The following is a 70,793-nucleotide window of genomic DNA, read 5'->3' on the forward strand; positions in this document are numbered from 1 at the left end:
TCCCATTACAGTGCAGTCTCAGAAGCAACGGCAAACTGTAGAGAATGAACCAGTGTCATTAACCTGTGACCGTTCAGAGAAGCATCGTCACCCCTTCAGTACTGGACACCGTCATGAAACAGGTGACTCCGGCATGACCAGAAGGTCCAGTACATCCAGCTGTCCTGTAGCCAATCGTAGGAGGACTCGCCTGCAGAGAAAGGATTACGGAGGTCAGGAATGTGTTTTTCCTATAGGCAGCAGGAAGAACTCCAAGAATGACATCATGAAGTGTCTTGTGACAAGGAAATTCATGGCAGCCATTCGGGAGAATAATAAACCTCCAGACGTGTTTGATGTCTTGCATATCCAGCAGCCTTGAGGTTGGGATGATGCATTTGTTGTGAGGAGCAGCTGCTCTGGAATGCAGACTACAGTGCATGAGAAAAGCATCTCTTGTCTTTGCACAGTGCTCGGGGCTAATTTCTTTTAACATTCTCCTCTTTGACCACCAGGGAATGTTGCTAGCACTGCAGGAATGACTCGATCAACGTCTGTTGAGCGTTCATGCTGCAGATAGGACCAGACAATGGATGGAATGAAAAAGAATCATTTACTTGCTGTGGGCGCAGGAGTTGGGCTCAGCATAAGGCGGGCAGTCCCTGAGCTGGCTTTCAACTGAGCGCCTCCCAGTCCACCTTAATGCCACCCCTCCTTAGGGTGACCAGACAGCAAGTGTGAAAAATCAGGACAGGGGGTGGGGGGCCTATATAAGAAAAAGACTGCAAAATCGGGACTGTCCCTATAAAATTGGGACATCTGGTCACCCTACCCCTCCTGCTAGTGCAGCACCGAGCCTTTCCTGAGCAGAGACTGCAAACGGTGGAGAACCGGAGGGGATGTCTCTGCGAAGTGCACAAGCAGCCTCTAAGCAGAAGGTCGAGGGCACTAAGTTCATTTCACTTGTGACCTGACCTTTATTTGGACCCAGACTTCAAGAAGTGAAAGGGCCTCTTCTGCCACCAAATCCCACCGTTTTCATGCTTCCATGCCATTTGCAAACACTAGTCCATGCTGGTTGCCCTCCGACCATCAACCACGCTGGCTCGAAGCACTCACTTTCATAGACTCTTGGGGTTATTTTCCATCTTTGAAACATTGTGTTCTAAGAAATTCTGAACGTTGTTCTTCTGGCTATTGAGTAATACTTAGTTCTAGACACAACTGTCGCCGTCTTGGCATAAAATCCAAGATGGTGGCACCGTGAAGACGAGGCGATGACAAACTCCATTCTCTCCTTTGTTATTTCAGGTATTGGGATGAATTCCAGCCTGCAGCCCATTCAGTGTCCTAGCTGGCCTCAGCTGAGCTGGGCATCTGTCCACACTTACCCTGCTGCCATCTGCTGCAGCGAAATATAGTGGTGATGTTTTAAGTACCTACTTACCACTAAACAGTGGCACTTCAGGGAGGGCACACGAGTTATAGGAGGTAGCACCACAGACGCATTTTACCCTTTGTGCCAGCACTGAAGTAGTTAAGATGCACAGTGTCCCTGAGTAGCTACCCTAGAAGGATTATAAGGAAACAAGCAATCAAAGTACTAGGACCAGCCCCCCAAAAACCCACCAGCAGATAAACCCAGAAGCTAAACAAGGACTTGTCCATGTTATAGTTGAAAACCTGCTAACAGCAACCTGCTTGCATGGTTCTATCAGGTAGCTTGTATGGGCTGAGCTGTGGAGACAGGGATGCTACAGGAATACCATAAAACCATACCTAGCTAGTGGGAATGGCCTAAACACAGGGTAATAACATGGTTCTCAGAAACAAACAGTCCCCACTGATCAGTGGAACTGTGTTAGGCCCCTCGTACTTGCAACAAGGACCGGCTAACTATCTGTCTACCCATCTGTCATGGCTGTAGAGTGCACCTTGTTGCTAGGATGAAGCAAACCAGGTGAGATACCCTACCACTCAGATGAAACATTTGCCCATAACTTGAACCAAAACCTTTGGCAGGCCCGAAGAGTCGGACTGACTGACCTCCCCTCCCCATTCCCGTTATTTCTCGTTTCTGCGGATGCTTCCGCTCATCTGCATTCCAACTGGAACCGGAAATGAAGATGTCAAAGTATCCCAAAGCAGGATGTTTGCCTGCAGCTTCCAGCTTGAAAGGAAACAGCAGGAATCCCAAAGAACCCGGCGTGCTCATGAATGCCTGAGTTCAGGGGCTCCAGGAAGTTCAGACGACTCTCAGAAGCAGCCATTGGCTTTTGGGGGGGAGCCTGAACCCCAAACATGTAGACGTACCCCCCCCACCAGTTACAGATGCCAAGGGGGGGGAAAGAGGTGAGGAAGGGGAACTCCATTTTCAAGAGAAATCACAGACACCCAAGACTTGTTTGTGGAAAGGAGCTTGGACTCTTTCTCCAGCTCCTCCATGCCGCTGCGCTGCAATCTGCCCCTCCAGCGCTTGCAGTCTGCCTTTGGCACGAAGGCTCAGCCTGTGAGAGCTAATTTGGGGAGATAAGGCTGTTTATTTCCCAGCTAGGCTAGACTCCTGATTGCTGCCAGTAAACAGGGAGGAGGCAGGACTGTGCCATGCAATACCACTAGGCTCTGTGTTTACAGCTCCCGGAGTTTGCGGATGACTCATCTGGGTCAGGGCAAGGGATCCAGGGTGCTAGAGGGTTGCGGGAGCGAGGAAAGGTCTGGCAGCCGCGAGGCGACATGGACACCCAAGGGACAAAGGTCAGAAGTGCAAAAAGAGATGGTGGGGAGAGAGAGTGGGAGAAGGGGGTGGCAGAGGGAAGCGAGCGGAAAGCAGGGGGGCAAGCTGGAGAGGAGGTGGAAATGTGGGGTGGGGAGAATGCGATCCCAGGGCAGTCCTGGAATTTCATGATCAAATCCACTTTGCTCCCAGGATCCGCAGAAACCCACTGCCAACAAGGGTGTAAATAATCTGCCTCAGCCCGACACACCCTGTTGTGTGGGTGGGCTGAGAGCGGACAGGGGCTGAAGCCCCATCCTCCCCAGGCAAAAATTCTGAGCTCCCCCAGCCCTCAGTCTAGGTCCCATCTTCCTGCTACCCCTCCCCGGTGCTGCTCCCCTTCCTGACACGCCTTCCTCTCCTAGCATCACCCCCATGCCGACTTCATGCTCCTTCCCCACCCACGAGCCCACCCCAGAGACACAGAACAGACCTTGCCTCTTTATGTCTGTACAGCTCCATGCACACTTGTAGTTTTTGGTGTGATGGTCTCGTCTCCAGCAAATGCAGCTCCCCTGACCTTCACCCACCTCAGTTCTTCAAGCTAGAAATATGTATCACAAATACAGACCCTTATGAAAGCTGGCGGAGCCCAAGCCCTTGGGTGAATGGCCACTAGTGTCTCATAAGAGTAAATAAGTTATTGCCTGGCTGAGCCTCAGGCTGATTTAACTGAATCAGAATAATGGGCTACCTCGTGAGGAGATTCTTTCATTGCAGTGGTCGGCTCCAGAATGGATCTGTTCCATCTGGCAGCGAGAGCGGGAAAGCATCTGCCGAATGCCAGGGGTGACTTGCAAAGCACCTCCCTGCCACTTAGAGATGCCGCCTGCCCATGCCCTAGCAAATGGTTACAGCCCGCGTGGCGCTCGTTAGGCCACCCCTGCTGCCTAAGCCATAAATAACCGAGCTGGGGGAAGCGGAAGGCTGTCGAAGTGGCCAGCAAGGCAGCCCCTGACCTCAAGCCAATGCATCGGGAGTGGATGTGTTACAGCAAACTCCCTCTTCCAGTCACTAAATACATCGCTGGGGGTTGTAAGCGGTTCCTTACATTTACATTCTTACCCTCTCAGCGGCTGGTCTATGAGACACTGGGCTTGATTCTCCTCTCACTTCCCCAGGTCTAGACCGGTGGCTGCTCGCGTTGATTTCCGTGGAGTTACACCTGCTGGTGCACGCTCGGCTGGGTGCGAGGAGGATCGGGCCCAGGTTCCACAGGCAGGCAGAGTAAATGCCTTGCGAATGATCTCTGCGCCAGCTCCCGCCTCCTTCCCATCCCATCTGGTAGGCAGACCGTGGAGTCTCTTCCATGGGGTTTGGCTCTGGTTAACGGGAACGCACACGCCAACCCACGCCAGGGGCTAATTGGAAATCAGTGCAGAATGCAAGTCACCCAGGCCAGCTAGGGTGGTCTGAGGGGTAGACTGGAGGGACCGGAATTGACCCCAGTCCTGGAGAAAAGGGCTGTTGGGCAACTGTCCTTATGGCGTCCCCTTTGGGGAAGGGCAGAGCGATCTCCAAGTGTGAGGCGTCAATTGGCCCATAGACCTAGGCTGTAAATCGCCCCAGAGTGCAGGGTGCAGTGTGACAGAGCCAGGATTAACCCCCTCCCAAAGGGAACATATACATACATGGCTGCCTTCTTGCCTGGGGTCTACTGTTCTCCCACGATGTACCTAGCTCCCATTACATGTAGCTGGAGAATGGGTCCTCAGACTTCCCTGGTAGATAAGCACCCTGTACCTTACACTGTTATAAGAGACACACCATTGCGACTGTACTGTACACCATTGTGAGGTGAACACCATTTGTGACTGGACCTTACACTGTTACAAAAAACACACCATTGTGACTGTACCACACACCGTTACAGAGACACCATTGTGACTGTACCATACACCGTTACAGAGACACCATTGTGACTGTACCGTACACCGTTACGGAGACGCCATTGCAACTGTACCGTACACCGTTATGGAGACGCCATTGCGACTGTACTGTACACCATCCCAAAGCACAGACCGTTATTACTGTCATCTCGCTAAGCTCCGGGATCTGATCTGGAAGGAATAACTTTAAAACTATATAGCAAGGACAATGTCGAGTTTACGTCTTGGCCAAAACTGGACAAGTGCTTGGGGAATTCTGGGCAAGGAGTGAAATTCCCCTTGGCCTGCCCCCCGCCCCCCATAGTTTTGGTGAAATGCAAAAAGATAATCCTTTTCCCCCCCATGAAAAGTTCAATTTCCTCTCTAATTTGCTAGGTTTTCATTTGCCTTCCAGTATCACCTCTCCATCACCTGCTGGCTCCCTTGAGAAGCCCTGCCGATCACACAGGTCAGCTACTGCAAAGAGAAGAGGCTCTAAGTGTTCCCATTCCAAGCATCCTGCCTGGCCTGGCAGTAACACAACACCACACGCAGCATCTCCTTGACAGGTGCCCGAATGCAGAGGAGAGAGCGGAGGCAGCAACAGCCCCTACGTGGGAGAGATCTGCTAAACAGCGCCTGTCAAACTTCCTACACATGATGGACAAGAGGAGCAGGAGGTGTGATCTCCGCCGTGTCACAGGGCAGGCACTGCCAGCGGCTCAGCACCTGCCGCAAGCTTGAATTTTAAAAAAGTTTCTCACGGTTTCACTGAACAGAAAAAAATAAGACACGAGTAGAAGGACTCTGGGCTGAGTCTATCTGGGGTGTGTGGGTTTATTTCTACCTCCCGATATACTTCTTCTGCTCTGCACTCCCTGCAGCATCACAGCAACTTTGCTGGCTCCACCAGCTCCCATCTGCCTGTGTGCCCCACTCTCCAGCTGAACCCTGTCCTGCAGCATTACAGACTCAGGCACGTCTGTACCTCAGTGTCCCCATCTGTGAAGTGGGAATAATGACACGTGCCCCTCCTTTGCAAATCACACTGTGATATATGGAGGAGGCTTGATGGCCTTTGGCATTTGCTCTTCTCTTCTGATGGAGATTGACTTCCCAGATTTCTTCATTAACGGCAACTTAAATGGTTTTGAGACAACCATGGCGCACCTGACAGGATGGATGGTCTTGTGGCTGATGCTCTCCCAGGCAATCTGGGTTCAATTTTGAGCCCTCCTTGACCTTTGCTTTGCTCGGGCTGTTAGTCAGATTTCATTAGTCATTGCAATCCAGAGCAGCGTCCTATGAGTGCAAGATACAGGGCTGGACTTTCCAAGCCAGGAGCGAAGGATAACAGACTCAGGTCCATCGGCAGCCCGCTGCTTGTCACAGTCCTGAGACGTGGCAAGAGAAGACACTGGGGGATTCGTACGGTGGTTGTGGAATTGAAGTCTGGGAGCGCTGGAGCCAGTGGGCTCAACTTGCCGCCTAGAGTCGCTGCTCGCACCTGCCAACTCAGAATTCCCCACTCACGGGCTCTCCCTGCACAGGGCACGAAGCAGTGGGGAAACCGGCCCAACGTCACCTGCGTCTCTGATAGCTCATTATTTTTGACTTGGAGTGCCTAGATGTTCCCAGCATGCAGCCGGGCCCCATTGGGCCAGGCCTGGCATAAATACAACCCAAAAAGATGGTCCCTTCCCCGGAGAACTTCCAGTGGCTAAACGTCCCCCCCTTGGGGGCTGTAGGAACAGACAAGCCTGGCAGGGGCAGGGGCGGTATACGGAGGAGCTTCTCTCACACGTTCTGATGGAGTGTGGGCAACGCTCAGTGTCAGCACAGAGCGGGGTGCAGCTGGGACTGGAGGTTAAAGAGGGAGCCAGCTGGTGGTGGGGAGGGGGAGTTAGCCGCCCAGAAATGTCTCCAGTTTTCTTTGGCAGGTGTTTTTTGTGCCGTTATCAAGTTCTCCTCATCACGGGACCACGTACCGCTTGTGCGCCTCCCCCCTGAAATTTACATTACGTCTCTTCTCAGACAACATTCGCTTAATCCTGTGCAATTTCACCGTGGCATGAATCCAGGATGTTGGTCGCAGAACCGCTTAGTCCATAACTCTGCGAAAAGCAGCTCCCGGGGCCCCATTTATCAAACCCGCCCCCCCCCGGGCAATTTCATCGCAGCTCATGCCTCCAGCCTTTACCCCTAGAAATAGATAGGTGGGACTCCCCCTTCTCCAGCCTTTGCTCGCGGGGGTAAGCTGTGGTTGTAATTATTGTATGTCTTGCAGCACCAGCTACAGGTCCGCCTGAGATCAAGGCCCCCTGAGTGCTGCACATGCGTAGAGGGAGAGATCGCTCTTGCCCCAAAGAACTTAGCTGCACTACACAACACAAAGTGTTTGCATCCCCAGTTTAGACAGGGAAACTGAGGCACGATGCAATGCCATCACTTGCCCCAGCTCACAAATGAAGCTGAGGGGAGAGCTGGGAATGGAACCCAGATCTTCCATCCAGTGCCTTACCCACAGCACCACCCTTCCTGCAGTAAGTGTGGGGCCGGTAAGGGTGTGTCTACACTGCCAAACAAGGCCCAGGCTGGCTCGGGTCAGCTGATTTAGGCTCGCAGGGCTGTAAAATTGGTGTGCAGGCGTTCGGGCGTGAGCTGGAGCCTGGGCGGTGAGACCCAGCGAGGAGGGAGGGTCCCAGCGTCCGGGCTCCAGCCTGAGCCCAAAAGTCTACACAGCCATTTTATAGCCCCACAGCCAAAGCCCTGAAAGCCCAAGACATCTGACCTGGGCCAGCCGTGGCTGTGCCGTGGGTCTTTTATCGGCCCCCTGGTAAGATATCGCCTGTGCCTCAACACTGGAACCTTCCTGCAGCACTTCCAGGAAGGAATTTTTCTAGACACCTAGCCAGGTGCATTGTGGGTGCTCCCTTGCGACACCGAGCGGTTCTGATGACAGCAGGGGATGCAGGTCGAATGCTGCGGGGTCTTGCTAACACCCCCAAATGTCAGCGTTGCCGTCCTCCCCTCTTACTGCACTGTGCTTCACAGCTCACACACGCCAGGGGGCTCGTCAATTCATTGCTGCCAGGGACTTGAAGCTGAAAAGTGCAACCTGTCACTATTAACGCTGCACCATCACCGTTGATGGAATATGGTTAATATTCCCCAGAACTACTGAGCAATTAGCCAGGGCAGGCCCCTATAATTAACAGTCAGTGGGTGTTTCACAGCAATTAGCTCCCTCTGTTATTATGGGGAAGATTTTGTCAGGGCTTCTCTGTGCTTTTCAGGGGGTGAGAGAGAAGTCATCAAATCGACACCAACGAAGCGGTCTGGTCTTATCTCACTGAATGCGCTGGAGTCCCCGTCTGATCTGACAGTTGCTCTGAGCCCCAGGAGGGGAAGAACAAACCCCGTGGCCTGGCAGCAAAGGTAGAGTCTGATTCCCCCACCCCTGTATTAATTAGTGCCTTTTACAGCAGCAGACCCCCATGCAATAACCCGGGGTGAGTCAGGCCGGCATCAGTCCAAGGCACGAAGTGTGTTTTGTGAAAGAAAGAAAGAAAGAAAGAAAGAAAGAAAGAAAGAAAGAAAGAAAGAAAGAAAGAAAGGTTTGGGGGTTACATTAGAGAAGGATCCAAATTGCCCCTCCTCAGCCCTCCCGAATCCAGCCACCCCACAACATTGTGGGGTATTTGGAAGCGGAACCCAGAGCCAGCTCCAAATTTCCCCATTGGCCCCCTCTCTTTATCAGGTGCTGAACCAAACCCCACCCAGCCCCCCACAGAGGTCGGCTATTTGAAATCCAGACACCGGCTTGGAGCCCATGCTGGCAGGCACTGAAAGAGTTAATGCTGTAGGTCCCAGGGCAGCAGGGAGGAGTGCTGGGTCATGGCAGAGCCCATGCTAGGTTCCCTTCAGCCCAGGAGGCATGGACACCTCCATCACCAGCACTGTTCATTGCCAATAAACCTTCTTCCCCAGGTGCAAAGCAGCCGCCTCTGTACACCCCTGGATACAGGGACCCTGACACCCTGGAGACGAGCCAATAAACTCAACTCATCTCGTCTTTGCTGCTTGTGTTAAAAATGTCTCTGCCTGGCCTAGATCCTGAAATAAACCATCATTTCACTGGGAGGCGGGTATGACTTCACTTCTGATATGTCACAAGTGCAGTGAGCTGCATTCTGTGCTCCTGAGCTGGCTCTGCCGATGAAGGGAGTTGAGTTTCTCTCTGTTACACTGGTGTAACTCCATGAGCATCCACCAAGTCACCCCCCTGAACCTGGATCAGTGATGCTGGCGGGAGATGTGCAGCTGCTTTTGCCATTAACGCAGGCTTGGGGGGGGGCCTAAGCGAGAAGAGAATCGCTCTGTATATGAGCCACTTCCGGAGGCCTTTCCCATCAGAGCCAGGCGCTAATCCCAAGGTCAAGAGGATTCCAGAGGGAAACATCTGTCTGCACAGAGTCCCCAGGGCACTGCACCTTTGTCTGCTCCATCCGCTCCTTTTGCTGACATGCAGTAAAAGAGGAATGTTTCTCCCGGGGGATGCTGAGCAGCCCCTTTTGTTCCCAATCTGTCTTGCAAAGGGCAGCCAGTGAGCTGACCCATGGGGCTGCACCTCGGTGGAGCTCCCCGTTCTCACGCTCTTTCATGTCTTTGGGCTGAGTCCTGCAAGGGGCGGGATAACGTGCCCTTAGGAGAGACAGAGCCCGTCTGCTCCCTTGGGTCCCTGCTTGGTCTTCAGCAGGCTCAGTCCCCTCTAGTCATTGCACTAAACCGGGGGGTGTTTTGAAATGCTACAAAGATTGCCCCTAAGATGATTTTCAAACAGCTGGACTCTCCCTGCACCAAGGAGCTGGGTGGGAGGGGATGGAGCCAGGAGGAATTCAGCTGTCTCGTTTTACAAGGGTTCGTACAAATCCCTAAACCGCCTCCAGCCACTCTCCCCGCCCAGGAGGCAGTGTTTGCAGCTAGGCAAGAAAGCTTAATGGGCAGGAGTTAGATAGGGTGACCAGACAGCAAATGTGAAAAACCGGGATGGGGGTGGGGGGTAATAGGAGCCTATATAAGAAAAAGACCCCAAAATTGGGACTGTCCCTATAAAATCGGGACATCTGGTCACCCTAGAGTTAGAACAAACTAACGGCAAACAGACACGGCTTAAAAATAAACTCACGTTCGAGTTAGTGTTGGGGGTTAAAAAAAGGCAAGCCAGGAATCTGCTATTGCCTCCGAGATTTGACTGGGCTCCTGTCTGACTAGCGCCTGTCTGTCTTGGCTCCAACTCCCTAGGCCTGCAAACGCTTACATACATGCTTGAGCACGGGCAGGATCAGTGGGTTGGAAGACAAGTCAGACAAGCACGAATAAGCATGTGAGTTTTCCCGTTGACTTCACCGTGACTCCTCCCGTGCCGGAAGGTCAGCCTGCCTGGAACTGTTTGCAGGGTTGATGCCGCTGATGATAAATTCCCTGGGGCAGGGACGGTGACGCCCTCTATGTTTGCACGGTGCCCAGGGCAATGAAGCCCCGATCCTGACCCGGCCTGTTGGGTGGGCCTGCACGCAAAAAAACAACTACAGATTCCCCCTCAAGCTGGCCGCCGAAGGGCCCCTGCAAAGACTGATGAATCCTGGTGACCCCCAGTGGGTCTGAAGAGGGAATGATTAGCTCCTGGTTGCTTCCAGCGTGACCTCTCTGCTTTGCTACGAGGGGAACTTGTCAGAGTACGTTTCATTGCCCACACCCCGCCAGAGCCAGAGAGAGTGTCACGCTTTCCCCTCTCTCCACACCGCTCCCTGCTGATTGGTATAGAGCAGTCACTCCGGTATTGATACACAGGTCCGCACACTGGTCTGTATACGCAGCGGTCTGAATTCAGGCCTGGCGTGAGATGAGGCAGACACTGTGGGAGCGTCTTCCATCCCATTCCAGAGGGAGGGTGGGCCATGGACTGCAGGGGGGTAAATACTTACCTACTTCACAAGGGGGCGAGAGAGTGACTGAGCAGTGCTGGGGTGAAGGGCAGGCAGGTCTCGTCCTGTGAATACGTACAAGCATGACATTTTTCCCACCTCGAATCTCTCTGCAACCTGGCAACCCGCTATGTTATTTATTTATTGTCATTTGCAGTCCATCGAAACATTCCCTCTTGATTTTGACCTTTTCCCTTTGATCTTTTTTACTGTAATTAGCAGAACTTTCTAAACGAGGAGTCACGTGGAACTGGAAAACCAGGACTTTTTTTTTTATTGTTGAGAAATTTGGAAATGAAACAGCTTGACAATTTCAAAACTTTCTTTTTTCTCTGTGCTTTTTTGAACTGGGCCATTGGGCAAAACTGGGGCCACTGGGAAGTGAGGTTTCGGTTTTGACAAATCAGCTCTCTTTTGACCAAAAAAACCTAACCCCTATGTGTTGAAAAAGTCCCGACCAGTTTTATGAAGGGGCTAACAAAGAGCTCTGTCAGCGGGAGCTGGGCTTTCCAAAGCTGACCGCTGTCTGCTCCCATTGACATCAATCGTAACCCCCCCATTGATGCCTCTGGGAGGAGAACTGGGCTGATGCTGAGCGCTTCGGAAAGTCCCAGCCCGTGGGCTCAGTTCGTCATTGTGCTCTGGCGAGGGCAGCCACAAGGCCCTGGTGTGGAAGCCCCTACAGCAGGGTTAGGATTGGTGCCATCTGGAGCAGCCTGGGGCACGGAGGGGAGCGCAGGGCAGGCTGGCGGGGAAGGAGAGGTCAGAGCTGGTGTTTGAGGGGGCGTGGCTAGGGCAGACCTATGCTCTGAGCAGTTCTGCACCCAGGTAGAGCCCCATCAGAAGTCACTGAAACAGGGTCACAAATTAGGGCAAGGCTCAGGGTTGCCTTAGCCTGAGCAGGGGACACGTCAGCTCTGGTAGCCCCTCACTAAGGCATAAAGAGCCTCTCCTCCATCCTTTCACTGGTGCCTGCACAGGGCCGAATCTTTCCCTGCGTATTATGATCTGGCTCGTGACCATCCTTCCTTCCAACCCACTGGCAGGAGGAATGGCTGCCTCCCCGGTAGCTGAGCCGTGACGCACGTCGGTCCCAAACGGTTCTGGGAAAACGTGGAGCTTTGCTGATGGACTTTGGGTTTGATAAATATTTACAGCAAATAAACAGCCCGCAAGTAGGTGACCTGACTGCACTCCCCTTCTGGGGCAGGCTGAGCATTCTCAAAGATGCTTTGCGCCCTGTTGGTTTGACTACGGGATGCAAACCCCTTTTAGCTTGCTGGATCTCCGCGGAAGGAGTACATGTACCAGGGGATTCTGCCAGCCGTTTTCTCCCTACTTGCATCTGAAGAAGTGAGGTTTTCACCCATGAAAGCTTATGCCCAAATAAATCTGTTAGTCTTTAAGGTGCCACCAGACTCCTTGTTGTTTTTGTAGATACAGACTAACACGGCTACCCCCTGATACTTGTTTGAGTGCGTGTGTGTGTGGGGGTTCTTTGTTGCTGGTGTTGTCATTCTTTTCATTTAAGGCCAAACATTACAACACCGAGCTGCAGAACAAAAGTCCCTTCTTTCCCAAAGAGACTGGAATTGTTCTGCTTTTCTTCTTATGCACCAAGCCTGTTCTTACTTTCTGTACCGGAGGAATTGCAACTATTTCCCTACCGCAGCGTGGGGGGAGAACGAAGCTGGCGGGAGCTGGGATGAGAGAATGAGAGCCATCCGCGATAACGCTTCCTGGCAGAACCTGCTGGCTCCCTCATGTCTTCCAGGAATTTGGTTTTTAAACAGGATTTCCTAGACGTGATCCTGAAATTCTTAACTTCTCCCCTCCCCTGCAACATCCTCCCCAGCCTAATTTCTACCCATCTTGGGAAGAATAACTTCACCCCCCCCCCCCTTAAGGATTTTGGATCCACATCCAGATCTGAGTTGTGCAACTTGTTCTTATCTATAGACAGAACCATGCTTTAATAATAACACTTTGCTCTTTCTGTAGCTCTAACTAGTTTAACAGACTCAGCCATACAACCACCATAGTGGGGTATCAAACCAGCGACCTACAGCACCAAAAGGGCAAGTACCACTTGGGCTAAAGGAATAACTCCATTAGCTGTTAGTAAACAGCAGGTTCTTGTTAACTCTGGGGTCAACCACTAGAGGGCGACACTACCACATCACAATGCATTGCACAACAGTTAATTTCTCCTCTGTCTCCTGGCGGGTGGGTAAGCAGTATGGATTACTCCCATTTTACAGGTAGAGACTTTAGCAACTATGCTCTGACTTGCCCAAGGTCACTGAGCCCACGACGGAGCTGAAAATGGCCTTCACATCTCCTAATGCCCAGTCCTGAGCCGGAACCCACTTCCTTCCGCATAGTCAACAGCATATCGCTGTTAGATGGGAAATACTATGCGCTAATTCTGTGTGCCTAGGATAACATGACTCACGGGGCTTGGCCTTCTTCATGTGTCTAGCTCTGAAAGCTTGGCCGTCTCCTTAGCTATAAAGTTGCACCCACTGTGCCAGTTCGGCTGAGTTCCCAGCAGCGCCAGGAGCCACGCACTCAAAGTGTGATGAACTTAGCAGCCACAAGCCGGGATGGGTTTGAACCACCGAGACCCAGATCCAAATGTTCTGGGAGGGAGGTGGGTTTGGCTCTAGCATTCTGGTCCACGCCAAGCTCTGCTCAGGTTCTGCCTGCGCACCGTGCCTGCCGGGATAAAGAAAGACAACGTCATTGGTTTAGATACCACGGTAGATGCACGTCAGGTTCCCACAGTCGCCGGCTGCAGCGGGGGATTGAGACAGAACATTGACCGGACAGTCCGGGCCCTGCATTCAGAAAAGGAGACTAGGGTGCTCTAAAGGGGGTTCCCCAATTATTTTTCCAGCACTAACCTCCCTCATAGACTCTCTTTTCCGTCTGCACTCACCCCACTGGCCTGCGCATCGCAACTGGGCTCGGGTCCCCAGAGAGTGGTAGGGGAGCCCTGCCTTGTTGATCAGCCCGGGGACGTGTTTCACTTTAGCAGCAGCAGCAGCCTGTCCCTGGCAGCCATATTTTGCCCAGGTCCCCCCCAGCCCACACCCAGAAGCTGCATCCTCCTTCAAGTGCTGTGCTCACACTCTCCACTCCGCCCCTCTCTGGGGCTTTGACAGGCCTGGAGCTGACCCCGAAAGAGTCGTGGGCTGCAAGCCACAGCTTCTCCCTGCACAAATGTGGCATGTGGCCCAGCGTAAGGAGTGGAGGACTCGGAGGCATGGACCAATGAGTCCCCAGGCCAGGGGAGGCAGGCAGCCATCCCGACCCCAATCAGCCTGGGAAAAAAGATCATAAACCACAGCAATGCTTTGACCGAGGCCACAGTGACCTTGGCTGGATAACACCAGTGGCAGATTTAGAGTTAGTCAGGGCCTGTGAGCAGCTTCATTTTCACATCCCCCCGCCCCTCGAGCCCCAGCCAAGAAAAAGAACATTCTCTTTTATCTCCCCCGCCTCCCTTTTTCATTCTTTTTTTCTTCATCCTCCTCCTATATTATAAGTAATGGGAAGTAAATGAAAATAAAATGAGGTACCTTGATTGGGGCAGGGGGTTGGGGTGCAGGAGGGCGTGCAGGGGGGCGGGATCTGGGAGGAAGTTTGGGTGCTGGGTGCGGGCTCTGGGCTGGGGCAGGGGGTGAGGGGTGCAGGATCTGGGAGGAAGTTTGGGTGCGGGGTGCGGGCTCTGGGCTTGAGCCTTGCTGCACTGCCGGCCGGGACTCGGGGGCAGGTTGTCAGATGAGATTTGTCCTGGATTTTGGGGGGCCCCCTGTCGTTGGGGGCCCTGTGCCATTGCACGGTTTGTTTCATGGTAAATCCGCTCCTGGGTAACACAGAGCCTGGTGCCGGGGCGAGGAGACCTCTCCCCTGCTCCCTCCCACTCGCTCCCGGCAGGCAGTGCCTCGCTGGGATTCAAATCGAATGAGTGCTGTGTGCCTGGTCTGCGGGTTTTGTGCCCGCTCAAGCACGTCACTCCAGGGGCACAGTGTGAGGTGAGGGGACCTCAGGGGGGCGGGACGCCCAGCCAGAGCCACATGCACGTGACCGAACCCCCAAAGCAGGTGAAACTCATTCCAGGGCCAGGTTGGCCACAAGGTTTGGGAGCTGGACTGAGCTTGCAGGGGGATAGGGGCTAAATTTCAAGTGGGGGGCCTGAGGCCAACTTTCCCGTGAGCTTGGTGTCGTGTTTGGAGCAGATCAGGGGTCAGTTTGAGCTTATGGGGCCGTTCGCACCCGTCGTTCCAGGGGAAGCTCAAAGGGCTGAGGACCCAGAACGGTGAAAGCAGAGACGAGGCCAGGGACGAGGGCGGCCACCTGGCCAGGTTTCCCCAGGATCGTCCCTTTTGCGAGGTAGCTGCCCCAGGACAGCTGACAGGGTGCTCGGTGCACACTGCCAGCTTCGGGAGCTCACGGCCAGCCCAGATGGTTTGTCCCTCAGAGGTGGGAAGCCCGATCCCGGAGCCTGTCCCTGCTCTGGTTCTCAGACGCTGTCAGACGCTGGCTCTTTGCTGAGCCATTTCTAGCGGGACATGTTCCCATCCCCCACACTGGGCTGCCTTTCCGGTGCTACTGGGGAGGGTGGAACCCTCCCTGACCCCCTGGGCCGGACGGGGGAGACAGCAGGCAGAGTGCAGGGGCACAGTCATCCCAGCCGTCGCTTGCCTCTTCTAGGCCACGAATGGGGAGCTGGGCTCAGCCAATGCAGCTCGTCTCTCCTCTGTTCTCCTCCGCCCGGTGGGAACACATGTGCTGAATGGGCCGTTTCTCCTTCCTGTTTCCCCTGACGGACGTTTAATGAGGACTCAGTGGCGTATTTGTCAGTGTTTCCTCACTCCCGCGGCGGGTTGGGAGCCCAGCTGAGCAGGGCAGGAGTTATATGAGTGTCGGCAAGGCTGGCGCCGTTCCAGCCTGCTCCTTTATGAGCAGGACCTTTCCCCCGCTGGGCAGAGCCTCCTGCTTCCTAAAGAATGAGACGTGACTCCAGTGGACAGCAGGCCTGAATGTAAAGGTTTGGGGAGTGAAGAACTAGAAGGTATTTTTAGAGCGGAGCTTTTCCAAGGAGCCTAAGGGAGTTAGGTGCCTATTCAATTTCACTGGCATGCAAATCCCAGCCTGGAGCTTCCTTGTGCCTGTTCCTCTTTGTGATCAAAATGCAGCAGCTGAACTAGGCCAGGAGCTGCCTGCAGCTGAGATCGGCCCAGTTCGGCTCCTTACTGGTAGGAAAAGGCCTGGAGGCAAGTCAGGGTCCATGGTGGACGGGGCTGGCTGTTTAGCTGGCCTTGTCACTGCACAAACCGAGAGCCTGGGGCAGGGAAGTGTCACGAGTCACAGGAGCGAGAAGCAGCAACGTGCAGGCCAGGGAGAGGAGAGGGGATGCCAGCGGGACATTGGGACTACAGCTGGTATGAGGCCAAGAGGCCCTGCAAGGCACTTCCCGAGTGCGGGAAGCGCGGAGGAGAAGGCTCTTGCACCAGCAGCAGGGGCTGTATGAAAGGAGCAGGTCCGCACTGAGACTCCCCAGGCTGGAAGCCGGATGGTGCGGGTCAGACATGAGAGGTGGATGCCCTCTCTCTGCTGCTGCGCCTCCCCTTGCTGCTCCCTGCACCTCCCCTTGCTGCACCTTGCAGCCACCTGGCCGGATCACGCCCTGCAGCTCCTTGTGGAAAATGCCCAGTGAACCGCAAGCCATTTCCTGGGCTAGGGGCTGCCTGCGTTTCCATTCCAGGCACCTGCACTGCTTGACTGTCTCTTGGCCCCTCTCCCGTCATTTCCCCGCCCCCACCTTGCTAGAAAACAAAGAGCGGAACAATAAACACCAAGAGCCGGCGTGGTTGGAAGAGCAGAGTCACCCTGTGGTGTTGCCCAAACTGGAGCCCCTCCAGACGCCGCGTCACAGCGGAGAAGAAAGCAGAATAAAAACCACAAAGGATCGGGGCTGGGATCAAAGAGAAGCTCTTGGCGCAGACGTCGCCAGCAATGTCCTGCATTTGGCTCCCAGCCCCAAGGGAGGGGGCGGGGGGGCAGATCGCTGCCTGGGGTTGTTTGGTGGCTTGTTTGCTGTTTTTGCACAAAGCAAAAGCTGATGGAACGGCCCCGTGGCCGGGAGGTGCTACCCTGTGCATTCTGGCTAGGGTGACCAGACAGCAAGTGTAAAAAATCGGGATGGGGGTGGGAGGTAATAGGAGCCTATATAAGAAAAAGCCCCCAAAATCAGGACTGTCCCTATAAAATCGGGACATCTGGTCACCCTAATTCTGGCCCCGTCCCAGCGAGGCGCTTTCCCATCTCCAGGGTAAATATTGAATTTGGCTGAAGGTTCCAAATCTTCAGGGGGGGATTTCAAAGGTGGATTTTGTTTACATGGTTATGCTGGATTAAGGCCAGGATAGAGCAGATTAACAGCTCTGTAGCTATCCACACTACATGTAGGCCCCAGCCCTGCCCAGCCCTGGCGGTGGGCTGCTGCCTTCCCCTGGAGGGACTGTAGAGACAGAGAACCAGGGGGTTGGAAGGGACCGCAAGGGTCAGCTGCTCTAACCCCCTGCAAGATGCAACACATTCGGTTGCTTCTCCAAACCCCAGAAACGCTGCTCCACGTTTCGGCGCTGTCTGTCCTTAGCGATTAACTAGTTACACACACGCAGAGCAAGCAACTCCATATGCCTCCCCTTGGAGCTGTAGGTGTAAGTTGCAGCTTGAGGAGCTACCCATGCTAGCGTGCTACAAAAGACAGTGCCACCGCGGTGGCAAGGGCTAGCTGCCCCTTGCCTAGCGTCTGGCTAGGTAAGTACTCAGAGCAACTAGCCCTCCCGTCACAGCTACGCGCTATTTTTAGCACCCTAATTCTGATCCAGCTAACAAGGGGGCAAGTTTGGAGCTGATCGGGAATGTCACAGACCCACATCTGTCCACCACCCCGCCACACACTGCACAGTCTGCAAATGTAACAGCTGCCCAGACAGACAGACACATCTCTCCCTCCCAGCTAAACAATGGCATATCTCACACAAACACACACACTGCCATGCACGCACACGGCTCTCTCTCCCACTAACAATCGCTCATCTCACGCACCCAGATCATTTACAATAACGCTTTCTCTCCGTATGTCATGAGGCGGATGACCTTGAACGGAGCGAGACCTCATTGTTCAGAGGGAAATTTCAGTTTCTCTGCTGACTGTGACTTGCTCGGGAAATCAAATCCTGACGAGGTTCATTTTCATTTGGCCTTTCCAAGCGCTTCGTCTCTGTGCTCTCCCAACAGCGCAGAGCAAGGTGACAAGGAAAAGCCAAATTTTCCAAAAAAGAGCTCCCAGGAAATACTAAAGAGCAGATTCAACTCTCATTTGACACCCAGGAGCGGGCCAGACTCAGATCGCCGTTAACGTTGGAGGAGCTACTCCAGATTTACACGGGTGTAACTGAGACCAGAATCTGGTCCTAAATCAGGAGAAACGTCATGCTGTAAAACCCCGGGAAATGAGGGCTAGGAGATCATTTCTGGCACTGATGTTAGTAAGGCTTGATTTCACACAAGGGGGCTGGAACAATTTGTATAGTGGGGGGTGCTGAGAGCCATTGAACCAAACTGTAAACCCTGTATAGGATGGAAACCACTTCAAGCCAGGGGGTGCAGCAGCACCTATGATTTCACGTGGGAAACGCTGCATAGCCACATGGGCCTGGTGCTGCGGTCTGTTATACTGCTGTCAAACCACGAGAAACTAGAGTCAGTCCAGATCTTTGCACATGTGGAGTTCTAAATCTAATAAAACCAAATTCTACATGATGACTTGCAATGGCTGAGATGCCGCGCTGTTCTGCTGGGCTGAAAGGAGCACATTTCAAGGTCAACATGGAGTGCACTGGGTTCGTTCAGAGACCTTTTCCCTTCAACAGCCCAAAATAATTCTTCACTGGGACTGGTTCCAAATCCTTAAACTGGAACGACGCCTCTCCAGAGCTGCTCGCGGAAACCATGGTACCCAACGTGCCCGAAAAGGCTGCTGCTGCTGTGTAGAATTGACGTTAAAACTGGATTAGATCTATTGAACGGGAGCCAATCTTCTGTAGACCAAAGGAAATGCATATTGCAGGCCAACCTCTCAGCTATGTGGCGAAATCTTTTTGTGAGAGGTATGTATGAACTGTTAGAGTCTTAAAATATCCTCGTTGCTGTGCGTGAGAATGAGGCAATTGAGATAATGAGTAGGATGGTGGACAGAAGAGAGATGTGTTGTCTGGTTGGTTAGACTAGGGAACAGGGAGTCAGGACTCCTGGATTCTTTCCTACCTGTGCCCTGGATTTGCCCCCATTCCACCCCCTTTCCCCAAGTCCCCGCCCCTGCCCTGCCTCTTCTCCTTCCCCCTCCCTCCCGGAAAGTCCTAAGCACCGCCAAACAGCTGTTAGGCGGCAGGGCGGCGGGAAGTGCTGGGAGGGAGGGTGAGAAGTGGGGACACGGCACGCTGTGGGGGGGAGAAGGAGGCGAGCAGGGGGGAGCTTGGCTGCCGGTGGGTGTGGAGCACCCGCTAATTTTTCCCCATGAGTGCTCCATCCCAGGAGCACCCACGGAGTCGGCGTCTATGTTCCCTGATGAGCTCCACTCTCGGTTAAATGAAAAAGTAACTTTCTAGCCCTCGCAGCTGCAGAGAAAAAGCTGGAGAACGTGACCCCTAAAGGCTCAATACCCGGAATTCAAATAAGAAGACACCCCCTCCGCGCCCATTTATTATTGTCATCTCATGATTTTGGGGGGCCTGACTCATGTTTTCCGAACGCCAGGGGATGGCCACATTGCCTGTGTCCTGCCCATTGATGCAGGGGTTTAAATGACTTCCTCTTCCTCCGGGACCAGCGTAAGCAGGGCCAGGAGAGCGGGGCTGACGCACTCAAGCATAAACTGATCCGTGCAGACAACTGCGAGCATCTCCTGTGGGGTGTAGGAGGGTTCAGATCTGCTGTGACAACGCAGCAGCTATGAACTCAGCCTGCTGCATGCCGGGAGGCGGGAGTGGAGGTAATGGGAAGCGACGGCTGTCGGGGAGAGGTGGGCCTATTCCTGACCCACCTGAGGAGAGGCAGAAGCCAGGCGCCCCTTGAATGCACGATGACTTCTCCTACTGTTAGTCCCGCTGGTTAACCCCTTCAGTGCTGCCTCACTGTGCAACCTACAGGGGGCAAGACCAGGGCCGGCTCCAGGCACCAGCCCACCAAGCTTGTGCTTGGGGCGGCACCTGGAGGGGGGCGGCGCGGCGCTCCGGCCACCGGGGAGAGCGGGGCCATGGCCTGGCTCCCTGCCCTCCCCCCGGCGCTCTGGCCGCCCTCCCCCCCGGCGCCCTCTCCCCGGCCGCCGGGGGGCTCGCTGCCCTCTCGCCGCCCTGCCCCCTGCGCTCTGGCCGCCGGGGGGAGAGCGGAGCCCCCGCCGGGGCTCGCCGCCCTCCTCCCAGGGCTCCGGCCGCCCTCCCCCCGGCCGCCAGGGGGAGAGCGGAGCCCCCGCCGGGGCTCGCCGCCCTCCTCCCAGGTCTCCGGCCGCCCTCCCCCCTGGTGCCCTCCCCCCGGGGCTCCGGCCGCCCTCCCCCCCCCCCGCTGGGGGGGGAGGGGTGGCCAGAGTCTTTTTTGCCTGGGGCGGCAAAAAAGCCAGAGCCAGCCCTGGGCAAGACAGCCCTCCAGTGCTGCTCCCTGTGCTTGGTGCAGCAAATGCTCCGCTGGAGTAAATAGATGCGGCTGCATTAGCTTGCCCCATTTCCAGCCCCGGCGCTCAGGAGCAGGCTGTCCCCTGCCGCTACCCCACAGCAGCTGCAGCAGAACCACAGAGGCTGTGAAGAGCGAACGTTCTGAGGCCAAAGCAAAAGGCCAGTCCCTGCTTGTGCACTAAGAACCAGCACCCAAGGGACACTGGGAGCACAATGCCCACTGAAAGGCCGGAGGACTTAGGCCACGGAGAGTACATCTACACAGCTGCTGGATCGACAGATTCACGCCAGCAGGGCCCAGGCTAGCACGCTAAAAATAGCAGCGTGGACATGCCGACTCGGGCTCTGACGCCTAGGGAGAGGGGTTGTCTTCAGAGCCAGAGCTCCAGCCCGAGCTGATCGGCAAAGCAACGTCTATAAAAATGGTGGGGGCCTAATAGCGTTCCAGAACGTGCCCTCTTGGGCCTGGGCTCACGGGCGGAAGTGGAGAGCGGCGGTGCAGGAGTCAATGAAGTTACCCCCTGAGTAAGACCAGGATAAGCAAGTGGAGAATCAGCCCCTTTCCTGCAGCTCATTCTCCCCGGTTTTGCGGCATATGCAGCTATTTATGCCTGAGCAACATGGCTGTAGAACGCCACCAAATCAGAATTCCCCGCTCGCTTACACCAACGGTAGCATTTGACCCTCATTTTGCACAGGTGTAAATGGAGACACAAGGGGAGCCCCTGGCCTGCTTTCATAGGGGAGGTCTGCAGTGCAACCACAGGGTGGACACCTGAGCTAGCTCCATCCAGCATGGGCTTCACTGCGGGCTGTACAAGCCCACCCAGGCACCTGGTACGTACTCGGTCAGCTAGCCCACACCGGAGCCCGTGCTGTCACTGCTCTGCTATCCAAGCTAGACAGAGTAAAGCTAGAGCAGTCATGTCTACACATGCCGCAACCACGCCCCAGGACTGCAGTGTCGACATACCTGTAGAGACGCACCGGCCCCAAGCCCCAAGCTCTGAAGCCCCCTGAACTTTGATCTCAATTTTGTTAATGGCCCTGTGTTTATAATGAGCCACAAACCACTCGCGGACACTGGGGTGTTCAGTATCCAGGGCCATCTTGCGTGGCTTGAATCCATCTCTTCGGCAGTGGCTGGCTGCTATTCAGAGTGCAGCTGTCTTTCCAGCCGCCCAGCCCGGCGAATGCCTCTATTGGCCCCAAGAGCTTTCATTTGAAACCCACAGGCAAGGCAGAAGGGAAATCCATGCGTCCATATGTGTTTAAAAAATATATCGTCCCCGCTGCAGTTCAGCAGGTCAGGGCCCTGATTAGCTGCCCAGACACATGCTAAAGTTGGCTGACACCGAGCGCCACGGAATTCAGAGATCTGTTTTTCTTTACACAAGGCCCTGTCGTCCCTTCACGCCTGTAGTGAAATCATATGTCACTAGCCTTTAACAACAGCCAATGGAAGCATGTATGGCTGGAAGGGATCATAAATAACCCTAGGCCGCTCCAGACCAGCCCTTGCCAAAGGGCTCGCTAGGGGCATGCAAATGCCTTTTGCAAATGTAAAGGAAAAACGGGAGCTACCAGTGGCAATGGGCCAGACTGCTTGAGCACAATAGAGACATTATAGCTTTAAAACACAGCTCCCTCCCCCCCACAGTGATACAGTCTGCGGTCACCCGTCCTGATGCATGGTCTGCATTGGACAAAGAGGGCTGCGCTTTGCGTCCTGGGAGCAGTCTATGCACGTAGGTCAGATTTTCCCAGGACTGAGCCTATTTTCCTGGCTGGTGCCTGGGGCTGGCTTGTAGACAGGTGACTTGAAACCAGGGGCTTTGCTGAGCCGGCGGGGGCTGTCCATGTTGGGAGGACTTCGCCTCCTTCAGGGGGAGAGTTTGCAAAAGGATGAAATAAGCAATGTGATGCCTTATAGGAGGAGGCAGTAACATCCCAGGTTTTTTTTACTCCCCAGTTGATGTTGTAGAGATGACAGAGGCCCAGGGCATTGTGGCTGGGGTGAATGCCAGGTTATCTTTATGTCCCGGCCGGCCGGCCTGCCAATAGGACTTGTGCATTTCCCTCCCTCCCCAAAACTGCCCTGCGTTTTTAAAATGGGATTTCACGATGACAGCCAGACAAGGTTGGGTCAGTTTCGACAGAGACCTCCGCCCTCACCCTTTCCCTGGAATGCAGTGCTGGGAACTCTGCGCCCTGCCTGCCAGAGGAAGGACCGCTGCTCAGGAATGCAGAGCTTGCAAACAGCTGAGCACATCTGGCTCAATCTGCTGAGAAGGGCAGCGCTGATGTCGGCCCCAGACAAACACTACAGCCCCCAGACATGTCAGGATTCAGTGCAAGTGTTGCGGGATTAAGCTTGTCTATCAGTGACAAATCATTTTCTCCTACTTTGGGCTCAGAGCAGCAGATGGCCAATAAAAGAGACTTGGAACTGGCTTTATGGAGCGCCCCCCGGCAAAGGAGAGGGGGAGAAACTGGCCGTGCAGTGACTACACAGGGAATCACAGGAGCATTGTCAGCAATATCTGATGCAGGGACTTGGACTTTAGAACCTCCCCCGGGGCCAGAGTGTGGCAGAAAATTGCTGCTACGGTTGGGATCAGCGCAATGGTGCATGAGTCCAGGCACAGCGCCCCCTAGTGTTCCCTGGCATCCATTGGATGAGCCTGCAGGAGGCAAAGGGACCTCAGAGCCCAGGGGCTGCATTTGTGGCATGGGGATGCAGAAGGCAGGGGTACGTCACCATCAGGGAGGGGACATGCTGGGTCAGGCAAAAGGGATCGACTATTTCAGGGCCTTGGGACCTTGCACTTTCGCCTGGCAGTGGCTGCCCGGCAAAGAGGGGTGATGGGAGCTAGGCTCAGGGGGGAACTTCTAGGGCAGCACGTTCCTGTTACTGCACCTCTCCCATCAGCATTAAAGACCAGCTGAACCCAGAGTGCTTTGTCTGCACATGTGCACCCCAGATTGCTGGGAGTCATAGAGATGGGAGCAGGATCCAAACCGCCCTCGCCTTTGATTGACGGCTCCCCAGCCAGCGAGGGCTAGGAAACCCAAATGCAGCCCTGACTCTGCCTGGCTCTCTCTGATGGGTCAAATTAACCAAACCCCAGTGAATGCTGAGGCAGGTCTGGGTAAAGGAAGGCCCTACTCCAGGGGTTCTGAAACTGGGGGTTGGGACCCCTCAAGGGTCACGAGGTTATTACATGGGGGGGTCGTGAGCTGTCAGCCTCCACCCCAAACCCCGCTTTGCCTCCAGCATTTATAATGGTGTTTAAATATATTAAAAAGTGTTTTTAATTTATATGGGGGGGGGGGTCGCACTCAGACGCTCGCTATGTGAAAGGGGTCACCAGTACAAAGTTTGAGAACTACTGTCCTACTCTGTACCCTCCTTTTCCAGTTAGGAACCTGGCTCTCCCTGGCTCTGACACTGGCACCCCCAAATCTTCTGAGGCAGAGATCAGAGGACCCTGAGGAGAGGCTGCTGAGCTGAATGTCCGAGGAGGGGCGAGGGGCAGGCGTGAGGCAGATGAGTCACACTCCAGCATTCCAGTACCTTTTAGAAGCGATTTATTGCACTTGACAATTTGCTTGTCTCGTTATCAGCCCCATGATTTGCTCTAGCCGTAAAGCCCAATTGCAATCAGAGGTTCCTTTCATTGCGTTGGCCCGAAGTAGTTTGCTCACGTGTTCTGGCTCTAGCTGCAAATATCTAACCTCATTAAAAAAATGAAAGCAAGAAACCACGCTAGTATAAAGGCAAATGCACTGAGCTGGAGCTTCCATTGCTGAAATGAAACTTTATAGCTTGAACCAATGTACACATTTTCCATCACTCTCTCTGTGGTGCTATTTGGATCCTAATGACTTCGGAAAATATGATCGCTCTTTATCCAGGGCCTGAGGGAGGTTCTTTCTGTAGGGACTAGAAGGGGCAGGTTCACAGATCGAAATCTTTCTTCTTCCTAGCAAAGCAAGGCACTTCTGGAGGGACGCGGCAATAAGTGAGCGTAGGGTGACCAGCTGTCCCGATTTTATAGGGACAGTCCCAATATTTGGGGCTTTGTCTTATATAGGCTCCTATTACCCCCCACTCCCTGCCCGATTTTCACACTTGCTGTCTGGTCCCCCTAAGTGAGCGGCAGCTGATTAGCTCAAGCACGGTACAGGGCATTAGGAAGACCTGGTTAGCTGGTAGAATTGGCTAGAATATGAACAGCTGAAAGAATAGATCAAAATGTGTGTTTAAAATGATGAGGGCCAGTGAAATTTGACTCAGGCCAGGCTGAGAATGGGGAGAGTTGAGGCCAGATCCTCAGCTGGTATCAATGGGCCTCGCCCCATCAGCCGTAGTGAGCGATGCTGATTTACACTAGCTGAGAATCTTTCAGTCAAAATCTGGCCCCACCATTCACGTCCCTTCTCTGTGTGCCCCAGCCCACCCGTCTGACATGGCCCCTCCTGCTAACCCTGGAACAGCTGCTGTTACAGCTCTCACCTCAAGGTGAGTCAGGCAGCAGCAGCCTCCGAGTCATTGTGCAGTGGGGGCTGCATGGCTGTGGCGGTTACCGGTGGGGACCAGAAGCTAAAAAGACCCGTGGCTGTTTGGTGGCCAATCAGAGGTGACCCCGGGGTCTCGGCCTAGGGCCCAGTGGGCAGAAGTCCAGATCCCCCATCCTGCACCAGGAACGGGCACTAATGGGCATCCTTCTAGGCCGGCTCTGCAGAGAGTCAAGGACTGAGTGGGCCATGGACATTTAACCTTTGCACTGCTGGAGGGGATCCCTCAGGGTCAGGGCTGAAGCTCCCTGGCAAGACACCAAGGGAGTAGATTGCTCAGCACCTGCGAGTGTGGTCCCAGTTCTGGGGGGAGGGGCCCTCAGAGCGGCCAGCCTCCTCCCCCTTTACTAACTCATTGCACTGTGGATGCAGACAGACCACGCAAAGGGGAAGGGACGTCCCAGCCTAGCTGGGTTACCTTCCGCCCCTGCACCACGCACAGCCTTTGAGCCCAGCCTCTCGCCATGCTGGGCAGGGGCACTAGCCAGACGGTGCTGGGCACCCAGGAGTTTACACAGAAAAGTTGGACCAAGACCCCCGCCGCTCAGCTTGTCCAGCCAGCCCCTGATGCAGGGGGGTTACATTGGCTTTCAGCCACCTTGGCAGTCCCCACACTCCAGCACCTGGCAGGGCCCGCGTTGGCAGACAGCTCTAACCTCCGCTGTGATACCCTGGCTCCCTATAGCCCGGGGGAAACAGAGAATAGCCGCGCCTGCTTCCCCCCACTCCCTTCACTGACCCACCCGCTCCACTGGGGGCTGCAGCAGCTGGATGTTCACAGAGGAAGGGTCAGTTTCTGCCCAAGGGTGGTGACTAGGGGCCTGCGCACCAGGGAGAATTGGCCCTCGAGTGTTTTCCTGCTGCGTTCTGTAGAGCCCTGTCTGAGCACACACGGCTGCCCCTGGCGGGTCCCTTCCCGCCAGCTGGCAGGCTCCCATATCGGTCCTCACACCCAGGGTGGGAGTGACACTGGAATGGCATTGCAATGCTCCGCGCTCGCAGGCCGGCACATTGTTGCCAGCCCAGAGAACAAAGGGGCCATTGTTTCCATTCTTTCCAGGCTCATCAGGCTCCCAAGAGCCACCAGTCACTTTGGTGTGCGCGATTTAACCTGAGTGTCTGCGCGAGGTGACAGCCGGCTCCCCTGGGGCTGCCTGGAGTGGCTGGGACTGGGCTCCAGGCTGATCTGAATGGCAGGCTATGCCACCGCTGGGCGCCACGGGGGGGGAGAAGGAGCCCGTCACCAGTGCATGTCTCTGCTTAGATAGATCCACACCACTCAAAGTGAATTACACATCTAACATCCCCATGTCTAGCTGCATGAGCTTAGATGAAGCTCTCTCCTTTCATCTCCACAGCCATGTGAGCTCCAGTTAGAGGAGGAACTAGAATAGGATGCCATATCCCAACAGGCTGCTGTGCCCCTGGGAGTGGCATTGGTGAGTCAATAGGAGGTGCTGTCCCTGCTGAAGCAGTTCCCCAGGATGGCATTAGGTGGCACTTTTTTTCAGACAGTCCCTTGACATTTATTGTTGACATCTGGACGTTTGTCCCATGGTCCTGGCCCTCTTCCAGTTTGTGTAATTGCATTCACCTGCCCTAAATTGTCCCTGCAATTTTTTCCCTTTGTGTCCTAAACTTTTGTGGACTGTCGTAGTGTGCTGTTGAATTGCTGCCACACTCCGCCCCAGAAGTGGCTGCATTCCAATGCTGGGAGAAGCAATTCCTGTATATAATTTGTAGGGAGCCTTCAGGCTGACAGCCTATAAACGTAAGATATTATTTTGCTGTGTATACATACCAATCGCCAGACACGTTCGGAAAACTGCAGGGAGCCAAGGTCACTATTTTTGTACGTTGTCTTTAATGCCAAATAAAAGTACGAGCTGACTTGAGCCCTGCGGTGGCATGAGTTGGACAGGCAGTTAATTGAGGACTAGAAACAGGACCGGCTACTCACCTGACATAAATCCAGTGTAGCTCCTTTTACCTCAATGGAGCTTTGCCGATTTCCACCATGCAAGGACCTAGCCCACTTTAATTAACTAGGTGTGACCCTATGGAGAGGACAGCACTGGCAGCTCAGCAAGCAGGGGGCAGGAGCAGGCCTGGCTAGGACTTGGATGGGAGCTCTCCAAGGAGAACCCAGATGCTGCAGTATATAGTGTTGATGGCTCATTGGCTGCCTGCCTTCCCTCTGAGTCAGGGTTGAATTCATGCCCCAGCATGAGCTGTCGCCTTTCAGTCCAATGTCCCCAGCATTCCTGGTCTTTAAAGACCCCTTGTCATCAGTCAGGTGACTAGCTGGTGCCATGGTCCTGGCTATCTGAGTAACTGCCTTGTGCCGAACTAAGCACCCCTGCAGTGTAATGGGGAAGGCAGGCTTCACGTCAGAGAAACAGTGTCATGTAGTGTGGCGAGAGCAGAGGAGCTGCTGCATTTCCTCTCCAAGTGGTGGGTTTCCGGCATATAGCGCCCCAAAGAGCTTTGACATCCTTCAGCTAGAGCAGGGGTAGGCAACCTATGGCACGCGTGCCGAAGGCAGCACGCGAGCTGATTTTCAGTGGCACTCACACTGCCCGGGTCCTGGCCACCAGTCCGGGGGGCTCTGCATTTTAATTTAATTTTAAATGAAGCTTCTTAAACATTTTAAAAACCTCATTTACTTTACATACAACAATAGTTTACTTATATATTATAGACTTATAGAAAGAGACCTTCTAAAAACGTTAGAATGTATGACTGGCACGTGAAACCTTAAATTAGAGTGAATAAATGAAGACTCGGCACACCGCTTCTGGAAGGTTGCCGGCCCCTGAGCTAGAGAGTGCTTATAGGAATGACTGTCAATACATAGGGCCCTACCAAATTCACGGCCATAAAAAATGCATCACAGACCATGAAATCTGGTCTCCCCCCGTGAAATCTGGTCTTTTGTGTGCTTTTACCCTATAATATAGAGTTTTCACAGCGGAGACCAGCATTCCTCAAATTGGGGGTCCTGAGTTGCAGGGGGATCACAAGGTTATTTTAGGGGGGTTGCAGTATTGCTACCCTTACTTCTGTGCTACTGTCTTCAGAGCTGGGTGGCCAGAGAACGGCAGCTGGTGACTGGGCACCCAGCTCTGAAGGCAGCGCCCCACCAGCAGCAGCGCAGAAGTAAGGGTGGCAACCAGACCATGTCATCCTTACTTCTGCGCTGCTGCTGGCGGGGCGCTGCCTTCAGAGCTTGTCTCCCGGCCAGCAGCCGCCGTTCTGCCAGCTGCCCAGCCCTGAAGGCAGCACCGCCGCCAGCAGCAGCACAGAAGCAAGTCCCTACAATAACCTTGCAAACCCCCCACAACTCCTTTTTGGGTCAGGACCCCTGCAAACACACCACTGTGAAATTTCAGATTTAAATAACTGAAATAATGCAATTTATTATTTTAAAATCCAGTGACCGTGAAATTGACCATGAATTTGGCAGGGCCCCACTACTACTACTAATAAAAATGAATGCAAAGAACTTTGCAGTGTACGGTCTCAATCTTGCCATCGGACTTCTCGTGTACCCAAGATTATACACGTGTATGTGTCTGCAGGATTGGGCCTGATGGATATAGGAGTTGCTTCATGCAGCACTGGAATGCATCTGCCTCTGGGGTGGAGCTTTTAACGGCATGCAGTTCCACTACATTAAAAAGAGTCATTTTCTAGCTTGCTAGACCTTCCTGAATGGGTTTGTAATTTCAGTGTAAGAGAGTTAACAGCCTGAGTTAAAACCCGATAGTAGCTGGAACATGAATAAAACAGGATTATCAATGTTCTCAAAGCTAAGACTAACCCTCCAGGTCTCGTTTGTTCCATATTCAGAGACGACCTACAATCCAATTCGGATGTAATTAAAAATTGAGTCACTCTGGATTTACACCAGAGTAACTCAGAGCAGAATGTGGCCCTAATTCCTGAAATGCTAGTGGAGTTACTCTGGATCTACACCAGTTTTAGTGAGATCAGAATCTGGCCCCTGCCGCAGGGCTTTAAAATCAAACAAAATTATGTAAGATCTAATAATTTTCCAATCTGCTTTTTCCTGCTTCCCTAGAGCAGGGCTCCTGGGAGGAGACGGGTTGAAACCTTTGCAGGCTGGGGTGGTGCAAGGCCGAATGGCACTGCACTGATCATGGGCAGTCTTGCTTGGGGAGTGAGTGATGGAAGGAAATGATCCCCCTCCTTGAACTTGGCCAGATCTAGGCAGGTGGGTCTCAGGGCTGGCTCTGATCCTGCATGGATGAGTGCTGGGAACCACAGCACTGGAAATGGAGTGGCCATACTGATAAACCCAGGGCCAGTCCTAGCACATACCTGCTCAGCGACCTCCAGCACCTGCTGGCTTGCATAGACTCTGCCCTGGCCACCTTAAACAATCACCTTAGGTACCAAACCCCATTGATTTCTCTGAGTGATAAACACCCCCAAATTTCCCCAGCTCCCCTGTAGTGACAAGCTTCCCCGCCCCAAACTGCGCGACAGACTGATGGGCTCCTTGTCAGACGTGCTGAGCACCGTCAGCTCCCATTGGCTTCCGTGGGAGTTATAGGCACCTGCTGTCCTGGGTTATCTCTAGCACAGCTCTGTACCATGCTGATGGATCGAAAGCACACAGGAGTCAATGGAAAGACTGACACTGACTTCACTGGGTATTGGATAAGGCCCACGATTTCTAACCTGGGACTCAGCCCTTCAGCCTTTATCCAAACATCCCTGCCCATGTCGGCCAGGGACACCAGCTAGCAGCAACCACGTTTGGCCAGGATTCCCCCCAGCAGGGTTCAGCTGCCACCCCCAGGGGCAGGGCCTTACAAATCCCAGATGGTCGGAGCGAGAGCAGCTGTTTTGGACCGTCCCCGTTCACCAGGCTCTGGGATAACCATTATTCCTGCCCGTGTGAATCAATCAGGGCGTGAGACTGACTCATTCATATCGTGTTACCCGGACGAGTGACAGACTATCAGATGACCTGGATGCAAAATTCTCCCACTCTGCAGTTTGGTACCAAGCTCATCCTTTCGTAGCATTGCAATGGCGTGCCTAGGGTGGGGTCACATGTGCCCCACTAGGCCCAGAAGTTAAAACCGGCTGCTTGATGCCACGTGTCTCCACACTGGCCCTAATTTGCTGGGGCCCTTCTACCTTTTCATTTCACTGGGGAATTTGCATCCAAATTTCTTTCCACCCTGCACAGCTTGTAACTGTTGTTACTTTCCTGAGATTCCCCAGAGGGGAGACACAAAATCAGTTTGGGAGAAACTTTGCTCACAACTTTCAGAAATCCTCCCCCTCCCCCCCCCCCAGCTTCAAAAGTTTCCTCTTCTGCTATTTTTTGTCCTCTCTCATTCCAGTTACGCCCCTTATAAAATGGAAGGACAATCGACTGCTCTTTAGCAATCAAGTGTGATGTTCTGCTTTTTCTCCATTAGTAACTTTTTTGGGCTCAGGTCTGCAGTAGCAGATGCCATGCGCTTTTCACCCTCTGAGCCGGAGGAATTTTATTTTAATGAGCACTCCCATCTCTTTGCATCCCGGGCTTTACATTTTGATTGCATTGAAAAATGTGTCATCCCGTTGCAAAAGGACAAACCACAGGAAAGGCATGGAGCGGTTCTCACTATTATTGTGTTCCAATGGCACCGAGGGGCTGCAGATGAGATCAGGGCCCCATTATGCCCAGTTCTGCACATAGACGTAATAAGAGAAAGTCCCTCCCCCAAAGAGATTATAGTCTAACTAGACAAGATGGATACAAAGGCATATAGATGATGTGACTTGCCCAAGGTCACAAAGGAAATCTGTGGAAGAGCCAGAAATTCAACCCAGATCTTCTGAGTCCCATCCCAGTGCTGTGGCCCAAAATCCTCCTTCCTTCCAGTAGGACAAAATGAGGCTGCATATATTAGGCTCTGCGGTCACTGCTGTGGATCAAACCTGAGATCTTTGGTACATGTCCCTTGGCACATGAGTTAAAGGAGAAACTCTTTTGTGCCCCCTCCAGCAAAGTATTTAAACTCCTGCTTAACTTTAAACAGGTACCCACGTGCATTGCTGGGTGGCGGCTCAGAGGTGGCTATGTAGCAGCTGTCACCTGGACCAGCCACAATGGGCAGCGCCCACCTGGCTGCCACCCTCCACCCCAGAGGTGGCTGCTTTTCCACTGCACTTTGGCATGCCAGGTCCAGTGGTGGTTCCTGGGGTACAACCGGGAAGTTTGTCTGGGAGCGCTGGGCCTTGGGATCCTGGTCAGTTTAGGGGCCAGGCGGTCAGACCAGAGTAGCACTAAGACCTGGTGGAATCCTTGTCCTGCTAGCCAGTATCACCGGTGAGCGTATGCACTGGGGGGACCCATTTCCCCTTCTCCCTCCGGTCCAGCTCCGGGGAGAGAGGCGCCCAGTCTTGGCTTTTCTTTGCTGCAGCTGGGCTGGAGTCTCCGTTTGTGAAATCAGCCCAGCTCCGCGCTCCGGAGGCAAGTTGAACGCAGCAGCTGGGGTGTTGCATGGGCTGCTCCTCCAGCCACTCCCGTCGGGGGGGAGGATTCATGACTTGGGAAGGGAGGGGACGTGTCTTGCCGAGCTGGATCCGCAAGAGCGCAGCAAAAACTCTCGGGAGCGGGGGCTCTGATCTCCCGGCGCCAGCGGCCAGGCTCCGGGGGCTGCGGGACCCTGCCCCGGAATATGCCTGAGCTCCAGCCGCTCATCTGCCTTCAGCGCGCCAGGCTTTGGGATCGGAGGTAGTTTTGCCATGTTTGCCAGGACGGCGCTTCAGCTCGCTCTGTGGCTGCAAGTTGCGCTGGGGCAGAGTCTACCTAAGAGAGGTGAGTGCTTGGAAAACCCGGGGTTAGCCTGGTTATGACCCTGGCAATGTCACCGGGATGTAGGCAGTCGAGGGGGAAAGAGGGAGTGAACTCCCTGAAACTGCCCCAGCAGGGAGCAAACTTGTCTGTGTTGTTATTTATTGCAACAAATAACATGCAATTGCCTCGGGACCTTGCAGATCTCAGTCCGGTCCGAGGGAAAGGGCTGCCTGGTCCTTTAGTGCAGAAATCTTAATTTAAAAAATAACTTCAGGTACTACAGGTGCTCCTGCTAATTATTGAGCTTTAACAACTAGATACCCTCCTCTCTCCCCTTTAAAATATTTCCCCTCTGCCCATGTGTTGTGTGAAAGACCCATTGCAAACAACAGGGGAACTGGCAGTGAAACCGACACCAGGTAAACAAAGTGGAAAATCAGGGGGGGTGGGATCTCTAGAGTAACTTGTCACTTGAGACAGTAATGAATAAAAAAAGTTTTCAGACAAGAGAGAGGGTTAAATCAGCAGCGTCTGGTTAATTCTTCATTTGTTTATAGGTAGAAAAAAATCTAGGCTTTGAATGTTATAATAACAGTAGCTGCAGGTGGATTTCACGGGCTAATAGGATAGCATCCACACCTGTGGCATAGAAGGCTGGGTGAGAGGAGATGTGAACACTTTGTCAGGTCTGGAGAACAGATTCTCAGCCTCTCCTGCTGGGGGAGCAGTTGAGGGATTGAAGGAGGGCTGGGTGGGCAACAGTTTTCCCGTCCTGGGGAAAAGTTTGATGATTCCAAAAACGTTCCTGTCCCAGATCAGAACAAAAGATCAAACTCATGAACATCTTCTCAAACCGACAATCTGGAAAATAAACAGTTTGGCTCCATCCACACATTTCATGTTGATGGTTGTGAAACGTTTTCTTGTGACGACTTATTTATGTATGTATGTATGTATGTGTTTGTTTAATAGATATTACTAGAATTAGCTTATTTCATGAAACAAAAAGGCATTTTGAACCCACACGAGTGAGATTTTTTTAAAATGAAAAATGTTAGTGTTGAAACTTCTTTCGAAATGTTTTTGAAAACGAGAGATTTGTCGGGCCCGACCCTTGCCCACAAACGTGTTCCAATTTTGAGGAATTGGCAGCTTGTGACAAAAAAAAAAAAGCGATGTCTAAAAATTCCTGACCAGCTCTAGTTAGAAGCCTTCAGGGGCAGATTCTGCCACCTTTACTCAAGATGAGCGGGCTCTTGCTTTGACTTCAGCGGGACTCGTTGCAGAGTAAAGCACTGCTCAGTGTAAGAGTGCGGGAATCTGGCCCAAGGGACATAATTTACCAAGCTAGATTCCTATGCCCAGGCAGGCATTACTGCTCCTGGTGTTGTGCCAGGATTTTCTGATGCCTACACAAGCAGAAATGATTATTCTTATTCATGTAACCAGCCCTGGTAATGTACATGGCACTTCTCTAGCCTGGCCTAAGAGAGAAACCTTGCTTTGAAGAGGACATTAAAAAGGAGCAAGCCTCTAGCTTTATCAAACGGATGTGGCTGACACGAGAAGCAAAGTTAGACAAGTTGCAATCTCGGTGTCTTTGCTTTAGTTTTACAACTCTGCAACGAAATTCAATAGCTGCTCAGCTGGTCTGAGATTATTTTCCAAAATCCGACTGCTTCGCTCTTTGGTGTTTTATGGCTCCCAGCAGAGGTGCCTCTAAAGTTTTGCATAAAGTGCTCTGGAGAAAACCATCTGGTTGTGTGTTGGATGGGCTGTCGTGCGCGGCTTAGTTTGATTTACCAGCATGGTGTGTGGTGGGGTGGATTGGCAGGCATGAGGGACTAAGTGGAAGACAGAAAGTCAGTCCACACGTCTGTTTCTTCCTGGTGCTCACACTTAACACTCTTGTGGCTTCACTGTTAATTGCAGCAAACAATGCAGGGACGTTATTGGGTGGCCAGTGGCATTTCTGAGCTCTCAGGAATGACTGGTCAGTGCATTAATTCAATAGCCATCGTTATCGGAGAGCTGCCGCTAAGACAGTGGGGTGCATGACCTGCAGCATGCTTAGGGCCAGATTCTTATCTCAGTCCCCCGGTGCCAATCTAGAGTTCCACCCCTCGTTACTCTGGGTTTACATGGGTGTAATTGAGATCAGCATTAGCTGGTCATTCTAGATTTACACCAGTGGAAATCAAAATCCAGCCTATAGAAAGGAGAACATTTAGAGCCCAATTCATCACTGCCCTATACCCTGTGCCATCATTTACTCCCATGCAAAACCCTTGTGCAGCAGCAGTGGTTGCATTTTGCAGCTGCATTGTGTGATTCACACCAGCACAGTGTATGGCAGAAAGCAGCACTTGGGAGGGACAGATTGCTGTCTTTCTCCAGGCAGTTATGCTGCCCTGAAAATACAAATCCGTTGGTGAGTGTGAAGGCAGGAAACAGCAGCTGAAGGCAGGCTGAACCTGCGGTTTAGCGGCAATTTTGGCACAAACTCCTGGAGGAGAGTAGCTGATTGAAAGCCGTGAGGTTGAGAGCTGCTGCTGCCACCAGCCCTGCTCGCTTCGCCCTCTGTGTCGTGGTGGGAGTGTGTAAGATTATTGCCTAGACACAGTGAAGTGGAAAGAGACCTGGCCATCTTACGCAGCTAGCTCTGGGGGCATGCGAGGGCGGTATTGGTGTATAGTGGATGACGTTTAACCCCCAAAGTCTGAGTGCTGGGCACTACGCAGGGGATGAGAAGGGGAATGGAGGTCACCAACCCAACCTATGCAGCAGCCGCTATCCTTCCATGCACCCTTTGGACAGGGTCCCAAGGAGCAGAGAAACCCCAGTCAGGCAGGGGGCACGTGGGTCATATTTTCAAGCTCTTCTCCACTTCCACGAGGGCTAGAAACATCTTATTTATTTATTTATTATTGGAAGCTAGATTCTCTCCTAATCACAGGACTCCAGGAGCTGGGGCTTTATGCAAAGCACCAAGTATCGCAAGACAACCATGAGATGTGGCAACACTGCTGTAGCCTTAAAAGTAGCTTGGCTGAAGAGCTATTTCTCAATCTGTGGCTTATATTTGGTGCACGCTGACTGCCCCTGGCTTACCCTGCAGAACAGCTTTGGTCTTTTGGTTGTGTGAGCATCCCTCATTTGGAGAGATCTGTGTTTTATCCCCTACACCCTCCATCTCCCAAACAGTGTGGTCTCTTTCGCTTGTAGTACAGCCTCTCCTCTCTCTAATCTGCCTGGCACTCCAGAGCAACACCCCCAGGGTTGGGTCAGTGGTAAAGATCCCCTCTTGGGAGATTTGATGCCTTTGCCCTAGGGTGAGTCCTTCTCCTCCCATCTGTTCAGACTGGGGCAGCACTGAGAACAGAGCCTGCTTTCTTCAGCAACCAAACTCCAGCTCTGTTTCTGAGGGTGCTGGGCTTTTTCCCCTTAGGGCAAAACAGTGGGGGTGGAGAGAGTGGCAGGGCTGGAGGTTTTAAGGCACAATTAAGAGACTGGTGACTGATGTCTCTTGGCTCCTGAGTTCGCTCCATTCTTCCTACCAGTTCTGAGTCCCATATAAATCAAGCAGCACACCGTGCATGGGGTGACACCGCTGAAAGGGAGGGGAGTTTTGGCCAGCATCATCTTTTGATATCTCAATTCAGGCAGGAGGAAAGCTTTGGCCAGCTACTTTCTCCCAGCTAAAGCCAAGCAACTCGATGGTCCCGTGACAGCATTGTGATCTCCACACTGATCGCTTCCAGTCGCGGAGCCCATACCTCGCTTGGCTGGCATGCACGCTGCAATACAAAAAGGTCAGCGAGTGGGAGAGCGGGGCTGTGCGGCTCTGCCCTTTGTTTCCAAAGACCTGGGTTACGGGACAGCCTGTGACATGAGTTTCCCACAGTTAGTCCCCAGGTGAGGAGATTTTGTGTCTTAGAATAAGGGGCACGAGGTGCATCGGCAGAGCTGCTGCAGGCGCTCAGCAGTGGAACAGGGTCTCCTGTCCCAAGGCTGGAGCTAGTTCCATGAAGCACGTTTTAAGGAAGTCTCTTTACCAGTTGCCAAGAGAACAGAGATGGGTTTAATAAAGCAACCCAAACCCAACCGCCCTAGCTAGATCTGTGTATGTTTGTCACTGGGCTGGGCTGGGTCGATGATGCTGAGGTGGGTTCCTTGTCTTAAAGATCCCACTGGAGGTGAGAAATCTCAGCTTCGAGGATTAATTACATTTCCGTGTTGCTTGGAGCAGGGGCTGATTGCAAAGCACCACAGGATTAACCAGCAGTTTGAACCCCAGGGGGTCCCCTTCCATCGCTGATGAAATGTGGAGGATGAAGGGGAGGAAAGAACTGGTACAATTACAAGGACATTAAAAAAAGAAAATGCAAAGGGAAGAGCCTAGCGCCTTATAGCGTATTGTGCTCCTGTCCCATGCTTTGTGATACAGCTCTAGTCTAGTGACAATTGTGAACAGAGAGAGACCGGGGGGTGGGGAGGAGCAATTTATTGATATTTTATTGGGGTTAAGTGTCAGGGGAAGCTGAGCCTGATATAGCATTTGTTGTTGTTGTTGTTTTATAAAGGAGCAAACCTGGATATCTCAGCCCTAGAGGGGAGGGAATCAGCCATTCTGTGATACCCATAAATAGCTGCAAAATATACGCCTGCCTCCTTGCACAGGTTCTCCAAACAATAAAATCTAGCCACCTTCCAGGAAGTTCTGTCTCGAAGATGTGGTACTTCCTGGAGTGCCAGCCAATCAACACGTCCATTTCCAGCGCGGCATGATGGCTCTATCTAGCCTTTCAGTGGGTGGTGGCATCATCTGAGGTTTGGCAGGATGCTGGTTCACATCCCTCCTTTGATAGTTTCCTCTTGGGAGTGGCTGCACTGTGGTTTTTTTTGGTCCGTGCCTTTCTTGACTGCTGAGTGACTCAGTAACGCTGGCAGGGCTGGGTTTTTACTGGAGCCTTCTCCCTCTGGGGGCATGCCTTGCTTTGCCCTGGGAGTTCAAGTGCACATGATCTTCTTTACCACTGACAAGCAGACTCCTTGGGCCACCTCCAGTCCCAGGCCATCCAGACCCTGCCAGGGCCAGGAGCCATTGCAGCTTCTTGTTGCAACATTCGGAAAATTAAGTGATCCCCCTCTGGCTGATGGGGGTAGGAGAAGAGACAAGGAAACACATGACATCACACCAGGAGATGGCAACTGTGCTGCCAAGCGCTCTCGCCCTGGCCTGCCAGCCAAGCAGCTGGCCCTGCCATCTGACCTGGGTGTGCAGCAGTGTGTGTGACCCAGCAGGGGGAAGCACAGAGCAGTGGCAGCATGAGCGGAGTGACTTGCTGCAGGAATCCAAACACGTCAACCAGCCAATGTGGAACCCTCTGACCGAATGGACTGAAGCTAGTGGCCAGGGTGTATGTATCGCCCTGTACATCACTGGTTTGAATCTGGCTCGGGCTAGTATTGTCTGAAAGTCTCCTGTCAGGTGGGTTGAGGTGTCTCTTTCTCCAGAACCCCCATTGGCTGCAGCCTTGCTGGCAGACTCAGCGGAGAGGCCAAGGACTCAATGGGCCGTGGAGAGTAGATTCCCCCCCGAGCTGAGGTCAGGGTTGACGCTTGTGCTGCCGCTGCCCAGGCTGTGCCAGTTTTGTGAATAAATAGCCGATCCCTCTGTGCGGTTTGTTGGTCCCGTACATATTATAGGCACTCATGTGGCTGTCCGGCAGTGTGGCCCAGTGAGCTGAAGGCTTGACCCTTGGCCTTGAGAGACCTGGGTTCTATCCCTTGACTTGATGAGTGACCTCAGGAAAGTCCCTGCCTCAGTTTGCCCATCTGTAAAATGGAGACGATAATGCTGTGGAGCGCTTTGAGCTCTCTGGATGGGAAGTGCTGTATCAGAGCTAGGTTTTACAATGAATTATTGCCCTGCTGCAGGGCTGCCCCCAACTCTTGACATTAAACATGGGTTCAAATGTCACTGAAATGGACTCTGTGTTGTGGTTTGTTCTGCGAACGGGTCTGTAATGCTGCGGTGCTGGTGGGTGTGTTTCTGCACCAGGCTGCGTCGGGCCGAGGCAGCTGTGATGAACGTAAGCTCCGTGAGCGCCTCTTCTGGGCATCTCCCACGTAGTCGCCACCCTCTGACTTCAATGCTGTCCCTTGTCGGGTGGGAGTGTAATGAGGGGGATTCGTGTGACTTCTGCTGCCAGGTCATGGTGTGCTGGAACAACTACGTCATCCCGTCAGCCGGCACATCAGACCCAAGACAGGTTCATGGGCTAATCAGCTGCTGGCCTCGGGAACCGGGTGTAGGGTGACCAGACAACAAGTGTGAAAACTCAGGACGGGGGTGGGGAGGTAATAGGAGCCTATATAAGAAAAAGACCCAAAAATCGGGACTGTCCCTATAAAATCGGGACATCTGGTCACCCTAACCGGGTGCTGCTTCCAGGGAAGACCTGCAAACAGCGGGCGGGGAGAGTCATTATGGGGCTCTGGTGACTCCAGGGCGTGTTACCTTTGGGATTTTCAGCTGCAGGTGTCTAGATTGAAGAGCTAACAAACACAATCACACACACTTCCCGCCATCCTGCACACGCACCCAGAGCAATGCAGTGCTCCGGTCCCCGTGCTCACGCGTTCTGATGTTCCCGAAACGCTCGCCCCGACACACACGGGCCCCAATGTACACGCCCGACACGCACGGGCCCCCTGCTGAATACCGGCCCCAATGCACAAGCCCGACATGCATGGGCCCCCTGCTGAATACCGGCCCCAATGTACATGCCCGACACGCACGGGCCCCCTGCCAAATACCGGCCCCAATGTACACGCCCAACACGCACGGGCCCCCTGCCAAATACCGGCCCCAATGTACACGCCCGACACGCACGGGCCCCCTGCCAAATACCGGCCCCAATGTACACGCCCGACACACACGGGCCCCCTGCCAAATACCGGCCCCAACACACAAGCCCGACACGCACAGGCCCCCTGCCAAATACTGGCCCCAATGCACAAGCCCGACACGCACGGGCCCCCTGCCAAATACCGGCCCCAATGTACACGCCTGATACGCATGGGCCCCCTGCCAAATACCGGCCCCAACACACAAGCCTGACACGCACGGGCCCCCTGCCAAATACTGGCCCCAATGTACACGCCTGACACGCATGGGCCCCCTGCCAAATACCGGCCGTAACGTACATGCCCGACACACACGGGCCCCCTGCTAAATACCGGCCCCAACGCACACACCTGACATGCACGGCTGCCCCCAACGCCCTTGACACACTCTGCACCCCTCCCACACACACCCTGAAACACATACGCACTCTGAGACACCCCCTGCCACTACAGGATGGGCCCAGATCTAACCTACGCCGAGGATCAACAGTAAAGTGAAGGCACCTCGCAGGAGAACCCTATATCCAGACGGGGTCCTGGTCCTGAGCCAGCCGGCCTCGGAGCAAAGGGGTGCACAGGGATGAGTTTGTATCCCCGAGATGCTAAACCAGCATCCATGGGCTAGAGACTGAACTCTCCAAAGAGCTTTAGAAACATCCTAGACGTTCAAGATGGGAAAGGCCAATAAGGGCATGTGGCCTGCTCCCCACAGGTTTTCTCCCGGTGGTGCACTTACATTTGTGACAACATACTAGCATTTCCACCTTGTGGGCAGCATGGCCACTTGGAACTTGATGGGGTAGAATATAGACCCTCCTGTTTCCAAAGCACCCCCTGCCACTGGGCTAAAGGAGAATCCCCATTAGCTGTCAGCAGCGTAGGGGTCTATGACACGCAGTTGAGTGTTCTGGTTCCATGCAGGGAGGATAGAGACATGGATACACCCAACCCCCCCCCCCCCCCAACACACACACCAACTCATCACAACATTGTCTAGTCCAGCTTTAAATTTCTCAAGCCACGTGGCTTCCAGCCCTGCCCTAGAGAGACCGAGAGGTTTCATGCACAGGAAGTTTTAAATTGTCCTTCCTCCCATCCTGTTCCTCCGATCTGCATCCCCTGGGCTCCCCTGAGCCATTCCCCAGCCAGCTGGGTGATTGCACCTCTCAGAGACCTGCATGCGTCCCCCTGGCAGCCCTCTGCCATTGCTCAGCCTTTCTTCCCTTTCACCTAGTCCCTTCGCTGCTTGGTTTCCCCTGATGCCTGCCCCTGATGCGTGCGCTCTCTCTCTCTCCAGCCGGCTCAGGGTGGGAGGTGTATGTGCCTCCTTTGAGCGGTTCGTTCTTGGGAAAGTTCCCATTCGACTGTCTCCTGCCTTGTGGTTTTGGCTCCCCTGTGCAGACCGTTTGAGGGCAGAGCGCTCACCACTCCGGGCTGCACCAGGGGCTTCCACGCTCCTTGGCTCAGGCCGCATTGGAGCTGCATGTTTGGAGCAAAGCGCTGCTAGCCCCCTCGCCCACCTAGTGGGAATGGATTCCCCTCTGTGCAGCTTTCCCTTCCCATTCTCCTCTGGCGTGGCCTCTTTTCCGGGCTGTCAAAGGAGGGGGAAAGGCCCTAGGGGGCTGGCCTGAGCCCGTTCCCTTCCCCCACTCCCACCTCAAAGTTCTGGGCCTTCCTGCTTTTCTATTCCTGGCCCCATGCCCCTCAGTCCTGTCCCCCAGCACCTGCTCTCGTTCCAGTCCCGGACCCACACACGCTGCTCTGCCAATGCCTCTCAACCCTGCCCTGCAGCATGCGCTGGGTTCCCCACGCAGATCTGGCAATGCCCCCTGCCTTGCTCTGCCCTGCTCTTCCAGGGCTGTTCTTCCAATGCCCCTCATCCTTGCTGTGCAGCACCCCCGCCATCCCAGTCATTGGTCTCTGTAACAGGCAGGCTGCCAGTCTTGTCGAACAATACCCGATTCAGCGTTGCCAGCTGTTGTGATTTCTTCACAAACCTTGCGATATTTGGGGGTTAAAGCTCCAGCTCCTGGAGTCCTGTGATTACTTGAGAATCTCAGCTTTCATTTGTGGAAAAGGGGGGAGGAAGAGCTGGACAATCTGACACACACACACACACACACACACACACACACACACGCTCAAAACCCAGAAAGACAATAAAAAGAACTGAAACCTTCTTACTTTAAAAACATGTCCAGCTCACTAAGCCAATCTTATGGCTGTTTGAACTCTTGGGGCTGACAATACTGCTAGGGAATGGACTCTGGTTACTAGCCTCATTTCTCTTCTGACCTGCAGTCAGCTGAGGGCCCAGGTGTTCAGAGAAGCAAGACTAGCACACTGTAGTTCCACACTGCCCCGCTGAAGCATTTTCAGTCCATCTTCTACCGCTTGGCATTTCAATCCCCTAAGGATTCGTGCAGCACAGACAGCATTTTTTGTAATAAGGGTCTGAAGAATGTATTAAGTTCTGAGCCCAGCCCCGCAGCCGTGAACAAATAAGCCAGACAGAAATGCCGCTATCACAGCAGATTCTCCATCATAGTCTCTGTCTTCCTCCGCTTCCCCCGCTCCTTGGCTCAGGCGGCAGTTTCTCCCCACGTGTCTGCACAGTGCCTAGTTCAATGGGGCTCCGAGGTGCCGGTGTAATACCAGGAATAATCATTTCTCTGCCCTCCCTCCCTCCTTGTGTGTGTTTCTTTGCAAAATGTGACTTTAAAAGGAACTTGGCGAGGAGCCTCTGAGAGCAGAGACGCAGCACGAGCCGCTGCCTGGCTCGTCAGCCACTAGAGCTGTGCTCTGCATCCTGACTCTTGCCACCGCTGGCTGATGACCGCCCTGGGGGCGTGCAGAACATGCCCGTAGAAGGACGGTGCTCGCAGAGGCCAGGCCTGACTCAGTGCCGCGCGGGCCTTTGCCAAGAGCGGGAGGGTGAGAGGCGCTCGGCAGCGCTGGGATTCGCTGGCTGTTTGGGTGACCCAGGACCCTGTTTACAGCAGCTGCCTGCTTGATTTTAACCCTTCTGCGGAAGGCGCGGGTCCCAGGAGCGGTGCTGTAGCACGGCTCTTCGCATGCTATGGAGCCGCACCTCCGCTTGCAGTGATGGGCCAAACGTCACCTCTTGTGCTGCAGCCCGGGGGGCTGTGCGTGTAGCACCGGGGCCCTCAGACGTGTCTCTGGTGTGAGCCAGGTTGTACGGGAGGGATTGTCTCATGAACACTTCCCCTCCTGTTTGTGATCCTGCAAACGCCTCTCGCCCCAGCCTTCATCACACACAGAGTCCAAACAGCCAAAGCTGTTGACTTCAACAGGCTTTGGATTAGACCCTTCCATGCACTCCCATTTCTGGGTTAAGTGCTTCCATTAATGTCTCCATTAGAAAGGTGTTTAGAGAACCAAATTCTGTTCTTCAGTTGTCACTACATGGAGTCTGTGGCCATATTAAAAGGAACAAGCCTTTGTCTGTCTGTGTCTCCCTGCTTCGCACTCCTCATCTCAGGCTCTCAAATTGCTCTGCAGAAATTAAGCTCCACACCCAGCGGGTGAGGCAGATAAGTACAACGAATGCTGCTGTGCAGGCAAGGAAAGGGAGGTGCAGAGAGGTGACGTGACTTGCCCAGGCTGGCACTGAGAGTCAGTGGCAGGGCCTGGAGTAGAACCCAGGAGTCTTTATGCCATGTCAGAAAACATATAAACAAGGGACCAGTCCTGAGGTCCTTACTCAGGCAAATTCCCATTGGAGTGCCTGCATATGGACCTCAGGATCTGGTCGAAGATAAGCAAATTCACTGCTACCAGACTCCTATGGCAAGGGTTGGATTGGGTCACACCATCTCAATAACCTCCTCTCTGTCTCTCTCTGCCAGGTCTCCAGCCCTTCATCCCAGACTCAGAAGGGGACCTCCTCTTCCTGCTGGACAGCTCTGGCAGTGTCTCCTACTACGAGTTCTCTAGGGTCAAGGAGTTCATCAGGGGCCTCCTGCGACCCTTCACCTTTGGCCCCAGTGACGTCCAGACCAGCATCATCCACATCAGCACAGTGCCCACCATAGAGTTCCCCTTCGACCGGTACTTGTCCAGTGGGGCAGTGCAACAGGCCATCCGGGACATGCAGCAGCTGATGGGGGACACCAACACGGGCAAAGCCCTCTCCTTCGCCAAGGAGAAGTTCTTCACGGACGAAGCTGGCGCCCGGGCGGATGTGCCCAAGGTGCTGGTGTGGGTGACGGATGGCTTCTCTACTGATGACATCTCCCAGCCCATGCAGCTGCTGAAGGACATGGGGGTCACGGTCTTCATCATCAGCACTGGGCGGGGGAACTACCTGGAGCTTTCGGCCGCTGCCAGCCAGCCTACTAAGAAGCACTTGTACTTTGTGGACGTGGATGACATGCCCATCATCACCAAGGACCTGAGGGACGCCATCATAGGTACCATGCGCTGGCCGGCCTGGGGAGAGCCGTTCCAGTTAGCGATGCCCCTTTGGGGTCGGGGGGGCGGAGGGGGGGTGAACGCCAGCCAGTTCCTCAGTTTGGGGAAGCGCACTAGAGTTCAGCTAGAGTTCAGGTACTTCTGTGAACCTTCTGTGGAGGTCTCTGGCCTGCAAAGCCAGGGCTGGGACTCTCCTGAGAACGGCTCCTCCAGTCCCACAAAGAACACGGAGGGGCTAAACCAGTGGTCCCCAAACTTTTCACAATCGCACTCCCCCTTGTTCCTGTCCACATCCCACCCCGGGGGCCGGGAGTGGGGCTGCGGCTCCCGGGAAGGGGAGGGGACATGGACAGGGGTAAGGGGGCCAAGGCTGGGGCTACACCGGGGGGCAGTTCTGGGGCCAGGAGCTGGGGCTGTGGCAAAGCTGGGGGGCGCAGCAGGGCTGGGTGCCGCTCCCTCCCCGCCAAATGTTCCTCTGCGCCCCCGCCATGGGGACGTGCCCCACAGTTTGGGGGCCACTGGGCTAAGCCCATTTTACTGAATCGCAGCAGGTGGCCAGCCCTTGCGGTGCCTCTGGGAACGCTCAGTTCTGGGGAGGGGTGAAAGTCGCCGTCAGCTGGTATCTCACCCTCGCTCGCTGGCACTGCCGCCTAGGTACCCTACGCAGATGTTTGCTGAGGGGTGACGGCGCGCTGCACCCCGGGTGGGCTCAGCAGAAGGGATTGAATCTGGGGGGCCGTGTCATAAAGCAGGAGCCTCTGCTGCCTGAGGTAAAAGAACCAGCTCTGCTTGTCAAGGCTGTAACAGGCTCCTCAACCTTGACATGAGGTCCAGCCCCCACTAGCGCCACACCGAGTGGGTTGCCGTGACAAAGGCCAGATTCTCAAAGGTATTTAGGTGCCTAACTGTTCAGCTAGGGGCTGGGGGGAGTTAGGAGCTTAACCTGCTTCTGTGCTCGTAGAAATCCCGCCAGGCGCAGGTCTGCATCGTTAGGTGCCTAAATACCTTTGAAAATCTGGCCCTAGTGCTCCGTGCTTTGAAGATAAGAAGGCCCCTGCTCTAAGGAGCTGGTGGGGTACGAATCCCCCTAGACACTCTGTGTGGGGTAGATTGGCTTCTCCATCCTTTGCTAGCAGAGGTCGGGTCCATAGTGTGTGTTGGTGGGGAGACCTCCTATTGACCCAGGACAGCTGCGGCATTGATCTTGCTTGTCCAGGAGTGACCCCAGGCCTTGAGGAGGTTGGGGGTAGAGTGGGGACAAATTCTTGTCTTCCCTTTGGGGAAGATCCCACAAGGTCTTGCAGCTGTAACATCTCCCTGCACGCTACAACGGAAACAAGCCAGGGTCCGTTCCCTTCTGCGGGCTGTGTTCGCGTCGCAATGATTTGCTGGGTGGGGGAGAAGAGAGGGGAGTTCAGACACGAGTTGTTTGGATTCCTTTGAAACCCCCCAGATTTGGAAATAAATCATCACAGGTGCAGGTCATTGGCTTCCCTTGCAAGTCAAGCCAGGCAGGAAAACGCACCAAACCCAAGAACTGTCCTTCTGTCTCCATGGGTCAATGGTTACCCAGGGACCTCGGAGCAGAGCTGGAGGTTTAGCTGTAGAAAATAAAGGTTAGGATTTTCAAGAGTTAGGTGCTCAAATCCCTTTGAAACATAAGGGAATATTGGTGCCTATTTCTCTGAGGCACGCTAGTAAATTCCAGCCAAAAAGATTACCTGGCTGCCCAGTAAGCCTGGTGTAACAATTTGTTCTTTAGTATGTAAGCACACCAGTCCAGGCTACATCTAGGCAGTGGTGTGGGCTCTTGAGTGGCATGTGTTAGTGCGAGCTAAGATTTTCCAAGTTGTATCCCAGCTCCGCCACTGACTCCCTCTGTGACACTGGGTAAGTCACTTAACTTCCCTGAGTTAGTTTCTCCCTCTGTAAGACAGGGATAACACCAGCTTGCCTTAGAAGATTACTTAGTTAATGTCCATAAAGCGGCCGGAAGCCATAAAGCATGAAGTGACTCTGTAGAACTCAACAATAGGGCTGTAAATTACCGTGGGTTCATTCTAAATGGACGGTGAAAATTTTCCAAAAATTTTAAACCAACATTTCAAAGACGTCAAGCGGCTCAAAGCTGTCCCATTAAAACAAAGAAGAATAATCACGACCACCCGCTGCACGCACAGAATAAACCCAGTGCTGATAGAACTGTTGGCAGGGTCGACTCACTTAGCGCTTACCCTGTGGAACAGAGCTAACCTAACGTGGCTGCGTGTCTCCGCGGAGGCTGGCATTCACCGAAGGATCAAAGTCCTACCCTGAGGCCACCTGGCGTGCTGCTCTATTAATAATCATTAAACGTGGTTCCTAGCGGGATTCCAGCAATGGAAATTGTGACCCAGAGTTTTGCATCTCACAGGCCGTGTTGTAACGTGCTATAGGAGATAGCCAAGGGGAATGATCTATAGCACAATTTTGGCTAGCGCAGTCCTCGGAAGAAAATCCTGGCCAGACTAGTCAAGGTTAGCACGTTGGCAGCGAGCTGGTTTGCTGCGAGTGTGGCTCTGGAACTGGAGTGATTGGTAAGAGTGGAAGGCCAAAGGTGGGTTAGATTTTCATGGTCAGCCTTTGCAAAGTGGCCGGGAGAGAGACCCAGGCAGCGAAAAGCCACGTGCGCAGTGCTGGAGCCAGCCTTGCCGAAGCAAAGCAGAACGCCGTGTGCTCGTTTGCACGTCCTTACCTACAACTCTCGTCCTCCACGCGGCTCTTCACTGCCATTCCTCCGGGTGTTGCCTGTCCTTGCAAAGCTGGGGCCTGGCCCAAGCCTCCTCGTATTCTAGGATTTCTTTGGGAAGCTGAGCCAGTTCCTCTGGCCCTACGAGGTGTTCCAGTCGCTTGCTGGAGACGGACTCTATTGGAAAGGAGGTTTTCCTTCCCTGCGCGGCCCCTGCTGAGGGGAGACTGGTTAGAGCTCGGTGTGGAGGAGCCAATTAACCCTTTCCATGGTCTCCTATTGACCCAGCAATTTTGTCACTAAAGAAAAGCCCACATTTAGAAAACCAAGGATGAAAAAATCATACATTATAACTATAAAAAAGAAAAGAAAACTAACCACATCTGCAGAGTAGCCAGGGCTTCCCCCTCCCCTCCAGTTGGGGGATCAGGGAGCACGTACTATGTATATCGGAGCCATGGCTGGAATGTGCAAGGTGCTGGACAAACCCCAGCTGGCAAATGGGCCGCAGCAGCCCAGAAGCCGGGGGGGAGTCATCACCAGCTCCTAGCACACACCAATCAGAAGTCAGGCCCCTCCAGGATCTGGCGTGAAGATCACGAGATTGTCAGCAATAATACGTGCTGTGTTCCTTTGCCTTCTGGCTTGTAAGTGTCTGGCTTGCACTCAGGCCAAGCTTTGCTCTGCATCAGTGAGGTGGAGAATTTTTTTTTTTTTTAAATGAATCCAGGATTCTCCCCTATGCCCATGACTCCAGGAGCTGGGGCTTTAAGACAAATACCAACTACCTCGATAAAATTGAGAGTTGCCAAGAGCGGGCCCTGGTGCAGAGCCCTTCGCCTTCCCTTCCCCAGGGCTGCGGGTTCCGTGCAGTGCGTGCACAAAGCGCATATGCCATGGGAAGGAAGGGAGGGCAGCTGGCATGCAGTGCAGGGAGGCCGTTCCAAGCGAGTGGGCAGCATGGGAAAAGGCCTGGAGCTGGCATTATTATCATCATTATCCTGTCCTCATCTCTTGAAACAAGATAGAGCATTAAAAGGCCTTTTGTAGGTGCACAAATGAGCTTTGTAATGAAATTGGCCAGTTTCCTCCCTCCACCCCTGTCCAGGAAGGGGCTGGGTTTCATCCCTGCTCATTGCTATACGCCCACAGGATGGACCTGGCTCCCATGCAGCAGTTGCCTCAGGTGTGAATGTGAGCATGGGAACAACCCACAAAGGGAGTAAATCAGAGAGGCCACGCCTCTTCTCTGAGCTGCATTAGCCTTTATCTCCTCTTTGCTCCCTTCAGAAGCATCTCCTTTGCTTTTAAAGATTTGCTCAGAGATCTAAGCAGGCAATAAACCAAAGCTGTTTGGTCTGGGAGTCATGCTAGAGTTTTAGATCCAAGCCAACAAGAAAGGCAGTGCTGAGAGTGAGTGAAAGAAGGGGAATAGACTCATGTTTGGGACATATGGGGGCTCCCCCCTGCTGGTTTCTAATCCTGCCTCTGTGGAAAAGTGACATCAGCTCTCTGCCTCAGTTTCCCTCCGCATACAATGGGTATGATAATATCAACTGACCTGCGGCGAGGGGTGCTGGGAAGGTCGGTGAATGTAAATGGCTCGACAGACTGTGGGCCTGGTTCTGATCTGGCTTGCTCCGGTGTCAATCGGGAGTAGCCCTGTTGAAGTCAGTGGAGCTGTGACAGTGTAAAACTCTTGTAAGCGAGAGGAGATTCAGGCTATGCTAGGAGATTGACCAGGGCAGCTGTCTCCCCCGTAGTTACTTCATTCCACCCCCACCTCCTTGGTCTTCTCCAGTCTAGGGGGGCTGTTGGGCACCCCTTCTAAACTGTCCGCCATTACTTCACATTCGCAGACAATCGTTTGCATTTGCTTTCCTGCTTGAATTGACGGAGCCTAAATCTGTCACCCCCTAGTCAATGCGCTGCTCTCCTCTGGCCAGCAGACAGCAAGTGAGTAGGATGCTGTCCGTGCTGCCCCTGTGCAGCAAAGATATAAAGGGTTGATCCTGCTCCTTTCGCCAGGCCAAATCCTCACAGCCTGCAACGGGCACCAGGGAAATACCTGCGACAGACAGATGGACGCAGGGAAAACAAATTGGATCTTGGGGAAACGGCTGAGCAACGTAGCGCAGGCGATGAGGCTGCTTCTTAGAGACCGTGGCATTGAAATACACTGGAGCAGATGGAGCAGGGTCCAATCTAATATGGCAGTGCCTGGTTCTACAATGGATCCTTCCTGACTTCCAGTGGGTTACTCTCTACGTACACCAGCGCAGGTGAGAAGAGCGGCCCATGATTAAGCTGCTAGTGTCCCCTTAAAATGGTGAGAAACACGCACCTATTCTCAAGGTACTGTAGTTGGGGGAGAGAGTCTGGCTTTATTCTCCAAGGGACGGACCTAAGATGCAATCAAAGAATTCCTGTGGGGTGACGTGTGGGTCTCTTCCTGCTCAGGTCTGATCGGTGGCTGTGTCTGTAGAAACTGACCTCACCCTTTGGCACCTTCTCCACTGCAGGATCCTACGTGCAGAGGAGCAATGGAAACTGCAGCCGGTTCCAGCACAGGCACAGGGGGAGCAGCACGTCTGTGGGCTCCAGCAGCCCACGGCGAAGGCTCCGTGTCAGGGACCTGGATACATTGTGTAGTCAAGGAACATGATTTCCCAATCTGATAAAGAACAGCACCCACCGTGCTCGGCAGATGTGAGGCCCTACCCTCGACGGGCGGAATTCAGTCTGTTCTAACCTGCGTTTGTTTGTTAAAATGGACAACGACTGGCCATTCCGTTTGAAATCAAACTTTGGGAGCCTGATCCTATTAGCACCGAGCGTTTTCCATCCCAGTGCCTTGGAGCACTTCACAACGGTTGGTAGGTATCAATAGCCCAGATTGGAATACTGAGGCACAGAGCTGAAGAGATTTGTCCAAGATCACAGCTGAGCCAGTGGTGGAGATGGTAATATAAGAACAATAATGAATACCTAACTCTTATGCAGCACTTTGGATCTGAACGAGCTTTACTAAGGAGAGCGGTATGCTTATCCCCATTTTGCAGATGGTGAAACCAAGGCACAGAGTGGAGAAGTGGTTTGTCTGAGGTCATCCCACAAGCCAGCAGCAGAACTGGGAACTGGACCCAGGTCTCCTGGGTCCCAACCCAGCCGACTGCACTGAGAAGAACAATGTTTCCTTTGCAGATGATGAAAGAGCAGGTTTCCTGCCACCTTAGCCTTGGGCTCACTGAGAGTCAAGAAATTTCCAACAAGCCCGTGGCTGTGAAAAGTGCTTGTCTGTGTCCATCCTACATGAGCCACAAAGAGACACTGAGAGAGAGTCGTTTTGTTAATGGGGGGGGGAGTGAGGGGGTGTCTGGGGTGCAGGAATCATTGGTGATTGGAAAGCTTCAGCCGGGATGGATGCCTAGGGAATAACATCCTGCTAGCCTAACGTTCTTTTAGATCAGAAATTCATAGGGTGCTGAATCAATCAAGCCACGTGCCCCTGCTCTCTGTGGCTTATTGGCTTTGCTTTATGGCCAAGGCAGCTCCAGCTATGCAGCAGGGCACAGAGCTTGATGCTGTTAGCAAGCTACAGGCCAGATCCCCAGCTGATGTAAAACAGGGTAGTTCCATGGATGGAGCAATGTTAGTTTGCACCACCCGATTCTCACACAACACCCATGGAGGGCTCTGTCTCGGAGATGATTCATTTCCAGCCCAAGTGCATTTGGCCTTTGGCAGGATAAATGTTCTTTCCAGCACCTCAATCTCTGTCTCCAAGTTTTGAAATGAGCTGGTCCTTTGTGCCCTTAGGAATCACACTAAATGGAGCAGCAGGGGTGGCAGGATCGGGAGCTTACAAAGGAGTTCTTACAAAGCACAGTGGGAACCAGGGAGGAGGGGGCGTTGAATGCTGCTGGCTGGCTGTTGGTGTGAAGGGGGAAAGCGAGGGCATGGCAGATGTGGAATGTTCCTTCCCAGCTGGGCGAGCCCATAAACAGCTCAAAGGAAAAACTGAGGCTGTTTTCCGGTGTACCAGGGAGCTGGCCTGGAACTCCAGCAGTTTAAAGGAGGAAGGCTGGGCTTCTGGTTCTTGGGCATGCCTGAGATCTGGGTGGTGTTCCCAGCTCTGTTGTGGATTTGCTGTGTGCTCTTCAGGAGGTCAGGGCTGCGCTCAGTGCCTCAGTTTCCCCACCTGTCCGTGTTGGACAGTGATATGTGTAAAGCGTTTTGAGCTCGAGATGGAAGTGGGGGGATGCAGTAGGACGGCCCATTGGTCCAAGCCCCATGCAAAGGCTTCCCCTCTGTCAGTGGCTGGCATCACGGGCGCATGGCTGAGCTGAGTTTTCCCAGCTCCTCCTTTTCCCACTCGGGCAGGAAGCTGTGTGGTTTGGAGCCAGTAAAGCAAAGGGGAGTCTCTTATCAGACAGCGGCCTGCTGCTTCCAGTAATCTGCACTGTCAGCAGCCTGTCAGCGGGGCACTGGGCAGGCCCACAGGCCAATACGGTGAGAGGTGGGTTTGCTCCTCTAACAAGCCTCAAGGCCTTGGGAATGCAGGCTGGGAGCCCTGCCAGTCCCAGAGCCAGGCAATGTCCTGCTCCCCCCTTGCAGGAGCAACGGAAAAGCCACAGTCTGGTTCCAGCCTCTCCAGCTTCCACACCCAGATGGCTCTGCAGGGATGGAAACATGGGAGAGGCTCAGGCAAGGGAGAAAAGGCTTTTGGGGGGCATTTCGAAGGCGAGGGGTGCTGAGGCCCTGGGATTGGTGGGAGCTGCAGAGGAGAAGGCCCTTGCACCAGAGGTGCTGAGTTGAGATGCAAAGGGCTGCAGAGAAGGGCTTTGCAATGGTACCACGGGAGGTGGCAAAGGACATGGCCAGAGGTGGTCAGTGACAGCACGGGTCAGGGCAGGAGGCAATGGGGGCTCTGCTGTTTTGCCAGCCCTGGAGAGAGCCGCCTCTGGGACAGAATGGGGGAAAGCAGTGGGCAGTGCCAGGGGCAGGGAACACTGCGGCACTGAGTGCCACAACACAATGGGGCATCTGTGGAGCACTGGGATGGGTGACCTCAGCCGGGATGAATGCAGGGGGCTCAGCAAATACCAAACAACCCCCTAACTCTCCCCTGCCCCCCTTCCACAGCAGCAGGGCTGGGGCACGGAGTCTCCTGGGGAGAACTGCCTCTTCTTCCACGCTGGGCTCTTCCTGTGCACCGGAGGAGCAGGTGCTTTGATTCGGCTCCTTGGGAGGCACGGGATTGACCTCTGGAGGGTGACCCATGTGGGACTAAGAGTCAGAGCTCGGGGGTTCTCTTCCCAGCTCTGTCGCTGACTCTGTGTGAGCTCGGGCGAGGCTTTCATGGCCAGAAGTCAGTGGGAGCAGAGGGCAGGGGGCGCCTGATAACCAGACCATTCACCTCTCTAGGCCTCAGTTTACCACGCTGGTGAACTGGGGACAGTGGCACTGCCTGCCTCTCAGGTGGAGTGTCCCTCCCGTCCCCGGCGTGAGCTAAGGAGAGTTTCCCCCAAGGGAAGCAGTTGCCCCTGCTTGCAGTAGGCTGTGCCCATGTGGGGCGTGAACGTCCCAGCACAGCGCCTCAGGCAGGGCCGGGGTTGCCACAGCAGGCCGGGTAAGTGCCAGCCCGAGGCATTAGCAGTACAGCGATGACTGCTGCGTGCCAGTGACTGCAGGGCAGGGCTGGGCTGGATCTCACCCGACGGGCCCAGCAAAGCAACGCCACCCCGGCCTTCGGGTCGGAAGTTCCAGCCCAGCCCCTCCTGGCAGTGATACCAGCCCGGGACTGTCGGGCGCCAGTGTGAGAGGAGCATGGGGTGGGAATGGGGGTGGGTCTCAGCACAGCCCCAGTGAGGCAGGTGTCTCCACCCCAAGAGTTTGCCCTCCGTGCAGTCCTTGCGGCGGGGTTGGGCGACACACACACACACACACACACACACACACACACACACACACACACACATGATGTGGAGGGGCCTTTTCAGAGCAGCCTGGGGCCCGGTGGCAGGGCGGGCGGTGGCAGAGTTGCCCTGTCCTGTCCCAGCTGTTGCTGTTCTGTTCAGCGTCAGTTCCCCCGCTCGCTCTGAAGGGCCCAAGAGCAACGCATGCTGCTGAACGAGGGCTCTTTGGAGCTGAGGGCCAGGTACTATGTAGTGGGCATCTGGGATAGAGCTGCCACCCGCCACAGACAGACACAGCTGTGCAGTTCTGAGCCCTGTGCCAGCTTTTTGGGGTGTGGTTTCCACTGCCATCTGGTGGTCGTAGCAGAGAGATGCACTTGCTTTACAAGCGCCGCCCTGGTACCCTATGGATGATAACGGATACAATGGGGTGTTATTTAGACTTGGAAGTGACTAAAATGAACCAGATTCCCCTGCTTCTGTTTACACTCACTTCATGGCTTTGAGGCAAAGGCTAGAGGCACATTTGTGCTCCAGAATCTTAAAAATAAAAAAAATAAAATAAAAAAAGGGACTGGTTCATAGCAGCCTAGCTCCAACCTGCTGTGCAGTGTAGCAATGAGCTGCTAAACAGCTGCCTTGTTCCACCCCAGAAGTGGCTGCATTGCAACTAAGTGTGATCTGAGCGGTGTATAGAGTTATTTCTAATGTGTTTAGAGCTCCTAGCATGAGAGGCGAACCCCAGCTACCTGGGCAATGCGAAATGCTCACCTGCATTTTCTGTGCCTAATGAAGCTACTGCTGCAGATGTGATGGGAGGGAGTTGTTTGCACAGGCACAGGGAATCAGTGGGACTTCTCTGATCCTCCAGTGACTTCTTATTGCTGTTTCTCTCCCAGATGTTATCCGAGCCAAGCGGCTCCACGCCGTGGAGATCACCTCCAGCAGCTTCCGTCTGACGTGGCCTAGGCTCCTCTCCAGCGACACCGGCTACTATGTGCTGGAGTACGCCCCTGCGGACGACCCGAGGAGGAAGCTGGTGAAGCAGGTGTCCGGGGATCACACCGGCCTCTTCCTGAGCGATCTCTCGCCAGACACCACCTACGAGGTCGTGCTCGTTCCAGAGTCCAACGAGCACTATATCCCTCCGCAAACCACCAGGGTCACCACGCTGGAAGGTAAGACGATGACGTATGTTACGGTAGCACCAATCAAGGGTCAGGGCCCCATGGTGCTCGGTGCCATAGAGACATGTAGCGCAAACAGTCCCTGGCCCAGACCTTCTAGCTGAGGCATGAGGAGAGTGAGTATGGGTTTGATAGAGACCCTCTAGCTCAGCCACAAGGTGTGGGCGTGATGCAGGAATCACTCGGTGGAATTCTCTGACTTGGGTTACGCAGGAGGTCAGATTAGATGGCCACACAGTGAGAGTCCATCTGGCCTTAAAATCTCTGCAGATTCTAAGGGGAAGACAGGGGTGGGTCACCCCAACCGCCTGGTTCTGTTCACTCCTCGCTGTGGGAGACAGGAGGTTAGATGGACCATTGGTCTGACCCGGTATGGCCGTTCTTATGAATCAAGAGAGAAAAACAGCAGAATTTAGTTGGAAACTGGAAGTCTCGGCGCTCCCCTGGCTTACCCAGTGCCGATCGGTGGATCCCATCAGGGTAAAGGGAAGCAAAGTACAAGCAGGTGGAAAGAGCTCCGTAAACCTGCACTCCCCGTCTCGCTACCACCGTGTGACAACCCAGGCATGTATAACACGCCCCGAGTGGGTGGTCGTCATCAGCTGGGAAGGAACCTGGGACCGCTGGGTCTAGAACCATGAGCCACTCCTGCCTGAGCTGAAAGATCCGGGTGTCTGAGCTGAGGCACCGGTAGCAAGCTTCCCATCCTCTACTGGTGACCACTAGCGGGTGACGTGGAGTCGGTGACCACTAGAGGGTGACATTGTGAGCAGAAGCTGGACCCGTTTGAGGGAGAAGTGTAGAAAACTAGTCCCCTGGGAGAGCCTTTTGATTTAGAGCAGGATTGGGCTGTGTCGACGTGTCTGACTGAGGTTGAGTTGCTTCCGCCTCCATGACGGCCAATAGGCTCCCAGCTTATTTACACTGCTGTGTCTGGAGACTGCTCTGCTGCCGTGAATCACACCAACACACGTCTTCCTTTCCCTCCTCCCCACAGAGGAAATCAGCCCAACTCGGGTTCTCATCTCGGAGTCCAAGCCGCACAGCTTCCGCGTCAGCTGGGCTCCCACGCCGGACAGTGTGGGGAGCTACCAGGTGCTGTACGGGCCGCTGCCTGGCAATTCAGCTAAGCTGCTGGAAGTGGATGGGGCGCACAACAGCACGGTAGTGGAGAACCTGGCCCCCAACACCACCTACTTGGTGACGGTGGCGGCCATCTATAAATCGGGGAAGGAGAAAGCCCTGTCTGCCAAAGCTTGCACGCAGGAAGGTGAGTGAGCGGGGCCCTCTGCTGACAGGACACCACCATCCCAGCTGTGAGATAACACCGCGTGGGCTTGAACTGAACAGGGACTGGTCTTGTTACCTGCAGTCAAACGGGTTCCTGCAGAATGTGGCCACCTCTTTGGCCAGACCAGGCACTGAGGTGAAAGCCCTTCTCCCTCTGTTTTGTGTCTCCCACCCCCCGCCTTTGCAAGCAAAGCCAAAGCCCACAGCAAGGGAGCGCTGCACCTCAGGGAAAGGACTCCAGCAATTGAGCGGGTCAGCCAAGCCAACTAGAAGGGGCCGGGGGTAGAATGCAGCCAGGGGGACGATACAGCTTTCAGGGAACAGAGCGTGCGTATCCTAGAAATGTGGCAGAGTGACAGAGCGTAGGACGGATGAAAATTCAGCAGTAGGTGTGCAACAGGTCTCCAACGGAGTCTGTCCTCCTAAGCCACCTGGAGCAGCACAAGCAGAGCTGGCTGGGAGGATGCTGGAGTCCCCAGGGACGGAAGGTCATTTCTGTTGTCCTCTCCTTCCTCATGGCCTGTCTCTTGGAGCCTCGGAGAGATGGAGGTCATGAGCTCCCCTCGGGCACGTGCCAAAACTCCCACGCCAGTGTGGGTGGTGTAACTGGGGTGGAAGCTCATTAACGGGGGTGTCATGGGTCGGGGGCTCCCAGGAAGTGATGTCTCTGGAGCTTAGCTTGTCAGAGCAGGTGAAATCCGGCTTGATTTAGTCAGAAGGATTCCGGAGTGAGCAATGGCGGAGATGGGAGGTGAGTTGGGGCGCGGGGGTATCACAGGCCAGTTCCCATGGGCAGGTGTCCGTGTCAGCAGAGAGGCCGAGGACTCCACGAACCCTGGAGATGGAACTGTCCCATCCTGCCTGGAGCAGGCCCCTCCAGGGCACGAGGAGCCATGCAGAGGGAGTCCGGCGACTGCCCAAGCTGTCCCTGTTCTGAGGATAAACAGGGGCCTGTGGCCTGCAGAGCTGTCCACCCCACCCTCTTCCCAGTGCCAATCACTAATAGGGGGGAGATCGGCCCCAGAAGGAGGGATGACGCCAAATGACTGGGCCCCCATAACTTCCTCTTCTCCCCGTCCCCCTACTAGAGAGCTCCAAGGTGAGGCACCTGCGCTTCGAGGACATGGGCCCCAACACCCTGAAGGCCTCCTGGGACTCGGCCGACGGGCCAGTCCTCGGTTACCGGGTGAGGTGCCGGCGGCAGACGGGCCCCTCGTCGCTCCTCAGCGTCTCGCCGCAGATCCACAGCGTGCTCCTGACGGACCTGGCCTCGGGCACTGCCAACAAAGTGTGCGTGAAGCCCGTGTACAGGAACCAGCCGGGGAAGGGGCTGTGCCGCATGGTTCACATGCAGCATGGTGAGTCGGGGCAGGAGCCCTCCTGGAGAGGGCAATGCACTAGCGCCTTCGTGAAGGGGGCAGGAGGGGGGCTTTGTGAGTGGATGCGGTAGTGCCAGAGTTTCTTTGGCCCAGTAGCCATTGGTGCCCACCCACGCCCAGTGGCACTGGCTGCTCTTACACGACAGTGTATACTGGGCTCGGGACAGGACAGAAGTGGCCTGATTTACAGAGGTGCTCAGCACCTGTAGCCCCCCTTGATGTCAGTGAGCACTGTAGATACTCCGCACCTGTGAAAATCAGACCCGGGGGGCTGGGTTGGCAGGATTCCGGTTCGTAACGTGCAGTAGAGGGACCTGGAGAGATTTCTTTTAAATCCTCTGTGTTTTAACCTGACCCTGTCCGAGAAGCGCTGTTGTCTGGGAGGTTGATTTGCTCTGGTTCCTTGGCTGAGGAGCCCAGTTTTAACGGCGCACCGGGGTTCTCGGAGGGCTGAGACGGCGGTGGAGAGTTTCACAAGTAACGAGTGACTGTAGCTTAGCCTGGTTTTCCCAAGGCGAGTGCTCAGCGCTGTCTGGAAATCGGGCTTCTTTGAGGGGTCTCGAGTTGGTCACATAAAAATGGAGGTACCCAAACCAAAGGCTGCTGACGCTTTGACACTGAAATCCTCTTTCAGTTCTTAGAGGGCCCGATCCAGAGCCCTTTGAAATCAAGGGGATCTTTCCACCCTCTTCAGTGAGCATTGGATCAGGCTCTAATTGCCATGACGCTGCTCTTGTGCTCGGGGACTGGTATGCCGATATATCACCCCACAATCTTAGAGGCATCCCCAGGCTGTGATGCAGCCAGCTGTTCACACATTTCTAATAAGAGTGCTCCCCCTAGTGGCTGTGGCTGGTCTACATGGCCCTGTTGTTCGGCCTAGGGGTGTGAATCACAGCTTTGCAGGCAGGAGGAAATGTGCCAACCTGCAAAAAAGTACCTGGGGTTAGCAGGAGAGGAGCAGGGCACCTGGGTGTTGGAATTGCAGTGTGAAAATCTTACTGGTGGTGTCCAGTGCTGCTCTGACATCACCCATCTGCCTATCGTCCCCTGTCTTGAAGGAGGAGAAGTTCAGGGAGGGGTGTCCCAGGCATCGGGGACAGGGCAGGAAAAAGTGCAGGGACCTCTTTATGGGAGGAGCAGGTGGGTGTGCTGGCATGGCTGGTGCCAGGGGGGCGGTGAGCTAAGGGACCAGAGCAGAATTGCAAGGAGGGGCTGAGCTGAGAAGGGCTTGGAAGGTGAAAACTAGAAGATTGGAACTTGCCGTGGTGAAATGGGGGAGGGAGGAGGCAGCAGAGGGATTCAAAGAGGGGGTGATACCATCAGAGTGACGGTAAAGGAAGATGATCTGAGTATGAATGGACCCGGGGGAGAGCGGGGGGCATGTTGGGGAAGAGGTTGCGGTAGTCGAGAGAGGGGAGGGAGAGGAAGTTTTCCTGTGTGGACAGAGGAAAGGTCAGAGCTTGGACACTGCCGGGCTAGGCAAGGCCAGGGGGAGGGTGGAGTCAAGATATTCCCCTTCCACCCCTGAGCAATGGTGGAGCTATGTCTCGGGGGGCGAGCTCGCTGAGGTTTCCCCGGAGGGTCAGACGGGCAGAGCTGACGGTTTGTCCTTTGGCCCCTTTCCAGCCACAGCAGCACAAGGATACAAGCACAGACGGAGCGCGTGAGGGACACTGGACTGAACTGTTCCCCTACAGCGCGAGGGGAAAGGATTGGACAAGGATGAATAGGGGGATCTCACCGATCAGCTCCCATCCTGCGTTACCCCTTGAGGTGTGTGGTTCCCCCTAGCTGTTGTCAAGCCCACAGATTCCTGAAACTGTAACGTGTGACCCCCAGCTTATCAAACGGCTTGGCTGGCTGGAGCAAGCGGACGGGCTGATGGATCCCAGCCATGCAATGGGTGCGGGTTAAAAATTGTGCTATCCTTTCGTATGTTCCTACGCCTGAAATATTAGTGACGGAAAGACAAAGTGGGAAATCTTAACCGTTGTTTGCTTCCTGTTTTTTATTCATTTTCTGTCTTGTTTTGGTTTTTGCAGAGTATAAGTGGCCTTGCACTGATCACAAGTGGCTGGGAGCCACATTGATCCCTGGTGTATAACTCCATAGAAGCTGTTGGAGTTAGACCAGGGGTGAATTGTGCCCAGTGAGATCAATGGGTTTGGGAGGCAGATCTAGGTATTGTGACAGGGAATACGGTAGGACTGCAAAGAACAGATTCACCTATATGAATAGCACCTTCCATCCAAACATCCCAGATGTTCAACGAGCATCGCAACGGGGCTCCCATCATCCATCCCTGAAGTGAAGCCACCTCTGATGTGGAAGGACAGAGCCTTTAAAGGTGCTTAGAATATGCAGGGACGATCCAGCTAGAAGGATCATTTGGGGACAGGAGAGAAGAGGAGATGCAAAAACCCATCTGGAGTTTGGCCAGGACACAATGGTTAACTCCCTGACTCTTATAAAGCGCCCCGGGGTATTTAATAACCACAACCAGTCCAGACCTTGATTTATGTGTCTCTCCGAAGACTGGCAGTCTTTGCGTGATTAACTCCCAGGAATGGAGCAGCAGGGTTGTTCCAGGTCAAGGTTGACATGCATTGGCAGAACTGTGTGAAGGAAGCTCATATAGGGCTTGCCTCGTCAACACGGCTTCAGTCTCTCACTTCTGTGGATACTAAACCACCACCCCCAAAATAATCTGCTCAGAAATGAAGGGATTTCAGGAAATCGTGCTTCCCCCCTCCCCTCCCAACAGGTACCAGATTATACCCTTTTCTGCCTTCCACTGGGATCAGAAGCAGCATGTCATGGGCACAGAAAGGCCAGTTGAGGTGGCCATTTTTCTTTCTCTCTCACACACACACCCCACAAGCAGCCAGCAACATAGTTGGTGCTAGTTTGGCCCAGCAGGTGGAAGATCCAGGGCAACCTGGATCAGGGAGATTAATTTACTTTCATGCCCCTAGACGTGTCCCGTTTGAATGAGTTTGAGTCCCATCGGCAGGGCCATAGAGGGGAAGCTTGGGCTGCCGGCGCCGCTACCTGTTCGCAGTCTCCAGGAACCTTTCCCCACCACTATAGTCATATCAAAAACTTTTTCAAATAGCTGCTGCCCTGCCTCAAATCCGGCACTGCATGTAAAAGGAGATCGTTGTGGGAGGAACACCGCTTAGCTGTTTTCTCGCCCTCCAGGTTTGGTCCTGCTGCCTTTTCGGGATGGGAAGGTGTGTAGGGGGAAATGAGGCTGCTGATCATTTTAGTACCTAGTGAAAATGTCATTTTGGATGTGCAGTTCCACCCGCCAGGGCGTAGGGTGTGAAGGAGATGTACATACTTCTCTGTGCCTGAGGGCACAGCGCCAACGTGCATGTATTCTCCTAGAAACGCTTACTCTGTTTGGTGTTCATTGCTTATTTAACCTGCACGTGAAGCATTTTAATAGCTGTCCTGTATGTCTGGGAAGCCATGTGCTAGATCCTGCAAGCCCTTCAGGGGCCTGATTCTGGGAGTTTTGCCATTGACTTGATTGGACCCTATGTGTTGAACTCCAACTGGGTGGCTTACATGGGGCAGAGACCTTGGGCAGGCCCTTCGCACACAGATGACTGTCACCCATTGACTCCAGCAGGAGAGCTTACAGGGCCTGGGTTCTCCTTTGGGAGGTGCATGTGTAATTGACTAACATTAAGGTTACACTTGCATCAAGGGGAAGATACAGCTTCCTGAATCTTTCATGCAGTAAAATGTAAAAGCATCTTGTTTGTTCTTGCTGTAAGATGGAGATCGTTTAAATTTGCGCAACTCCCCAGTGTAACTTACTATGTTAACATTGCCTTCCCTCGACTGTAATGCGTTCTTTTGAAGACAGTAAATTAAAAATACAAGATCTATTGAGTTGGACTGATTCTTTCCTGCTGGCTTACAAGGTGGCAAATAGATTAAAGGTAACTTTTGCTCCGAGGAGGAGTGTGTGCGGAAAACCTGGTATTCATTTTAATAATAAGTGCCTCGATATAATTGTTCGCATACACCTTCATGGTAGGTAGCTGTGGCAAGAACTTATGAAGGAAATACTCAAAATCCACGGTTCTAGGGAGACCCTCTTTCTATATATTGATTAAGGTATGTATTGAACTGAATTATTAAAATACGTCGGTCAGATATGCAATGTAACCAAGCTAATGTTGCTGTAGAATCCTCATTCTGAATCCTCAGCTGGAGTTACACTGATTTACACCAACTGAGAATCTGACTCCTTAATTTTGCGATTGTCTGATTTATGTGTGTTTTATATTCCCAAGCTGACTGTTTCATTAACAGGATTTTTGGCAGGGTACACACATACCATAAAGATGGGTGTGTTAGAAATACCTAGATAAGATTTACAGTAATGTTGACTATTTCTGTCAATGTCACAAGGGTGGGAGATAAAGCAACTTACTCGTATTTTTTTTTCCCCCATCGTCCTGTGTAATGTCTTTGGATGTATTTTAACTTCTGTGCTGCACCCTGTATACAGTTCACGTGTAGATTTCAAAGAAAAAGGCAAAGGGGAATGAGTCAGTGTTCCATTGGTTGGAATGATGCCTCAGATCTAAACAGAAATGAAAATAGTTTTAAAAGGAGCAGGACAGTAAATGTCCTTTTGATCATAAAAAATGGGCTTGAGCATATAGGGTTGTGACTGCGGTGCCCATGAACCCCAAACATTCAGCCACGCTGGGTTGAAAGCAGTGGTTGAAACTCAAATGCTTGGGAACTGAATCCTTGTGGTTTAGGGAATGAGCCAAGCTTATGAGGAGGTTAGAGAAGAGCTTCTGCTACAAGCAGGTTAGTCCATAATTGCCCACTTTGGGGTCCTTCCATCTTTCTCTGAAGCACCTGGTACTGGCCAGTGTTGCAGACTGCGCCAGCTGGGACAACTGGTGGGATCTGCTACAGGAACGCCTACGTTCTTGTGCACAGCAGGCTTCCCTGGCCTCCTCTTGTTGAGGCCTCCTGGGTCTTCGGAACATTGCCTGCCAGTCAAGTGCTGCTCCACCTGGAAAGGGAGTGAAATCTTCCAGTTTAGTTCACTTGTTATCAGAACATAAGAACGGCCATGCTGGGTCAGACCAAAGGTCCATCTAGCCCAGTATCCTGTCTTCTGACAGCAGCCAATTCAGGAGCCCCAGAGGGAATGAACAGAACAGCTAATCATCAAGTGATCCATTCCCTGTCGCTCATTCCCAGCTTCTGGCAAACAGAGGCTAGGAATACCATTCCTGCCCATCCTGGCTAATAACCATTGATTAACCTATCCTCCATGAATGTATCTAGTTCTTTTTTGAACCCTGTATAGTCTTGGCCTTCACAACATCCTCTGGCAAGCAGTTCCACAGGTTAACTGTGCATTGTGTGAAGAAATACTTCCTTTTGTTTGTTTTAAACCTTCTGCCTATTAATTTCATTGGGTGCCCCATAGTTCTTGTGTTATGAGAAGGAGTAAAAAACACTTCCTTATATACTTTCTCTACAACAGTCATGATTTTATAGATCTCTATCATATTCTCCCCTCCCCCCCCCCCCCAGCCTTAGTTGTCTCTTTTCCAAGCTGATGTCCCAGTCTACCCAGGGATATGCCCTTAGTAGTTCTCTGCAGGAAAAGCTAGCGTATTTGGCCCCAGCTCCAGAGTTTAACTCTGGTGTTTTTGTTTTCTTAAGAAACCCTGCTGCTCTGGGATGAATTCTTCTTGCAGCTTTTCCTTGCGACATCCCAGGCTCAAGCATACTTCAAAGGGAAGCTGCGCTCTGGCTTACGTGCTTGAGTGATTGTCTCCAAGCAGCAGGGAGATCCTGTTTGCTCAGAGCTACCGGCGCTCAGAGGGCTACTGAAGCAGGTACTCAGCTAGCATCAATCAGCATTGCTCTATTGACTTCAGTGGAGCTACACTGCCTTCCCCCATTTATTGGAAGAAGGGGTGGGGTAAGGGGCTGCGGGAGGGAGTGTTTGTTGTCATTGGTCAGGAGAAGAAAATAGTTCTGTGGGGTATAAAAAGCTGGTCCAGTTCCCACCAGCCAGGGGGAAGCGTTCAGCCTGCCAGGAAAGTGCTCTGACAACAATGTGTGGGATGAAAGGCTCCCAAGAGCAATGGTGTTTGTTCAGGGCTCCTCTTTTCCCCTTTGTACTTTCTCCTGCAGCACTGTGAGTCCCTACCATAAGCAGCTGCTGAAGCCAATGCTTCTGCATGCTCTGATGGGGGAGTCGCTGGCTGTGCTACAGCCAAAGGGGGATGGATGGCTTCCTTCCAGCACTCTGCCCTCAAGGACGTTATTAAATCCCAGCCTTGAAAATCTTCAGAGGAACTGGACTGACCGCTAACAAACATTTGCAGATGCCCTAAAAATGAGAGCGCTGCCTAACTTACTGGCCTCTGCCTGTGGGGAGCTTTCTCTCCTTCATCACCCCCAAACTGCATGATTGGGGGAGCATTGCCTTCAAATGGACATTTCCTCCGAGGGCCAATCCAATGCAAATGCAGCATCTGCCTAGGAAAACTAGAAGAGAAAATCTATAACAGGTCATCTCCTAAAGCCTGGGAAGAGAGCCTCAGGTTCAGCCGAAGATGTGAGAAGAGAATCTTCTTTATTTCAACACACGTTGAAACAGCATTTTCTCTAGTAGTAAATATGGTACGCTGTTTGCCTCTGCATGTAAATTTATAACCCACAACCACTTGCCTGAAAAAGGCCCACCCATCCCTCTTCTGATGTCACAGGTTTTATGTACAAAGCAGACCGGACACCACTTGACTTTTTTTTTTTTTTTTCAGGTCATGCATTCAGTTTCCAGTGTTGGTAGGAAGAAAATTCTGGCTTTGAGTTCTGGCTTGGATTTGGAACAGACAGGAGAAAATTCTGTGTTGAGTGAATGCAGCTGCTGGAGATGCACAGGTGTAAAGCCAGTGCAGACAATGGGTCACGATTGCTGGTCATTTGTGGCCATAATTGCACGTTAGGTGGTTTAGTGCAATACATAAACGTTGCATATATTGTTCTCTTTTCCAAAGAATGGTATGTTGGCTGGGATTGCAAAGGTATCAAAAGGACTTAAGCACCCATATTCCATGGAAATTCAATGGGAGTGGAATATCTTAGTCCCATACAATCTTTTAAAAATCCCAGTAGTTGTCACTTGGGCTGTTTGCTGCCTCATTTCATTCATCTTTCAAGAATCAGCAAAATCCAGACCCTTGGAATATTGGCTATTCATGAGGTAGAATCTGCAATATTTTATTAATCGTCCAGGTTTCTCATTTATACAGAATTTCTACAAAACAGTCATCCCAAGAGAAAACAATGAGCACTTGAAAGGGAAGAACACACTTACGAGCTAGTGAGATGAGAGAGAACCACCTCCAAACAAAGATGTAATGAGCCACATTTTCAAACACAGATGCCTAAAGTTAAGCTCCGAAATCCCTATTTAGGCATCTAGATGGGTTAGAAAAAGTTGGTCCATGTGTACTATGGAGAACACGCTAACAATGATCATTTTCTCGTGCTACCAAAACACATAGGGTGAGATCCTGGCTTCACTGAAGTCATGGGAGTTTTGCCACTCACTTCATTAGGGCCAAGATTTCACCCATCTTTAAGTCAGAAAATCTTACATATGTACAGTATGAATCCCTACAGCTTAAATTCTAAGTGACAAATCCATCACCCAACCAAGTAGCAATAATACCTAGGCCCTATATAGTCCTCTTTATCCACAGATCTCAAAGCACTTTACAAAGGAGGGTATCATTACCCACCTTTGACAAATAAGGAAACTGAGGTTCAGACAGCCACAATGACACACCCCTGCTCATACAGCCAGTTGGTGGCAGACCTGGGAAAAGAAACAAACTCTCTTGATGCCCAGTCCTGCGTTCTAGCCACGGGACTATGCAGCCTACCATGTAAAGATGTTCGCTTTCTAGTGTGGCTGTTACTGGCTTTGAGAGGCTATGGGGGTCAGGAAGCGTGGCCCAGGGTTTAGGTTTTGTGTTTTGAGGGGAGGGGGGATTTAGTGGAGGAGGGGGAGAGGTTAATGAAACCTAATACAATTGTTTGGAGTTCTAGTTCAGTTAAAGTTTTATTTTTTAAACTCCAACCTCCCAGTGATATTTACCAAACAAGCACAGCAGCATTGTGCTAATGCATGAGAAGCAGAAAGTGAAACTGACAGGGATAGCTTCATGCCCCCACAGAAATCCCAAAGTAAACCAGGATAAACAGTGAAAAGTAAATTTAATTTGAAACATTTCAGTTTATCTAGGGGTACTATTGGGAAAAGGGATGTGATCTGTCCCCTAACATGGTATCTTTCTGTACTGTCCAGGGCAGATCATGCAGATGTAAATGAACAGGAATGGATTTTAACAAAGTAACAGTATTCTCAATAGTTCTGTCACTTTCCCAGTGTTCGACTGGCAGGTTAAAACAGTAGCTTCCCCAGGAGAGGTAAACAATACTAGCAATTATTGATATCTCCGGTAGAGGATTAGCCAATTTGTTTGTCAGACCAAAATGAGCTAGGGAGAGAGAGTGATGACATTCTTTATTTTCTTTATTTGGGTCCTTCTGTGCTTGTGAAATTAGTCCCTATTCCCAGCTCCCCTCTGTAATAGTTCAGAATATTTTGCCTTCAGTGTAGCAAATAGCTTATCTGTGCTGGATAGCTGAAGTGCTCCAAACCAAGGCCTACTAAAGCCCCCCTGTGATTGCTAGCAATGATCACTGGTAACAGAGTTTTATTAAAACAATCAATATATTCTAAGGCCTCTGTTGGAAAATTAAAAATGTTAATTAGCAATTTATTACAGCAGAATTAATTATATTGTTTAGGGAACAGAGATGGATTGTCCCTGGGCTGTTTGCTTGTAAACTGTGGAAATAATGGACACTGCAGGCTAAAATCTTCAAAACAAACCAACCTGTCATTGTTTTGGCTTCCAGAACTGTCTGCATTGCACCTTGGGATCATGCAGGACAGAACATCTGTAAGTAGCTACAGGAACCCGTGCGCCTTTTGTTTGCAGCTGAACCTGGGCAGCTTGCTGCTTTTAGAATGCTCTACTCGCCAGCAGCTAATTACAGAAGGGATTAAAGAAAAAATGAAGGGAACTGTAAAAAAGAGCAAGGAGTCACTCTAAAACTGCACTTTGATGGACGCAAGTGTTGAAAAGAAAAGACACCATACGTGGAAAGGCTGAACAAATGCCATTATGCTATTTAGCAATGTGTCCGAGCCAATCAATGCCGTATTCTGAGTTTTTCATCATCTCCAACTGCAGGATCTGACAAATAGGGCTTTAGGGCTGTTTCTGAGGTCCTCATTATAATCTTTCCATAGATTTGTTCCCTTAACTTTTCCCTTGCCTCAATCCTTTCCCCTCCACTTCAGTAAAAGGCTCTTTTATACTGCAAGTAAGTTGATTAGGGATAGTTGCTCATAGGGTAAAATTCCCCCTGTGCGGAAGGCCAGCATGTAGATTTTCTGCTGGCTCTTAGCACAGAGGTGAATAATAGCATTAGTGATTTAGTCAGTTATTATTTATGATAATAAGCCAACTTCAGCACTGAAGATGCACTGGAGTGGAACAAGCCCATAGGCTATTGGGTCTAAAGAATTCCCCTCTCCACCATCTTGTTTCCTCTTCATTAAGCACAGCACAGGGGCCTCCCAGAATTCACAGGTTGGAGTCTCTGATCGCATCTCCTGCCAGCACAGGTTAGTTAGAGCTCTTCCCATGCATTTTTGTTATTACTAGAGAGAGTGCAGGTGAGCAGGTTTCAAATGCTGTTGGAATTCCTTGGACATTGATGCCAGTTCCTGCCTATAGTTATATACAGACTGCAAGTCCTGGCTGTTCCTCAGCAACTCATTATTCTTGTGGGCTTCATAATGAAACTGGGAGTTTTTCATCTCATACCTAGAAAAGAGAAGGAGTAGTACTGGACAGGCTCTGAGAAGGGAATAATAATAAAAGCCACAGGGGGCAGGCACCACAAAAATGGTTCTTTCCCAAACATGCCTTGTCCTCTGGACTCTTCCTTCTATCCCCAAATCTTCCAAGCTCTGATCTCAGCTGAGCCAGTGTGGAAGTCATGAAAAAGTAGCATTACCTTTGTATTTGTGACTCTCTGCCCAACACACAAACCTATCTGATGCCTGGACCGAAAAAAGATCTAACCGCAACCCCAAATATCTGTGTGCAGAGAATCTTGCCTCTCCAGCCCCCTACCTTTCTCTCCTGGATGCCCTAAGACTTCCTGGTGTGATGCATAAGGTACTCTGTGGCATCATCCCAGCTGGTGATCAGACAGAGCCGTACATGACAGTGGGTTAAAGGAAGTTCATTAAGTCTACAGGCAGCCTCAATGTGCTACAACCCTACCTTAGGTGGGGCCCAATTTAGAAGGATGTTATAGAACCCTCATAGGAGACAGGACACAAGTCACTAACTGACAAGCAGGACCAAGTGACCCTCACTCTGGGAAACTCTTTAAGAGGCTCAATAATAAAATACCTCCCACTATCTATCCAGGTACTGATAAGGCCCTCATGGCTGAGATCCTGGAGTATTTCCCCTTACATTAAAAACAACAATACACTCTCTCCTGCTTTACAGACACCAAGCCTGGACTTTACTCTTTAGCACACTGATTTCCTCCTCCCATGAGCCCCCCCACCCCCCGCTATTTCTCACAGAGTATAGAAGGAGATGGCTACTTCCATGACTGTTAGCATCATCAATGCTTCAGAATCACAGGTTTGTTAGCTTGTGCTCCCTCTGCTGGTTGAATAGCTGCTCCTATATTTTCAGAACCCAGCACCAATCTGCACCCACAAAATCTGTGTGCATGCACAAATCAATTTTGGCTCACAGTACTGGGCCCTGCACAGGTCAAGGTTTAAAACCTTAGTCCTGAGGCGATTGGCTTGATTTTAGATGACAGAGTGAAGTATTTTGGAAGCACTATAGTGAATTGCGAAGTTATTTCTCCACCAGACTGTATATGTAGTAGCAGCCAAGGAGTTTTAAGCTGACCTGGGTCCAAGCACCCTTTCTCGTTTGGAGAAATCCAGCATGCAGCCTGGCCACTCGGGCTACTCACAAGGTTGAGGATTTTCACTTACCACTTTGGTTTTGGACCCCGAGTTCGCTCCAATTCTTGCTGCCTCTTTAGTTCTAATAACCATTCCTCCTCCACACGCAGGCGCTCCAGCCTGAGACGAGCCAGCTCCTTCTGATACGGGGACATTTCTATCAGGGACCTCCCAAGAGCACCTTCTGCAAGAGTCTGCAAAAACCTGATCGATCAACAAGAACAAGCTCTTGCATTTCTATAACATCTCTTAGCTGGGGAATTCAAAGCATTTTACAAACTGTGGCCCAAAGGGACTAGTGAGTTTAGTTGCTACAATTTTTGAATGCCCAAATGGATTTTCAAAGGGCAGGTGCTCAGTATTTTCTGAAAATCTGGCCCCTTTAAGGTGGCTCAAGCTGGGCATCCAAAAATCACTGGACCGTTCCAGCTCCCCCTACTCCCAAACACGTGTGATTTTCCAGATAAAGGGGTAGGGGACAGCCGGCTGTTTCTGGTGAAGGGGAGTTTGAGGAAGGGAGTGCTGGAAGACTGACATCCCTACTGGGACAGAGTTAAAGGTGTGTTGTGTTCCATGCTGTTTGTTCTAGCAGGGAGGTGTGTGTCTGAGTGAAGAAGTAAAAAATGTTAGAAGCTTTAACTTTTCATTTTCAGGGTTTTGTGTAAGTCTGTTGTGTATAAAGCAAGCTTGACTCACACACACTGTACGGTTTTTATGTACTAATAAAGCTCTAAAGTACAAGACATCACGAGAGAATGACTGCCATATAACGTAGGTAATCATCCACTAACCGCTTCTCTTAAAACAATAATTAGCACCTCCAATGACATTGGGGACAGTAGGGCTGACACGCAAGGCCCACAGGCTGATGTCTGGAAGATGTCAGCTTAGCCATACTAGGCCACAGGCTTAAAAAATGCTTGACATAGGTAAGTGACCAAAGAATGCCCCTATGCCACAAGATTATGGGAAAAGATGTACCAATGGGTGGTATTGTGAAAAATTAACCTTAAGAGTAATTTTTGACTACAAGATACCCAGTAGTCACATTGTTCTAACATGGGCCCTAACTACAGGGTGCACTATGTGCATCACTGCTAATGGGAATAAAAGGAACTACAAACAACCTATGAAAAATGGGGGACCCCAATATTCTTGGGGGACACAATACAAATAAGGAAAAAGAGGGTGGACACCTTCATCCACATGCACAGAGCGTAGGTGTAGTCAGAATCAGAGGGCTCCCAGACTGGGTAAAATGAGTTCCCTACAGGAAAACTGCATCAGGAATCATCCCTCTACTGATGATCAATTGGCAAGACATCCATCAGACCCTAAGAATATCATTAAGGTTGTGAGTATGACTATATTTCTAACTTGTGCATAGGTCTTTATAGAATGTTTATATACATGGGTAATCATAACTAACTGTCACTTTAATAAAACTTGTAAACCAGACTAGCCCTTGTACTTGTGAATGCCTGTGTGGTCCCTATCCTGGGTCTTTATGTGTACCTAGAGGCTCTAAATCTGAAGCAAGTAGCAGAGGTGACTTTTGCTCTTTTGAGCTTGAAATTGTAGCCACCAGAGCTGGACCCACAGTGGTGTAATACAACATTACTAAATTCACTTTAAATCATAGAATATCAGGGTTGGAAGGGACCTCAGGAGGTTCTAGTCCAACCCCCTGCTCAAAGCAGGACCAAGCCCCAGACAGATTTTTGCCCCAGATCCCTAAATGGCTCCCTTGAGGAATGAACTCACAATCCTGGGTTTAGCAGGCCAATGCTCAAACCACTGAGCTATCCCTCCCCTCACATGATAAATTGACACCTGAAAGATCAATCATTACCCACCAATCCTGTGGGTAGAACAGACCTGCCCTGATACTTATAAACATCACTGATTTCATCACTTCAGGAGTAACAAAACTCCTAATGGAGTCAAAACTAGCCCTAAACATAATTAAGGCACTCAGAACGCACGCATTCTATCAGACACAAATACTTTACCCCAACCTCTCTACAGGCTACAAAGGTGATGTTACATTAAAAGCTACTGTAAAATTCTGACTTCGGGTTGGTTGGCTTGTTTTAAACTATACGCTCCTCGGACTGATCCAAAATCCATTTTAAATCAAATGGAAAGACTCCCAGTGGTTTTGGATCAAGCCCTAAGGTAACGAATTAAAAAACAAATTACAATATAGCCTGGGAATATAATGTACTTTCTTGTGTGTGTTACACTATTTGGACAAACCAGTGTGTAACGTGGTCCAAAGTTACATCTGATAGTTATCTAGTAACATGTTCTGGACTCACACTGACAGAAGAACTCGTGGAAAGCGTGAATCTCAGCACAAGCCTTTTCTTACCGTTCGTTAATCTCCTGAGCGGTTGGGGAGGATACAGCAGTGGAGGGCAGACTGTAAGGGCTCCAAGAATAGCTCAGTGTTCCCCTTGTATTCATCCTGGCTGGAGTACAGGACCTGGCAGCCAGGGCTCCTGGTTTGTATATTCTGGATCGTGATTGTCTGGTTGAAGCGGTTTTCTTTCTGCTGTACCTAGACCTGCCAAAGTGCGGTGGAGGCTGGGCACAGGCATTTGCCTTAGCAGAATTTGGTCTCCAGATGGGTCTAGGTGACTGTGAGCGAGATCTTAGCCACCGGGTTCTTTTGGGAGCCGGAGAGAATGAACGGGATCGGTTGGTCCCAGAACGATCAAGGGAGAGGGACCTTTCAGGAGAGCGATCCTGCACTGGGATTTTAGGGGGCAACAATGACCTGACTCCAATCACATGAGGAGCACCAAGCTTCACTGGGAAACACTCTGTATGTGCAAGATCCAGTGATGGCACATAGTTCCGACTTGCAATCTCACTCCCCAGGAGCCCTGGCACATGGTTGATGGGTGATGTGGAGAATGTCGGAAGATCTAAGCTTGTTAATGCTGGATACTCTCCCAGTGGTTTGACCAGATGTCTTGGGTTCAGAAACCACTCTGACTCTGCAGATTGCTTTGGTGAATCTCCAATGTCTGCCTCTGCATAGGTCCCATTATGTACTCTTGGCCACGTAGAATTAAAGGTGCTCGAGTTGACTGTAGTGCTAGAATCTATGGCATAATCTTGATGAGGGTCAAAACTCAGACTTGAGGCCAAGCTGTCCACCTGAACTTTAAGTTTCCGCAAACTTTCTTCTAAGTCATCAATGCTGGGACTCTCCTCTATATATGGAGACAAGCTAGTTTCTAGGTGGGAAAAAATGCATTTATTTAGGAAATGTTATTAATTATTCTTGTAGACTGCTCTACATTATCAGTATCTATTGTTAGCACAGTGCAGAAATAACTGATCATATAGGTACTTCTGTTAAAGGATCTCACTGGACTTTACAAACTAAGCTTCACAGCCCCACAGGGATAGAAGAATTATTCTGTATGTTATAAGTATTGTGGCACACAGCTCTACCGTTAAGGGGTGGATGTTATACAATGTGTTATAAATAAGCCAGACAGGGATAAGTATTGGACATATGAGAACTGACCATAGAAAAATCTGGATGAGATGTAGTCATTTTGAGGATAACTATTGGTAGTTTGGGATTATTCTCATTTTAAAGCACAATCTCTATCATAATAATAGTAGCAGGGAATATGGCCCAATAATTTTACATCTCTTAGGGATTTGCATTCCAAAGGATCTCAAAGCACTTCATATGCTATGGGACAAATCTTGCAAACACTAACTACTGACTATAGCGTTAACTACGAGTGGGGCCATGATCTCCATGGGAGTACTAGCAAGCACTAGGTCCAGTAGTAAGCATTTGCAGGATCAGGTCCTATACACATACAGCACTGATGAAATATAGCCAAGTTTGAGTCTGCCCTAGAGAATCTAGGTTTGTCAGTTCTGATATTTAGACCACTATCCACACCCCTCCTTCCTGTAAAAAAACCACCACCATTGTCCTAGATGCAAAATACAGACGACACTAAGTGACTTAACACTTAATGCAATTTTTAAATCCTTTGGTAAA

The 70,793-nt window shown here is 52.3% G+C and overlaps 1 protein-coding gene across 1 annotated transcript; it reads left to right on the forward strand.

Annotated features, from left to right (window-relative positions):
* The first annotated feature begins 41,527 nt into the window (after positions 1 to 41,527).
* Positions 41,528 to 57,275, forward strand: VWA1 (von Willebrand factor A domain containing 1). The gene is made up of 6 exons (XM_065421147.1): positions 41,528 to 41,603; positions 42,539 to 43,102; positions 52,649 to 52,927; positions 53,934 to 54,206; positions 55,315 to 55,584; positions 57,235 to 57,275. The coding sequence occupies exons 1-6, from the start codon at positions 41,528 to 41,530 to the stop codon at positions 57,273 to 57,275; spliced, it is 1,503 nt and encodes a 500-aa protein (XP_065277219.1).
* The last annotated feature ends 13,518 nt before the right edge of the window (positions 57,276 to 70,793 follow it).

Source organism: Emys orbicularis, chromosome 22 (genome assembly GCF_028017835.1).
Source record: "Emys orbicularis isolate rEmyOrb1 chromosome 22, rEmyOrb1.hap1, whole genome shotgun sequence".
Taxonomy (NCBI): Eukaryota; Metazoa; Chordata; order Testudines; family Emydidae; genus Emys; species Emys orbicularis.

What these genes read in the sequence shown, in the direction of transcription:
- VWA1 (XM_065421147.1), top strand. Translation starts at nt 41,528, where the DNA reads ATGCCCGTAGAAGGACGGTGCTCGCAGAGGCCAGGCCTGACTCAGTGC. An exon ending in CCTTTGCCAAGAGCGGGAGG is followed by an intron (nt 41,604 to 42,538) that starts GTGAGAGGCGCT and finishes TCTCTCTGCCAG; the next exon opens with GTCTCCAGCCCTTCATCCCA. An exon ending in CAAAGCTTGCACGCAGGAAG is followed by an intron (nt 54,207 to 55,314) that starts GTGAGTGAGCGG and finishes TCCCCCTACTAG; the next exon opens with AGAGCTCCAAGGTGAGGCAC.